This window comes from Thamnophis elegans, chromosome 1, assembly GCF_009769535.1.
Source record: "Thamnophis elegans isolate rThaEle1 chromosome 1, rThaEle1.pri, whole genome shotgun sequence".
Classification (NCBI taxonomy): domain Eukaryota; kingdom Metazoa; phylum Chordata; class Lepidosauria; order Squamata; family Colubridae; genus Thamnophis; species Thamnophis elegans.
Window position 1 is genome coordinate 162,605,545 of NC_045541.1, and position 72,089 is coordinate 162,677,633.

A 72,089-nucleotide genomic window follows, 5' to 3' on the forward strand; every position below is an offset into this window, starting at 1 on the left:
ATATATTTTATCCCAAATCTTATAATATTCGGATTCATCTTTATTCTTCAATTCCCACGTCAATTTATCCATTTCAGCGCAGATCAAGATTTTCCTAATTATTTCCTCTTCTTGTGGAGTTTCCCTGTTTTTCCAATTTTGGGCTGTAGGAAGTTATCACCCAGCCCTCTCCCAGAAAAATGAAATATCGTAGGAAATATTGAAAAGGCAGAATATTACTCTGGATGTGAAAAGAAAGAAACATATTTTAAAAGACAGAATAGCTGCCTGCAACTGCCTGCCTATCTCCCTTTGTCAATGAGCCATTAAAACCTGAGCTAGTCCACTTTACATAATAAAGAGTTTTCCCCTTCAGCCCCAGAGTGATGGGATTAAGGCATGATAATATTGGCCCTTTTACCAAACTCACCACATGGCATCCGAGAATTCAACCAAACCTGGATTCAAAATGCAGCCTAGAGAGTTGCCCCTGCATGGGCCCATGGGAGTCTGACAACCAATCAGAATACAAGCTCAAGATCAAAGGCCAGAGAGGGCATAAAACCAGGGACTCAGCTTCTCTTCCTTCCCTCTTCTCTTCCCTTCTCTTCTCCACCAACATTGAAGCATGTGATCTCACCTTTTCTGTTCAGGACTCAAACCATGTGGTCTTGTCCACCACCACTAAAGCCATCTTTCCAAGCAGCCTCCATGTCTCCAGTGTCTTTTCCCCCACTTGGAGCTGAACCCAGAATAACATTTCTTCCAACAGGGCAAAGACCATACTTGCTAAATTCACAAGGCTTTCTTGTAGTCAGGGTAGAATAGATAGTCTCCGAGTTATCAATATCACCAGCTTCCATCTATTTAACTAGGGAAAAGTTTGGGAGAAATCTGGTCTTTCCTTAGTCCAGTAAGTCTGCAGTAACTAGGTTTTGATTGGATGACATCAATAAGATAGAGAAACTTTTGTTCCCACTGTGCTAGGCTAAATTAATTTTAAATTCCATTTAGGTAAATCCGTATATAAATGTTCCACTTTATTGCAAAGCTGTAATACTTCTGGCTATTACTATTTTGAGCTGTAATTAATCTTTCATGTTATTAGGCTCAGAATTGCAAGCTGAACCAGTTAAGTAGATAGTAAAAAGAAGCCTGCGTCGTATTAATGCCGGTAGAAAGGTTTATTTCATTTTCTTTATTGTGGGTGGGTGTGCAGGAAATGGAGCAGCACCTGCTGAAAATATAATTATTATAACTTTATTTAAATAATTGCTTTACTTTAAACAGGAAGTAGAAGATTGCTTTTTTGGCAGTCTTTGACCATCCACCGCTGCTGTGTAGTAGAGAATTATTCAAATTATTGAAATGCTGATATTCATAAGTTAGATTCCTGAAAATAATTTTCCATTGAAATGTACATAGAATTTATTTGCACAACCTTGTTTCAGGCATATGGCATTGCAAAGTACCAATTTTTAACAAAAGGGTCATATCCTGTAGGCTTATGTGTTGAATGACCCCATTGTAACAAAGTGAACAATGCAAGGGAGATATTAGTGCTTGCTTAGATGGCTTTATTCAGGTTTTTTTTTTTTTTTTGGTAATTTGAAGCTGCAGTCTTTAACTATAAACTCTGAAAAGGAATTTCAAGGGAAAATTGGTGAGTGATATAACATTAGCTGAAAGTTCACATCCAGAGATTACTTACACGTGGAAAATAGTTTGAATGGAAGAGCATAGGGCTTTGGCTTGTTTAGCACTTTTATTAATTGTTAGGTAAACTCCCCGTTGGGAGAGCGGGTACATTCAGAGAAGCGTTGTGAGAGTTGTGTTGGAGAACACACAAACCAGCATACAGAGACACTGCAGTTTAAATAGGCTTTTACTTTTGTGGAAATAAAGATATCAGAGTCCATCAAACAGTCCAAGTCATACACGGATAAGACAGTCAGTCATCAATGTCTTTCAGGTAAGGGTTAATCCAAATAACATAGTCCAGTATCATACAAACAGTCTGGTACTCAAAGTTTGCTAGCAGTTGCAAAACTTACAATAGCTCACAGCACTTTCTAACAGGCAGCTTCCAAAACACTCAGATCAGATCAGCCCAGCATCTAACAAACAGAGAGAGAGAGAGCTAACAGTTGTTCTGGCTCCCTCTTATGGCTGATTGAGGAAAACAACAACCAATCACATTTTACAGTATGATTTAAAGAAAAGGTATAGCATTGTTACATGGTTTGTATATGGCCAATCCAACCATTAGATTATATTCCTAAAGGTGTTAAAAGGATGATTTGCTGATCTGCAGGTGACAGAGCTAGGAAGAGTGGCGAAAGGAAGATTTATAAAGATCTAGCTAAACTTGAGCAGTGGTCTAAAATGAACAAATTTAAGGAAGAAACTAAAAAAAAAATATTTTGAAGGGAGAGAAAAATGAAAGCCAGGGCAACCGAATGGAGTAGAGCTTAGTATTTACTGGCTGGATGCCCTTTCTGTCACCAATGCACAGTTCGCAGCCCAAAGAGAGAAATTTCTGCTGCTACCTACGATCAAACTCACAACCTCCTGATTGTGAGGTGAGAACTCAAACTTCTAGGCCTCTGCACCACTCCAAAAGCCTCAATTATAGGATGGTGGAAAATCTGGCTTAGCATTAGAGCCAAGGTGGCGCAGTGGTTAAATGCAGCACTGCAGGCTACTTCAGCTGACTGCAGTTCTGCAGTTCGGCTGTTCAAATCTCACCGGCTCAGAGTTGACTCAGCCTTCCATCCTTCCGAGGTGGGTAAAATGAGGACCCGGATTGTTGTTGGGGGCAATATGCTGACTCTGTAAACCGCTTAGAGAGGGCTGAAAGCCCTATGAAGCGGTATATAAGTCTAACTGCTATTGCTATTAGTACTTGTGAAATAAACCTGAGTATTTTAATGGACAACAGACTCAGCTGAGTTCTAGTCCCACCTTTGACACGAAACCATCTGGATGATTTTTTTGGGCCAGTGACTTTGTTTCAGACATAGGAAGAAAGAAGGCAGTGAAAGAAACCACTTCTCAAAATTTTCCAAAATATTTACTGGAAGTTACCAGGAGCCATCATGGAATTGAAGGCAACACAACACAACACAACAAAACAAGCCACAGAGGTTGTAGCTGAAAATGAAAAAAGAAAGAAAGAAAGAAAGAACAGGTGCAGCTTAAATGAGCTGAGATTGTAGTAAAGCATAAAACATTCTGGAGAAGAACAGCTTGTACTAGCTCTGAAAGAGGGGAAAAAGGTATTAGAGAGTATTTTGCATACAGGTAGTCCTCAGTTTATGACCACTATTGAGCCCAAAATTTCCATTGCTAAGACTAAGCACAACAGTTGTTAAGTGAGTTTTGCCCCATTTTAAGCCCTTTCTTGCCACAGTTATTAAATGAATTACTGCAGTTGTTAAGTTAGTAATATGGTTGTTAAACAAATCTGGCTTCCCCATTGACGTTGCTTGTCAGAAAGTCACAAAAGATGATCAAATGACCCCAGAACTCTGCAATCATCCTAAATACACGCCAGTTGCCAAGCATCCAAATTTTGATCATTTGCAAATGATGCTGTAACAGTGGTAAGGATGAAAAATAGTTACAAGTCACTTTTTATCAGTGCTGTTGTAAATTTAAATGGTTATTAAGCAAATAGTCAAGAACTTCCTGTGTTTTTGCTGCATTGCGATTCTGTGATCTTTTAAAATATTTTTTAATCGTTCTTTGAAGTTGTTATATAATGTCATATTTTACTATTGGCTGCTACAATTGCCCTAATGTTAACCCCCACTAGGGTTAACCTCAGTGGTGGGATTCAAAAGTTTTTAATACCAGTTATGTAGGCATGGCTTTTTGGATGGGTTGTGGCTATGTGGGCATGGTTTGTGGATGGGTTGTGGCTATGTGGGCATGGCTTTGTGGATGGGTCGTGGCTATGTGTGTGTGGCTTTGTGGATGGGTTGTGGCTTTGTGGATGGATGAGCCAAGGTGGCGCAGTGGTTAAATGCAGCACTGCAGGCTACTGCTAGATCAGCAGGTCAGCGGTTCAAATCTCACCGGCTCAGGGTTGACTCAGCCTTCCATCCTTCCGAGGTGGGTAAAATGAGGACCCAGATTGTTGGGGGCAATATGCTGACTCTCTGTAAACCGCTTAGAGAGGCCTGAAAGGCCTATGAAGCGGTATATAAGTCTACTGCTATTGCTATTGCTATAGCTATTGCTATTCCCCTGCCATGCCCACATAGCCCATATTGCTATGTGGGCATGGCAGGGGAAGGATACTGCAAAATCCCCATTCCTTCCCCAACCCACTAACCTGCTTTCCAGCTCCATTCTCCTGACCAGGGCAACAAAAGAAGACCAGCTGGGAGGCTGGGAGGCAATGGGACAGGTCCAGTCTATTTGCCGGTTCTCTGAACTACTCTTCTAATCTTCCCAATGACTCACAGAATACAGAATAATAGAATTGGAAGGGACTTTGGAGGTCTTCTGCTCAAGGAGGAGGCCCTATACCTCTTATGGCAAACATGGCACGTGTGCCAGAGGTGGCATGCAGAGCCCCCTCTGTAGGCATGCACACCTTCGCCAGCTGCTTCTCTGGGTTCTGGCATGCACATGCCCACTGGCCAGTGTGCAAGCGCACGCCAGAACCCAGAAGACAGCAGCTGGCTGGCGTGCATGCACACTGCACCAGCTATCCAATGTTCATTAATGTGCCAGAACCTAGAAGAGCATCTGGCCACCACATGCATGCACACCGGCCAGCTGTTCTCTTCCGGGTTCTGATGCTCTGGCACACACACACTCCAGTTTCAGTGCTGAAAAAGTTAGCCATCATTGCCCTATACTGTTTGAGATAAGTGATTTGTCTAGTCTATTCTTAAAACTTCCAATGATGAAGCACCCACAACTTCTGAAGGCAAGCTGTTCCATTGGTTAATTATTATGTGCTGCTAGTTAATTGTTCTGACATCCATGTCTACTTTTCACTACAAGAGCACAGGCTATGGAGATCTGTAAAAATGGTTTGGCACAATAACTGGCTAACTGCGTAAAGACTGTTGAGTCAGGGAAGGAGCCTTAAGGATTTGTGTTCTGCTGTTTTGAAAAAGAAGCTTGTTAATTTAGCTAGGAAGCACTGACAATGGTTGGTTGTGGCAGAAACACCATCTTCCTCTAATTCTAAGAGACAACGTGACAGCCTCTTCTCTTCATTGGTAACCTGAGGATTTAGGAAATAGCCAGTTTCTGTAGAATAAGCTTTCGTTTTAAATTACTCACACTATCATGAGATGGTGTGGTTCCCCCCCCTTCCCTAGAATGCGTTCAAGAAGTGGGAGGAAGTGCTGCAGTCTAGGCAATGGTCAGATAAGAGGTAGCTGAGACGGCAGAAGGGGAGGGAGCGAAGCAAATATCTCAGAAAGGACCCTCCTTGGATTGTAAAGGCCAGAAAGGGGAAACGTATTTTCAGATTTGCAAGATTATATTATAATAGCATTTATCAATAGCACTTAGACTTATATACAGCTTCACAGCCCTCTCTAAGCAGTTTACAAAGTCAGCATATTACCCCCAAAGAGAGGTGGTATTCAGCAGTACTGATTAGTTCTAGAGAACTGGTAGTGGAAATCTTGAGTAGTTCGGAGAACTGGTAAATATCACCTCTAACTGGCCCTGCCCCCATCTATCCTCTGCCTCCCGAGTCCCAACTGATTGAGAGAGAAAGGGGATTTTGCAATATCCTTCGCCTGTCATACCCACCAAGCCATCCACGCCCACAGAACCAGTAGTAAAAAAAAATTGAACGCCACCGCTGCCCCCAATAATCTAGCTCAGGGTGTCAAACTCGATTTCATTGAGGGCCGCATCAGGGTTGTGTTTGATCTTAGCATTTAGCAATAGCACTTAGACTTATACACAGCTTCACAGCCCTCTCTAAGCAGTTTACAGATCTTGGTGGGATGGATGGTGGAGGCATGGCCAGGGTAGGCATGGCCAGCTCAACGTCACTTGTTGAAGCTCTGTTTTCAGCCATGAAGGCCTTCTGCAGCCCTCTGCCAGCGGAAACAGAGATCGGGGAGGCCTCTCATGATCTTCCTGGGCTCTGTTTTTAGCCCTCTACAGCCCTCTGTCAGTGAAAATGGAGCCTGGGGGGGGGGCACATGTGGCCCTTCCAAACTCCATTTTCTCTGGCCGAGGCACTGAGGGTCAGTCCTTCGCTGTTTGCAGGGAGGCCCTGTGAACCCAGATCTAAGCACCCCAAGGGCAAATGCAACCCACGGGCCTAGAGTCTGACACCCCTGATCTAGCTCATTTTACCAATCCTGGAAGGATGGAAGGCTGAGACAATCTTGAGCTGGTGAAAGCCAGTAGTACTGGATCATACATTTGAGTAACAACAAACTTTTATTCTTTTACTCTCTCTTTTTAAAGGGGGTGGGGCAGGGGTGAAATCAACATATTTTCACTACCAATTTGCAAATGTGAGCATGAGGGTGTGCCCGCCGACTTCACTCACACACCCCACCTCTGCGCATGCACAGGACCTTCTGTGCATGCGCAGAGCATCAAAAATGGATGTGATGAAGTCCTGGTGGATGGGTGGAGCCTCCCATCGCCACAGCTACCAGTTCGCCTGAACCGGATAGAACCAGCTGAATTGCACTGCTGGGGTGGCAGATGGTGACTTTTGCTAAAGAACAGGGCTTTTTTCCAACTTGCAATACAGTTTTCCCAGTTTCCCTACCACTAAATGCAGAATTGGGAAACCATCATCAATTTTCAGCAACTGTCTGATGATCATTCTGGGTTGCAGAAAGGAAGTTCAGGTTTTGTACTTCTGCCATCTATCTCCCCTTTTGCCATTTTATTTTTTCAAAAGGAATTGGAAGTTGAGCAGGAATTCAGCTAGAAGTGATCCGGTAAGGTTGCATCTTACCAGAAAAAAAAAGGAAGAAAGAAAAAAACACCAACACCAAACAAACCCTGAGTTAAAACTTGCTTTACAGAACCTTAGTAATTTTCTTCCCTGCTTCAGGTTGTTTTACCTTATTTTCAGGGATATGTTTCCAATTTTCTTGCAGAGACGTTTGTTGGACTTGTGGGATTTCTACTGAGTCCAGATTAATGCCCAGCTTAGAAAGACGATCAAGTTAAAGATAAGTGGATCAATAGCAATCTGGCCTATATGAGTGCCGCAGGTTTTCGTATGGTATTTTCTGTATAATGTTTGGCAAATGGTTAAAAGCCAAAACCCTGAAAATCCACATTTACTGTTGCATGAGCTTGCAGACTGGCATAGTTTTCGTCCTTTCCATCTCAGTTGTGTTCTCACTGAGAACACATTTTCCTGAAATTGTTATTATTTCTTATGAAATGAATACATAGGGATTTCCAACCCACCCTCCAAAACAATTTAATAGAGATGTAACTTCCAGCTCTGAAAGTATTTTGTGTAGTTCCCAGAGTCCCACTCAAATTAATGATGAAGTTTCCTGACATCCTGAGATGAGAAAGAGAAGACAGAGGGAGATTCTAAAATTCTAAAATAAACTTCTATTTTTAAAAAAATATATATTCGTTCTGAAAACAAGAAAAAAATAATCCCACACCTGCCTGTCATAGCCACATCCAAATTGCTAAATTATTCACTCCAATATAGCTCTTGGCTTCTAAAACATACCAAGTACATCTCCTGGCCATTGAAAAGTTGCCTACACCTGTTCTAGGCAAAGGTAAAGGTTCCCTAAAGATAAAGGTCCATATGTGCTAGTCGTTCCCAAATCTAGGGGGTGGTGCTCATCTCCATTTCAAAACTGAAAAGCCAGCACTGTCCGAAGACGTCTCCATGGTTATGTGGCTGGCATGACTAAATGCTGAAGGTGCATGGAACGCTGTTACCTTCCCACCAAAGGTGGTTCCTATTTCTCTACTTGCATTTTTACATGCTTTCAAACTGCTGGGTTGGCAGAAGCTGGGACAAGTTAACAGGAGCACTCTTGTTACGCAGTGCTAGGGATTCGAACCGCTGAACTGCCAACCTTTCTGATCGACAAGCTCAGTGTCTTAGCCACCGAGTCACCACATCCCTCACACCTACTGTACTCCATCTAAGTACAAATTGGTCTGAACACTTTCAGACCAGCTGCTTTCATGCAATATTTTTCCACAGATGTGCCACTTTTTACAAAAATATGAGTGCAAAAATCAACAAACGAGAGTGGATTATTTTATATTTTATTAAATTTTATTTTATTTATTTTATTTTTGATGCCCATCTCATATTTAACAACTCTGGGTTGTTTACAGCATAAAAAAACCTTAAAAGGTTTTAAAAAACATTAAAATCATCAGTCATAGAAACACAACCAATAGACTCATTCAGAAATAAAATCAATAACACCAGATAGGAAAGGAGGGAGATGGGTTTAAATTTTAAGAGGGGAGGAGGTGGGATTAAATTCAAATTAGTCAACTGCTTCTGTTATAAAGCTCTCCCATTGCTTCCCCAAGCCATCTGACAAGTCAGGTCTTAAGGCTCTTACAAAATGTCAGGAAGATGGGAGCTCATCTCACTTCAAGGGGTAAAATGTTCCAGAGGGCAAGAGCCATGACAGAGAAGGCTCTTCTTGTGGATCTTGCCAGTCTAAATTCATTGTCTGAGGGGTTCCACAGTATGCCCCCTCTGCCAGACCCTGGACCAATAAAGAGCTTTAAAGGGGATAACAAACATATTGAAATGTACCCAAAAGAAAACCAGCAACCAGTGCAGCTCACAGGGTTGGCCTCCTCCGGGTGCCATCTACCAGCCAATGCCACCTGGCTATTACCCGGGGGAGGGCCTTCTCTGTGGCAGCTCCGGCCCTCTGGAATGAACTCCCTGCAGGGATTCGGACCCTCACCTCTCTCCAGGCCTTCCGGAAAGCCGTCAAAACCTGGGTTTGCCGGCAGGCCTGGGGGTGATGAGTTCCCTCCCCTCTCGACATGTATGGTTGTGTGACTGTTGTTTACTTTTATTATTTGTATTTTGTTTTTATGTTCCCCTTTTTCCTCTTGAATTGTTCGTTGCCCTGAGTCCTCCCGGAGAAGGGCGGCATACAAATAATAAAATTCTATTCTATTCTATTCTATTCTATTCTATTCTATTCTATTCTCGCAAAACTATAGTGTAACATGGTGAACTTCAGGAATCCTAAGAACTGTGTCAGAGCACGCACAGTGTGACTATTTTTGAGACAACCCAGGAGCAAAATACAGTAAACAGAGGTTTGTCTTTCAAATAGTGGTTTATCTACAAGGAATATATACATACACATACTAGCCGAAGTCAGCCAATCAATTATCAACTATAGCATGGAAGCACACATGGAGAATGAGGATGGTCTCACAAGGCCTCTCTTATATATACAGCCTCTTAAAGTGATAACAGTTAAATAGCCTTGCTGACTCATTCTCATTGCATCATCATTTCAGTATTACAGCATTACAACATTACAGCAGCTGGCCAGCTATTAAATCATCATTACCCTGACAAACTGTCTGTGCAGCCACACTCTTTCATGCATTGTTGCAGCCTGAACTTCAGCAGGATCTGTTTTGCTTATCACATTTTGCTCATCGCAGTATTTCTGGACTTAGAAAGAAATGTATAGATATCAATGAGGGGTTTGTTTCCATTTTTTTGCACCTAGTATAGAAATGTGCCTTTCTCAGCTTTAAAAGTAACATTGCACTACTTCCTAGAGTACAGATTCAATCCTTCAAATTCTTCCCACCATAGAATATTTCACTGCATAGCTGTTTTCTCACAGTTTGGAAAATTCAGCAATGTTGGTCATGTTGAAAGGTAGCTCCTCCCAAGCTGGCACTCATCAAATCACATAGACAGAAGAGATTATTAAGGACATTGAGTCCTGTGCTTAGTGCAGAAATTTAAACGTTTGACATATGGCTAATTAGCCTTTGCTTGGAAATTGTCCCATAAATGAGAACCCATAATATCCTTCAGCACTTGGTTCTACTATCAAGTAGCTCTAATCATTCAATTAGAATCTGCTTTCTAGTCATTAAGACCATTATCACTAACCAAGTAGCTCTCTGATAACTGGAAGTGAGGAATCAGTGAGCTCCTTTATGTATGTATGTATGTATGTATGTATGTATGTATGTATGTATGTATGTATGTATCTATCTCTCTCTCTGTGTGTGTGTATGTTCCAGCATAACTCTGGAATGCCTCGAGCAATTTCAACCAAACTTGGTACACAGATTACTTACCCTCTGGAAATAAATACTGTGGGAGTAAGACACCCCTAACACCTCTTGGGTGTGCATTCTGTTAAGAGCATGTTGTGCCATGCAAACGGATTCTACCGTACTGCCTTAAAATGACTTCTACTGTACAGTGCTGAGGAGTTGTCATGGTAATGGCTTTCGAGTACTCCACAAGGGGGCTCCCTCTGATAAGGGAGAAAATCCAACATTAGAAATTGCGGCAACGTTTATGGAAGGAGGGTTGGGATAAATAGCGCTGGGTTATCAGCTAGTACAGTGATGGCAAACCTTTTATCCACCGAGTGCCCAAACTGCACATGCATGCATGCCCAAACTGAAAGGCCCGTATGCATGCGAATGCGGGGACATGAGACTTGAAGACCAGCTGGCTGGTGAGAGGCAGGGTACCCGAACACCAGCAGTGCAACAAGAGGTAAGATCTTTTTCTTTTGTGAGCTTCTTTTCATCATTTGCAGGGAAACAGAAGCTTATGAAAGAAATGCCATGGAGATCTGACCCGGGATGCCAGCAGAATGTGCCATAGGTTTGCCATCCCGGAGCTAGTAGCTTTATAAAAATGAGATGAGAGAGCCACTTGGTGTTATGGTTAAGGCACCAGGCTAGAATTCACGCTATTATGACTTCTAGTCCTGTCTTAGACTTGAAGACAACTGGGTGACCTTGGGCCTGTCACTCTCTCAGCCCTGGCAAGCAGGCAATTGCAAAACACTTCCAAAATCACACTGAGAAAACTATAGAGATTTGTCCAGGAGATCACCAGAAATTAAGACTGACTTAAATATACTAACTTTTTTTTTTAAAAAAATCCTTATTTGAAGCATTAGCTTCAGAGCATTCTTTATTCCTCTGTTTCTTTTGGTTTGGTTTGGTTTGGTTTATTAGCATTTGTAGGCCGCCCTTTTCCCTGAGGGGACTCAGGGCGGCTCACAGAAAACCAGGGAGGGGGGAATACAACATTAAGATAACAACATATAATAAAATAGTAAACAACATACATTCATCATTCGGGCGGGGTAGCGATTCTTATCCCCAGGCCTGACGGGCGAGCCAGTTCTTCAAGGCTATGCGGAAGGCTCGGACGGTGGAGAGGGTACGAATCTCCACGGGGAGCTCGTTCCAAAGGGTCGGGGCTACTGCTGAGAAGGCCCTCCTCCTTGTAGTTGCCAGCCGACACTGGCTGGCCGATGGAATACGGAGGAGGCCTAGTCTATGGGATCTTATAGGTCGTAGGGAGGTAATTGGCAGAAGGCGGTCTCTCAAGTATCCAGATCCACTGCCATGTAGGGCTTTATGGGTGATTAATAGCACCTTGAAGCGCATCCGGAGATCGACAGGTAGCCAGCGCAGCTCGCGGAGGATGGGTGTTATGCGGGTGAATCGGGGTGCACCCGCGATCACTCGCGCGGCCGCGTTCTGCACTAGCTGAAGTCGCCGGATGCTCCTCAAGGGCAGCCCCATGTAGAGCACATTGCAGTATTCCAGCCTAGAGGCCACAAGGGCCCGAGTGACTGTTGTGAGGGCCTCCCGGTTCAGGTAGGGTCGCAACTGGCGCACCAGGCGTACCTGGGCGAATGCCCCCCTGGTCACAGCCGTTAAATGGTGGTCGAATGACAGCTGTGGATCCAGGAGGACTCCCAAGTTGCGGACCCTCTCTGAGGGGTGTAAAATTTGACCCCCCAGCCTGAGAGTTGGAATATTGGCCAAATCTTTGGGAGGAAAACACAACAGCCACTCGGTCTTTTCTGGGTTGAGCACAAGCTTGTTAACCCTCATCCAGTCCATAACGGCTTCAAGACCCCGGCCCATCATGTCAACCGCTTCATTGATTTGGCACGGGGCGGACAGATACAGTTGAGTATCGTCCGCGTATTGATGGTATCTAATCCCGTGCCTGCGGATGATCTCTCCCAGCGGTTTCATGTAGATGTTGAATAGTAGGGGGGATAAGACCGAACCCTGCGGCACCCCATAATTTAGGGGCCTTGGGGACGATCTCTCCCCTCCCACTAACACCGACTGCGACCTGTCCGAGAGGTAGGAGGAGAACCACCGTAGCACGGTGCCTCCCACTCCCACCTCCCGCAGTCGTCGCAGAAGGATACCGTGGTCGATGGTATCGAAAGCCGCTGAGAGGTCAAGGAGGACCAGGATGGAGGGATGTCCTTCATCTCTGGCTCTCCAAAGATCATCCATCAATGCGACCAAAGCGGTCGCCTCTGAAACAGAGAAAAAGTGCTAAGATTAGGTAAGTGAGGATTAAAATAATTCTTCATTAAAAGGTTTAAAAGCACGAAGAGCTTATAGATGCCTTAATTGACCGCCTTAATTAGATTAGATTTGTAGGTGATTTTTAACAGTTGTTATTATTTGCATTGTAAACTGCCTTGGGTCCTTTGGAAGTTGGCATCCTATAAATTATTGTATAAATAAAATAAACAAAGATTGTCTTCTCATTTTCTTAATCCTCAGGCACAATGCATTTTTAGGACGTCAAGACAAAAAACCTGAAGGAAATCAACCGTGAGACAGATGTTTCATGTAAATAAATGCTGTATCAGTTTAATTTGTGACATGAAAAACAGTGTCCTGGATTCATTTTTTTTCTCTTTGAACTTTGGAGTGGCACAAGGTATGTTTCATTGAGGAAATCAGAGAGAGGCCTCCAGGAAAATTCACAGTTATATTCAGGTCCATTGACCTGAGGGGGGAAAAAACCCTCCAATGACCTATATGCAAAGATAAAGTGTAAGATGGATTGCTTGATTAGAAGATTGGAATAGTAGAAGCTGAAGGCATGGAAAACTAAGAACCAGGGAAAGAATGGAAGCATTGATCCCAAGGCAGAGTGGAAGATGGTATCAGGTGCTGCTGACACTCATGGTTTCTGTTAAAGTAGGTAATTAAACTTTTGAGAAAGACAAAATCATAAAGAGATCAGGGCTAAAGGAAGATATAGGTATCCATGCATGGATGTACTACAAGAAGGATTGACCACAAGGTGGCTGAGTTTCATGAATTTGGGAGAAATCCTTATCTATCTCTATGTATATATAAACATGAAAACACTCACTCAGGAATCACAAAATCTCCAGAACTATAAAACCTAAAATTTTGCACATATGTTCCTCTTGGCTCCTAGGTGCTTGGTAACAAAGGATTTTTCGAAATGACCATCAGAGCATTAGTATTTCATATATTATTATTAACACACTCTGCTGCTAAGGAGTTAGATGTTCTATTGCCCCTCCCAACCTGAAAACCTGGACATGGGTATGGCCAATGCGTGACTCATCCAGTCTGCTGGCTGGGAGTTTGGAGAGGCGTCTGAGGGAGAGAAGGTGATAAGATAGGTGGGGCTTCTGTGGGGCCAGGCTGAGGGAGACAAGGTGATAGGATAGGGGAGACTTCTGTGGAGCAAACCTGAGGGAGAGAAGGGGATAGGAGAGGTTAATGATAACTACTCATTAATTTTCAAGCTGTAAGTGTCAATTTATCAAGCCCCATCACATAGTTCTGTAGCAAAGCATGGGTACAGCTAGTTGTTGATAAAACTGTATGCATGTTGATCTCTATCTTAGCTGGAGATAATATCTGGGAGGCTTTGTTCCATTCTGGAAGCCAAGTAGATTTCATTGTGTTAATATTTTCATGGTGACAAGTTGAGTGTTTTTTTTTAAAGAGTCATACCTCCTGCTTTGTTCAACCTGTGTAGGGACTATTCCACTGCACTTTCATGCAATTGCTTTTGAAACAGCAGGTGGTTTAAAATGTGGAATCCTAGACATTCATAGACACTTCATGGTCATCAGGGCTGGGTTCCTGCCAGTTCTAACCTCTTCTATAGAAGAGGTTCCACAAATCTACAGTGCCGTTTAGAACCGGTTCCAGCTCCCTCCCCCAGCCTATCTGCACAACATCAAGATGAAGAGCGAGAGGAGGAATTCTGGGAGTTGAAGTCCGCAAGTCTTAAAGCTGTTAAATTTGAACACCCCTGGGTTTTTTTTTCTAAAGGGTTAGGGGTGCAAGAGTCTTGCAACTTGACAGTTTTAAGACTTGCATGCTTTGAATGCCAGAGTTTCTGAGCCAACATTTTGGTTGCTAAGCAAGAGCGTTGTTAAGTGAGTTTCACCACATTTTATGAGTTGGCCACGCCCACCCAGTCACATGGCTGGCAAGCCACTCCCACCGAGTCAAATGGCCAGCAAGCCACTCCCACAAAGCAGGCCACACCTAGAGAAGAGGTTCTAAAAATTTTTGAAACCCACCACTGATAGTCATGGAACGCTTCTGTTCTTGAGTTCCTGCCAGCTCTTCAAGAAAGGGCAGGTTAATAAACAATGCAGGGATTTTAAGAATGCTACTTTATTTTTCTCAAGTATAATAACAGAATCTTGAAAAGCCTTCCAGAGTTTCTCTTTACCCTCTTTTATATCAAACATTCATGAATGGGGGCCCTATTGGTAGTTGCTTTGCTAGTGTTCTTGAGATTTGCTTAGTGCATTCCTAAGCTTCTAGAGTCAATATTATTTTTTCTAGAACTGAAGACTCAGATGAGCTCAAAGGATAACTATCTGTTCTTTGTTTGATGCTACATCCAGCTGATTAAGTGGAGCCTGCTGTTTGAGGGGTGGAATTCTACTGGTTCAGACAAGTTCGGGTGAACTGTAGATCCGAAGATCAGCTGGGAGTGAACTGGTTCACTCCCATGAGCAAGTGGGCCCGCCTGCCCACCCACCCCTGCACGTTACCTACATTTATCTTCTCAGCTAAGTTGCACGGCCAGGTGGATTACCACGTCTCAGCTGTTTTCCTCCACAAGAAGCAATCCCAAAGGTAAGTATTCTGTAAACTGTGCAAAGCATGTGCTCAGTGAACCAGTTGTTAAACCTGTAGAAACCCACTCCTGTGCTGGTTCTCTCCAAATTGTGAAACCTACCTCAAGTGAGCTGTTTCAGGGATCCCGGAAGTCCATGTTTTCAGAGTCAGAGAAACCAGTTCAGCTTCTCAGTTCAGCTCCTGTAAGATCCAGCAACCACCTTGGGAGTGTGCTGTAAATTCATCCAAAATGGTGGCAAACCTCACAAGCTTCGATAAAATTGAAGGTCACACTGGTTGCAAGTCATGTCTGGAATGGAGGTGATGGTGGTCTTTAGCTTCAAAGGGATTTTTATTTTAGAAAACAAGAAGATGACAAGTGAGGGTGAAAGCTCAGTACTGCCCCCCCCCTTTCTATTTCCTCTAAATAACTTCAGCCATGGAGATAAAAAGACAAAATGAGGCAAGGTTATCTGAAAAGTGGCGTTCCCTTTCGCTTTCTGCCCTGAAGCAAAAAGGTACTATATTTCCAATTGCAAAAAGTGGTAACAAAAGAGATGGCCATGACTAACCAATGAATCAGAAAGAAACAAAAAGAAGGGGGAAAGGTTGAACTAGATGACTAAGTTGTACTAATAGTTTCTCCTGGGCCTGAACAAAAGATTGATAGTCCTGAAAATATTTCCACTGTCTTTTTGATTGCCAAACAAGGACCCAAGTAAGAGCTGATGAATGAACAACATGTTCCCTATTGCTTTGTGTAAGGAAAAGGATGCCCCAGGAAAGATTCATGATATGACCTTATAAGAACTGCTATTGTTTTACTAAGAGCCACAATCATCAAGGAAATGGAAAAAGTTGAGAAAGAATATTGTAGAGGACAGGCATAACCTTGAAGAAGGTTATGCAAGTATCAGTTTTCCCTTGAAAGAGAGGTGGGATAGAGAAAGAAACTTTGACCCATCTTTGTTCTATTTGGCATAAGAGTAGCAAGAGAGAACCCAATCAGGCTTTCAAGATTCTCTTAGAATATATAGAATCAGAGGGCTGGAGGAAACCTTGGAGGTTTTCTAGTTCAATCCTCTGCTCAAGGCAAGGGATCTTATTCCATCGTGGTCAAATGGTTGTCCAGTCTCTTCTTGAAAACCTCCAGTAATCTAGTACCTATAACGTCTAAAGACAAGCTGTTCCATTGATTAGTTGTTCTCATTATCAGAAAATGTATCCATAGTTCCAGGTTGGGTCTCCCTCTGTGAAGCTTCTACCCATTGCTTCTTGTCTTGCCTCAGGTGTTATTGAGAAAAAATAGACCCTGCTCTTCTCTGTGTCAGCCCTTCAAATATTGGCTGTTAGGACTCCCCTAGGCATTCTTTTCATTAGGCTAGTCATACAGTACAGTGGTGGGTTTCTGCTGGTTCGCACCGGATCAGGAGAACCGGATGGTGAAATGGACCCAGAAGTAACTTCTGCCTGCCCCAGCTGCTGGAGAAGTCCAGTGGCACAATCCACCAGACGGCAGAGGCAAGCTCAGGAGTTTTCTCCTGGGTGCCCCTTTAGTCATTATTATTTTTTTTAGTCATTTTATTGACATTTATAGGCCGCCCTTTTCCCTAAGGGGACTCAGGGCGGCTTACATTTCATAGGAGGGGAGTGTAAGACAGGACACAAAAGAAATGTGAATAAAGGAAAATAACCAATAAAACACAACATTCATTCGACATTTGGGCGGGGCGAGAGTAAGTCTTATCCCCAGGCCTGACGGGATAGCCAGATCTTGAGGGCTGTGCGGAAGGTCTGGACGGTGGTGAGGGTGCGAATCTCCACGGGGAGATCGTTCCAAAGCGTCGGAGCTGCAACCGAGAAGGCTCTCCTCCGCGTAGTCGCCAGTCGGCACTGACCGGCGGATGGAATTCGAAGGAGGCCTACTCTATGCGATCTGATGGGACGAAGGGAGGTAATTGTCTGTCTTGCCTCCTCCAATCTCCCAAAGTTCTTTCCCCAACATGTGATAGCTTTCTACTGGATTCCCCTCTGTCTTGCCTCCACCAATCTCCCAAAGTTCTTTCCCCTATGTGTGATAGCTTTCTACTGGATTCCTCTCTATCCTGCCTTCTCCGATCTCCCTAATTTTGGCCCATAATCCTCCAGTTGTCTAGTTTTGGGAGGTTTTCCCCTCTCTTCTCCCCCCATTTCATAGGAGTTCCAAAATTTTTTGCCACATGGCTTGGGGGTGGTGGTCATGTGACTGAGTGTGCATGAGTGATGTCAAGTTGGCCATACCTGCCCGGTCACATGACTGCCAAGCCACGCCCACAAAATAGGCCACACCCACAGAATAGGTTCTAAAAAAAATTGAAACCCACCACTGATACAGTACCTACTTCCTTAACTGTTCATGTGTTTGGTTTGGCCGCCAAACCCTTAATCATCTTTGTTGTTCTTCTATGCACTTTTTCCAGGATCTTGTCATCTCTCTCTCTCTCTCTCTCCCTCCCTCCCTCCCCCTCCCTCCCTCCCCTCTCTCTATCTTTCTCTATTCATATCTATCTATCTATCTATCTATCTATCTATCTATCTATCTATCTATCTATCTATCTATCTATCTATCTATCATCTATCATCTATCATCTATCTATCTATCTATCTATCTATCTATCTATTTATCATCTATCTATCTATCTATCTATCTATCTATCTATCTATCTATCTATCTATCTATCTATCTATCTATCTATCTATCTATCTATCTATCTATCTACACACACACACACACACCTCGTGATGACCAGAACAGTATTGGAAGAAATATCCATCTGGTTCAGTTCCAAGCAGGGAGAAAGACACTGGAAACATGGAGGCTGATTGGAAAGATGGTTTAATGGAGCAGAACCATCAAGTATATGGTACTGGTTCATCTGACCACATGGAGTTGAGAGAGAGAGGCTTTCTCTTGGGCTTTGCACTTGAACTTCCTGTTCCTGTGCTAGCATAAGTAGACTGGCAACTACGCGGAGGAGAGCCTTCTCGGTTGCAGCTCCGACCCTATGGAACAATCTCCCTGTGGGGATTCGTACCCTCACCACCCTCCAGACTTTCCGCACAGCCCTTAAAATCTGGCTATCCCGTCAGGCCTGGGGCTAAAGACTGTAACCCACCCGAATGGTATGAATGTTGTGCTTTTAATTATGTATTGTTTTACGTGTTAAATGTTTGTTTCCCCCCCCTTTCGAGTTGTAAGCCGCCCTGAGTCCCCCCAGGGAAAAGGGCGGCATATAAATAAACTTTCATAACTCATTCATAACTCTATTGGTTGTTGTAGGGGTCATAGCTAACTTCGTGGGTTGTCTGAGTCAAGCTTGGTTGAAGTTTTCTGGGTGATGCAATGAAGGAGCTTGTTGGGCAATTCCTATTGCTCTGCCTTTGTTGAGAGCCAGACCTGGCTGCAGGCAGTAATGGATTACCAAATCTGCATTTCTAAATCTGCCCCAGTTCAGTATCTGCTTGAGGGTGGGCAGGGAGCTGAGGCTCTGAGTTTCTGCCTTTAAAACATGTTTTTCTTTTTGTCATCCAGGGAAATATAATATTCTTTCTTTTTAATATTAATCCTTCTGGAGGTTGTTTCTAAGCTTGGCCTACTTTGAAGTCCTGACATCTATCATCAGCTAGGGATTCAAACTGCCGCACTGCTGACCTTTCTGATCCACAAGCTCAGCGTCTTAGCCACTGAGCCACTGCACCCCTTACCCGATTGTACCCAATGGTAATACAACTGTAACCTATAGTCAAGATTTCTGACTCTTGGCTTGGTAGTAGTATTAAGGTGGCAGAAACACTGAGCCAAATTAGAGACACAGTTTGAGTGTAGGGGGGTGGGGGAAACCAGGTAATGTCCTGTTTAGGACATGAATGAGAATCCTGACTATAGGTTAGACTGGTTGGTTAGCAACTCAAAAGCGATGGGCCAGCAGTCAGTTCTTATGACTTATGCCAATTTTTATGCCAGGCATGATCATCTTTCAGTGGCTTGTCTTTTTTTCACCCCTACTTTTTACCACTATGCTGTTGCATTACATTTATGAATATGACCTTCTACTCTGCACTGCTGGCATAGTTGGATACATTAGACATTTTTACCACCATTTCATACACTAGAAACAGCTTTCCGTCTTTAAAGATTAATCAGAAAGCCTCTGGCAAAGCCTCACCTGCCCATGGTTTAAAATATCCTTTTCCTTTTGATTCTTCATATGGTGGGCAAGCCTCCCTGGGAACTGTAGGAAGTTAGCACCCACTCCTCTCCTAGGAAAATGAGATATTTTAGGAAATATTAAAAGGGCAGACTATTTCCCCAAAAAGGGAAGCAGAAACTCAGCCCCCCCCTCCACCTTTGTCAATGGGCCAGTCTATTCTACATAACAAAGATCTACTTCCTTCAGGCAGAGCCATAGTAGGAATTGCCCAAAGCCCTTTCATTACATCATCACCCAGCAAGGCTCAACCAAGGTTGGGACTCCGGACAGCCTACAGTTGCCCTTGCATGGCCCCATGGGAGCCTGACTACCAATCAGAATACAAGCTCAAATTCAAAGCCCAAGGGTATAAAAATCTCTCTCTCTTTTCTCTCTCTCTTTCTTCTCTCTCTCTCTCACACACTTTCTATTTTCTCTTTCTCTCTCTCTCTCTTTTCTCTCTCTTTTTCTCTCTCTTTTCTCTTTTTTCTCTCTTTCTCTCTCTCTTTTCTCTCTCCCTCTTTTCCCTCTTTTCTCTCTTCTCTCTCTCTTCTCTCTCTTTTTCTCTCTCTTTTCTCTTTTCTCTCTCTCTCTTCTCTCCCTTTCTCTCTCTTTCTCTCTCTCTGTCTTCTCTCTATTTCTCTCTCTTTTTCTGTCTGTCTCCCTTCTCTCTCTTCTCTCTCTTTTTTCCTCTTTTTCCTCTTTTTCCTCTTTTTCTCTCTCTCCTCTCTCTCTCCTCTTTCTCTCTCTCTCTCTTTTCCTCTCTCTCCTCTCTCTCTTCCATGTGCCTTTTAGCCCAGGATCACCATGTGGTCCTGTCCACCATTAAAACCATCTTTCCAAGCAGTCTCCATGTTTCCAGTGTCTTTCTCTCCACTCTACATTTTAACGATGTATTGTCTTCATGTTTGTAACTTGTTTGTCCTTCCCTCCCCCTGAATTGTGAGCCGCCCTGAGTCCCCTCAGGGAAAAGGGCGGCATACAAATAAAGTAAAATAAAAAAATATATCAAATCACTTGGAACTGAACCCAGATGGACATTTCTTCCAACAGACCAATAAGGCAAGAAAGCTGGAGAGACATGAACTCCTCAAGCAGAAGAGGAAGAGATTAGACTCCATACCCCCTTGCATATTCTTCTCATGGAGCAGAGGCAGAAGGATAAGAGAGGAAATGTTGTTGAAGCATAAACAAAAAACAAAAAAACAAAAAAACCCCACAAACCCTCCCCACTTGCTTGGCTTGAGTAGCAAGTATTTCAGAGAGGTAGATGACAGATATAATTTGTGATCGTTTCCTAAAACGTATATGAGAAAAATATTGCTCTCTCCAATTTCCCTGCTCCCCATCCCATAACTCTTAGATTTATATCTATTCTGGTTTTTTTTTTCACTTGTCAACAACTTCTTTTTTCTAACATTAAATGGAAGCTTGCATTTTCAGGTGTGAGATGTGGGTTGGAAGGAGGGTAAAATCAAAGATTCAGGGCAGTACATGGTTGCATCAGGGCCAAAAATGTTTGTTATCAGTTAGATTCCATTTTAGCTTGTCTTTCCTCTTCAGCATCAAAACCTTTCCCAGAGTCCCATTATTAGATTTTCCTTCTTGATTTCTTCTTTCACATTAATATTCATCTTCTGGCCCATTAAATGGGAATGCTGGCCTACTGGACACCATACTTGAATACTGATCAGTTGAACACTCTGTGAGGGTTCCAAATATCATCCAAAATTAAATCAGAGTCCAAGGCAAAGTATTGTTCAAAGTTCCAAAGTCGGCACATCTGTGAAAACCCAAATCTGAAAGCTTCCCGGTTTTCCCCACCCAGTTGTAAGTTCAAGATCTTGCCCCCACACCCACAAGTCCAACACATGGTCCAATCTTCCACTGCCATGCTGGTAGTTCCACCCATCCAGTTCTGGTCAGGTGCAGAGGTGTAAAGACAAAGGATGACCTTGGCTTTCTAGAAAGAATTTTGTTATGGCTACATAGCATCTAACTCCATACAATCCCCCCTCCCATTTTCCCACAATAGAAAAGGCATAGTAGAATAATAGAAAGTGTGGCAGGCCAAAGATCCAACAGAAAAGATGGCTGCCTGACATCGGATTCCCCTGCAATATTAATGCCCTGCTTTATTTCCCGCAAGCCTATTGGAAATGTTACAGAGTTTTACTAAAATAATAAAATGCTATTAAAAAAAATACCTAAAAATCAGCTGCTGAAGGATTGAAAATCCAAGAGAAGTTCTTAAAGAGAGTAAGCAATTATGTGGTAATTTTTAATAACAAGGACTCAATATTATAGCTATTTGTGAAAGGAGGGAGTCTTACAATACTCTCAACAGAGCAAACTTCTTGGTATGGCATTTAGAGAAGCTGGAAAACCTTAAAATAAGAGATAAAACAATTAAACATATTGAAAAGTTAGTCCTGTGTACTTACAACTGTGTACTTACTTACAACTAACTGTGTTAGTCCTTGACTTACAACCACAATTGAGCCCAACATTTCTTTTGTTAAGTGAGACATTTGTTAAATGAGTTTTGCCCCATCTTACTCAGTTTCTTGCTCAGTTCTTAAGTGAATTACTGCAGTTCATAAGTTAGTAACCTGGTTGTTAAGTGAATCTGGCTTCCCTATTGACTTTTGTTGTCAATCAGAAGGTCACAAAAGGTGATCACATGGCCTTAGAATACAGCAACGGTCATAAATATGAACCAGTTGCTAAGAATCTGAATTTTGATCACATGATTATGGGGCTGCTGCAAAGGTCGTAACTGTGAAAAACGGTCATAAGTTACTTTTTTCAATGCTGTTGCAACTTTTTTTGCGTAAAGTTTTTCATTTTTAATTTTCATAACATATAATCACATGTATACTATTACATAGCCAACATTGTATTGTATTATTAAATGTTTACATCAATTCATCATACCATCAACTCCCCAAAAGAAAAAGAAAAAAATACGAGTTATTGGTTCTTCTGCTTTCCATACACTATATTTGTGAGTTCACTTTCTTCTCCCTCTCTCATCCCCCTCCCTACCTCCTTTCTTCTCTCTGTCCTCCTTCCCTTCTCTACTTCCCCTTCCTCTCTCCTGCTCCTCTCTCCCCTTTCCACTCCTCATTTCTCTCCTCCTCTTCCCCCCTCCTATCTTCTCTCCTATCCCTCTCCTTCCCTTACCTCTCTCCTTCCTACTCTTCATCCCATTTGCTTGGTGTATTTCAGGTTCTGAGCAAGGTCCATTTTATGTTGCTGGTATTTATAGTTCCTTTTCAATATACATATTTAATTTTAAACATATATTCTCCTCCTTTAAAAAAAAAGAAAAACAGAACAAAAAAGTATACATATATAGTCATTGTGCTTTTAACCACCACTACCACACCACCTAATTTTGGTTGAGATGTAGACCTGGTTACAATTCCCAGCTATTTTCATCATTATATTTATATAATTATACATCCTTACGCACCCCCAATTTGTGATTCTGCCTTTAAGTCTCAATAGTTTCCCATTCTAAGTGTATTTCATGTTCCCTCTCCAATTTTTCGATGTCTTGGATTAGATTACCTTTAGTTGTCTATGAATGGCAAACCTCGCTGTTCAATATTCATTTCAGTTCCCTTAATCGTATTGTATAGAATAACAAACGGTAAACATCTCGCTTTATTTCATCATCTTAGAAGTTCTATGTATATCCATGTTTCATATATTTTAACCCATGCTTAGTTGTCCTTCTGTTGTCGTTTCCAGTTAATTTGCCACTCAGTTTAATTATCATGTACAAAAGTGAATGGCAAACCTCTGCTTTACAACCTCCCCATGTCAGTTTCATATTTATCCACATTCCATAGATTTCAACCTTTGCTTAATTATATTTCCATTATTACATTCAATCAATTAGCAACTCCATTTTGTTGTCATATTTAGAAATAAAACCCTTATCTTAGTTTTATATTCTCCCACATAAAAATTTCTGGTTGTCTGATTTTTTTCCTAGTACGTCTTTTGTCCCACTTCTATAAGGTGACCAGATTTTCAGATTAGTAAAGAGGGACACCATTGACCGGAGGGGGGGGGGGGCGCTTGATTAAAAATTTTATATTTTGTCAAAAGGTCACAAAAGGTGAGATTACATGACCCCAGGACACTGAAACCATCATAAATACGAATTTGTTGCCAAACATCAAAATTTTGATCACGTGACCATGAGGATGCTGCAACGGTCGCTAAGTGTGAAAAATGGTCGCAACGGTTGCTAAGTGTGAAAAATGTTCATCAGTCACTTTCTTCAATGCCATTGTAACTTTGGTCACTAAATGTTTTCCACCTCCTCGAGACACCTCTCTCGAAGGAACGAGGCGACAGGATTGAACCTTCTGGCCAGCAAGAAAGAACTTTTTGGCTTACCTGCAGAGATGCAACGCGGGCAGGTAGAGGAAGTGCACCGCATCCCGGGAGGGCAATAGTTGTTCTGGGGTCTGGGATGAGGGGGATGTCGTTCAGCGCCTATCCACTCTTCCTCACCCAGCGGAGGTGCTGCAGGAGAGTTGCCAGCTGTGCTGACACGTGCGTTACAAGGGAAATGAATATAACAAAAAAGCCAAAGAGTTTGCTTGCATTTGCAGCAAAAGCGAAAGTTGTTCATAGTGGGAGGAGCTCGCAGCCCGGGGGCTGCTGATATCTTGTGCAGAAGGGTTGGGGGAGATGTGGGAACCCGATTCGAGCTGTCAGCCTGACAAAATACAACCCCTTCTTTTTCCTTCCTCCTTCCATCCTACCTTTTTCCTTTCTTCATTCCTCTTGCTTATCTACCTACCTTCACCTTATCTGTCTTCTGCTCTTTCCCTCTCTTACTTCCTTTCTCCTTCCATCCTCTCTTCTTTCCTCACTCACTCCCTTCCTCCTTTTCTCTTCCTTCCTCCTTCCATTCTTTCAGCTTCCTTTCTTTTGCCTATCTACCTTCTCTGTCTTTCTGCTCTTTCCATTCTCTCTTCCCCTTCGCTTCTGTTCCTTCCATCCTTTCACCTTCCCTCCTTCCTATTTCTTCCTTCTTCCTTCCTTCTGCCTATCTACCTTCACCTTCTCTGTCTTTCTGTTCTTTCCCTCTCTTCCCCTTCTCTTCCTACCTCCTTCCCTCTTTTCTCCCTCCCTTCTTCTTTTTCTTCCTTTCTTCTTCCATCTTCCTCCTTCTCCTTCCTCCTTCTTCCTTCTATTCTTTCTCCTTCCTTCCATCTTTTCTCCTTCCATCTTCTCCCCCCTCCCAGCCGGCCGGGATGGGTATACAGGGCTGGGGGCGGGGCAGGCTTACTCTGGGTCCGGTCACAAAAATCAGGACTTTTTAAGAACGCCCCAGGACACGGAACAAATTGTGAGAAATCGTGACTGTCCCACAAAAATCGGGACGTCTGGTCACCTTACACTTCTATGCTCTGCCCTCTCCCTTCTCTTTGCTTCGGCACATCCACTCTCCCCAACTTTCCCCAGGTCACCACCAAAAGGATGTTTTTTATTTTTCTTTGTTGGGGCAAAACCTCCTCCTTCAACTTCCCTTATGCCACTAACAGCCTCAACCTCCTTTGTCTGCCTTTTGTTTCCCTCCATTTCTACTCCTTCATTACCTCCCCCACGTGCCCCCCTTCTTCTTTGAATTCCTCTTTAGATATCTGCTTCACTGGGTTCAGAATTCTATTTAGGCTTGATTTTAATGATTTATGCATATTTTTTATAATTTCACATTGTTCTTCAAATTCCCAGCTTTCCATGATGTCCAGTTCCAAAGTTAGAATTAGCTATATATAGTTCAAAGTTCTAGTCCACCTTAAGTTTGTCCACTTCCACTGCTGTAGGGGAGAACGATGGGAGCCATCTTGGTCTTTTGTTCTTCCTTAATATCCAGTTCCAAGATTGCAGTTAGTTATACAAAGTCTTATTTTGATGCTCTGGTCCATCTTAAATTTTAGCTACTGTGGGACTGGAAGTGAAGCCATCTTAATCTTTTGCAGTAAAATAAAAAGACAAAGGAGGAAAGAAAAAAAAAGAAAAAAGCCCTAGCATTTTCCAGTTTTTATCTCTGTAATAATTCTTCCCCCTGTCACCTTCTTCTCCAATCAGCCACAGCTGCTTAAAACATATCAGTTAGAACAAACGTATAAAGAGCTAGATTTGTGTACCTGTCTCTTTTGCCTCCTACTCTTGCAACTTCTAATTTATGGTAGTTGGTTAGTTAAAACTTCCTACACAGTCCAGGTTAGGTTATCCGTTATCAGAGAAAAAGAAATCAAAATATTTGGTTTCTATTTGACATCCGAGACCAAATTAGAGTTTATATTGAATGGGTTCAGAAGAAGACGTGTTTTTTTTCTTGATTATTTTAGCTGGAAGGAATTCAAACAAAGTAAAAATATTGTTTTCTGTTTAAGATCCAAAACCAAATTTAACGATTATAATTATATGGGATTGTAGCTCTTCTGCTTTCTGTTCTTCTGTTTGAAAGCACAGACAAAGAACTTTCGGAGGGTGAGAGGGACTGGTGTTACAACCCTCCGGCTTCTTTTAGGAAAAAAAAAGTTTCGATCTGACCATCAGTATTATTATTATCAGTATTATTCTCAAATTTTTTTTTTGCCTTTTCCAGGTTTAATTTATAGTTGTGGGTTAGATAAATTCTCTTACCAGATCTTTTATCTCTCCTGGTCTCCGCCTGTTCCAAACTTATTTTGACAAAAAGGCCAGCATCTTGTCAGCCATAAAGGCTGCTGCCCTGACTCCAATTCATAGGCAAATCTCTAACCTATGAGAGATCTGTTGCTTCTCTCAGGATCTGGTGAGACATTGCCCTTCTTCACTCCCACATCCAGTGGGGGCTCTGATTCAAAAGAATCTTTGGAGATGGTTTGTCAGACAGGGTTCATGTGAGACTCTTAGGAGCCATATCTTTCATGTCTGTCCAGCTGGAGAACTTCCTGTCGAATCCCAATGCTGTTGTAATTTTAAACAGTTAGTAAATGAACTGTTGTAAATTGAGGACTACCCAAATACATACCTGTGTGTGTTTTAGACAATCCTTGTTGCATATACTATTAAGAGCAAGTGTTATCAAAAGTGTCTGTCAAGATAGAATATAGAGCCTACCTAGGTGGTGCAGTGGTTGGAGTGCAGGCTACTTCAGCTGACTACTTCAGGCTACTTCAGCTGACTGCTAGTTGTAGTTCGGCAGTTCGGCTCAAGGTTGACTCAGCCTTCCATCCTTCCAAGGTGGGTAAAATGAGGATCCAGATGGTTGCGGGCAATGTGTTGACTCTGTAAACCACTTAGAGAGGTGCTGTAAAAGCACTATGAAGTGGTATATAAAGTGCCATTGCTATTGTGTTAGATACTACAAGACACAACATGGACATAGAGAACTTTCCAATCTAGCCTAGAACTCTAGGATTTCTAATTAGGCCTGAACCTATTAAACTTCTGAATGCAGAAAAGACCAGCCCTGTGTTGTTATCCACTAGGTACAATTTTATACAGCTCATCAACTGAAGGTGCAAAGACCAAGGAGGGATGTGCTGTTTCCTATCTCCCTGTATCCCGAGGCAAACTTCCGAACTTAACTCTTAAAAAAAAAATCTAGCAGCTGTCTTATTCTACCTGCAGATACCAGCACAGCTGGGGCAGAGTCAATGGGCAATGACGATACCTATAACATACAGTTAAGCCCTATTCAAAGAGAATCCCCTAATAGGCAGCCATTATCTACATACTACCGGCTATGAAAGAAGTCAGTATATTATTTTTCTTTGCTTTGGCTTCTTTTTGTTTTTCTTCTTCTTCTGAAGGTGAAGAAAGAGAGGAAAGGGAATATCATTTGGCTCTGAATTGAAAACCATTTTAGAACAGCTGAAAGGAGGCACACAATCTAATATCTAGTAAAAAGCTCTGAATCCTAGTTGCCAAGGAAGCAGGAGAGTGTATGTTATCAGTGACAAACAGCAATATACATCAGTTGAGTCAGTTCTATATAGAAATGACCAGATGCCATCATTTGCAGTGCAGGCCAGCTGCTGAGAGAAAACCTGGCCTCGTGGCATGAGAGGTGAGGATAACAGCAATATTGTCCATTACTAAAGCTTGCATGGGAAGGAGTTCATGAAGATGTGGTTTTTTTCCAGAGGAAAAGTAGAGCTCAACAGTACCAGCAAAAATCATAGACTTGGTCCATCATGCAAGAGAAGGACCAGGGGAGACATGATAGCAGTGTTCCAATATTTGAGGGACTGCCACAGAGAGGAGGGGGTCAAGCTATTTTCCAAAGCACCCAAAGGCCAGACAAGGAATAATGGATGGAAACTGATCAAGGATAGATTTAAACTAGAAATAAGGAGAAATTTTCTGACAGAGAGAGCAATCAACCAATGGAACAGCTTTCCTTCGGAAGTTGTGGGAGCTTCATCACTGGAGGCCTTCAAGAAGAGACTGGACTGCCATTTGTCAGAAATGGTGCAGAGTCTCCTGCTTGGGCAGGAGATTGGACTAGATGATTTACAAGGTGCCTTCCAACTCTGTTAATCTGTAATGCCAGGATATAAAGATGAAAAGAAAAGAGCTCATCATAATCCAGGGAACCCAAGGCAGTAGATAACAAGTAGAAATAGAGTTGTCTTTTGTGAAACTGGGTTGAAGCTGCCACAACTAAAGATGGAGTAGGCATGTAAGCAGAGAGGATGAAAAAAATCAGGAGTCTAAAAGTCTTATGGAAGTAGATAAGAAGGAAACAAGCTGTTAAGAAAACAAAGAAAAATATCATCCAAACCAGACAAAGGAAGTGGGGCCTGAACCAGTGGTGGGTTGCAGGTGGTACGCCCCAGTACGGGCCTACCGGAGCCTGCCTGGAGCACCGGGTACCATTCCAGTATGGTGCTCTGGAGGGCCCACTCACCTGACCTCGTTCCTTACCTGTCCTTTAAAGCCTTCGGCGCTTCTGCACATGCGCATGGCACATATAGCACCTATGCGACGCTCCGCCAATCAGCTGGAGTGTTGCGGAGGCTTGCTGAGGTGTCGCTGGAAAGTAAGATGCATATGCGCGCTGCGTGTGTGTGTGCGCACGCCACGCATGTTCAAGTGAATATCCTGATCTCAGCAATCAAGAAAGTTTGGGAATAAAAAGAGATCCTAGGCCCACCCATTTGACTTTGGACCCACACTTGGCAGCTCCCATCACTCTAGGAAGCCTTTTTGAGAAAGATGTGGATAAGTGTGTGTGTGAGAGAGAGGGGGGAGGGAGGGAGAGTGTGTGTGTGTGTGTGTGTGTGTGTGAGAGAGAGAGAGAGAGAGGGAGGGAGGGTAGGAGGGAGGGGGAGAAAGAGACACAGAGGAAGCGGGAGACAGGGAGAGAGAGAGATTCAATTTTTCTGTCCAGAATGACATTTGTACAGATAAAGCTATTCTATTCAAGAAAATATTGCTAATGTTAATCCAGTTGATAAATGAAGACCAGCTCTGAATAAATTTATCTTACACTATAGGTTATTTTCTTTCAAAATGCTTCTTTTTCAAAGAAAGTAATTTCCAAGTCTTTTAAATATATTAATCTAATCAATTATGGTTCTTACATTTCCTTTAAAAAAAAAGTAAGACGCTTTATAACTAACAACAATAACTGAATCAATTTCTTATACTGCATTGAATTTATGCCTTAGAAAATGTGGACAATTAACCGATAGTGAGATTCATTATGAAAAAGTATTGGGTGATTTTTCCCAATTCTTTCAACCAAAAGGGCTGTCTAATTAGTCACCGCCACATAAGATGGCAACAAATGCCAAGTTACTTACAACCCCATCAAATGTAATGCGAAAGGATTACAATTTATATAGTGCAATTTTTGTCCAATGTTTCTCAACAAATATATGAACTCAAATGTAATTAACTTTTGACATTTTCAGTTCTTGGAATTATATCAATGTTTTTAGAAATAATATAATAAGGAACAATCTGTACAAACCTTCACACAGTTCGTAAATTAAATATAGAATGTATCATACTAGAGATATTTTTTTTTTGCAAAAACATGGGCTACAACAGTAATGACCACTGGTTTCAAAATGACCAGTGCAACTAAGTAATTGAAGCTCTCTCTGTTTTTGTGTATGTGCAATACAACACATACTGAAAAGTGATGGAACTTTAAATTTTTGGTCATGTCTGCCATTTTGAACCATGGATGCTCTATGTTAGGCACAATTTCAAAGCAAAACATTTGTATTTGGGAAAAAATATGCATCCACATATCAGAGTGGTATTTATTTTATTTATTTATATGTAAAATTTATTAGTCACTTATCTTGCCACCAGTGGTGGGATTCAAATAATTTAACAACCAGTTCTCTGCCCTAATAACCATCTGGGTAGGCGTGGCTCGGTGGTCATGTGACTAGGTGGGCGTGGTCAACTCAACATCACTCATGTTGATGGGTACTTTGCCTTACCTGTTACAATGTAATAAGGGTTAACCTGAGAGGCAGTTTCTGTAAGCAGGGCAATAAAGATTAGGCTAGAAACAACACCAGAATGTTTCCTTCCTGCCTTCCTTACAGGATTAGCCCTGTAAAGTGGAAAGAAACAAAATGAGATTTCTTCTAACAACCCGTTCTCCAAACTGCTTAGAAAGTTACCAACCGGTTCTCCCGAATAGGTGCAAACTGGCTGAATCCCGCCACTGCTTGCCACCCAGGATCTCTGGGCAGCTTACAACATTAAAAGATAAAAGTATATAATTTATGGTAATACAAATACAAAACTATAAAATCAACCTAGTTAAAAAGATGGAGGAAGGGAATATGAGGAGAAGGGAGAGGGTGGGATCTGTTGTTAATCTATCAAGCACCCCTAATATGAAGCCTGGTGGTGGGATCAGCCAGTTTGCCCTGGTTAGGGAAAACTGGTTGTCAAATTACCCACCCACCCCACTATTAAAGTGGATCCTGGGTGCTGTGCTGCGTTGCAATGGAGAAACAGACAACAAAGTGGCCGGTGTGAGGAAAGGGGTTCACCGACAAAAGGGCGCCTGACAAAAGGGCGCCCGATGAAACCGCTGTGACAAAACTGCGAGTTCTAATCCGCACCGACGAATGAGTGCTGAAGCACGCCGACAACAGCGCGCTGACAGAAGCGCGCTCTAAAACCTAACCCTAACCCTAACCCTGACCCTGACCCTGACCTTTACCTTAACTTAAATCGTGCTTCGCGCTGTTGTCGGCATGTTGATGATGTTGCGATTTTCGCGCAGCGGTTTTGTCAGTGCACTTTTGTCATGCGCGCATTTGTCAGGTCACAAGGAAAGGAGAAGGCCACTTTCCCTTTTTTTTCTCCCTGCTCCTCCCCCCGCTTGTGCTGGCCGCTCTGTTCAGGGCTGCCAAGAGGATTATTAAGTGCTGGAACAAGACTAATGTGGGCCCCCTGTACATTTATTAATTACATTCAAACATACTTGCAAATATATTAAAAAGAGGATGGGTACTTCTGTAAAATATAATAAAAACAATAATACACATTATATAAACAGCAATGAAACAATATACGTAAGCAACGAGATATAAATATATATATTTATAAATGAAATGAAACCAAACTTGCAAACTTAAATAAATAAGTAACAAAATTAAGATTCAATAAATGACATCAATAGCTGTTCACTGAGTTTCAAAAGGTTATGTCAAACAAGGCTGCAAGGCTGTTTTGCTATATGCACGAAGTATACAGTATGAGGTATATATCCAATATTGTTTTTCTTTTTAAAAATTGGGTTTTGTAAAAAATTTTTAAAAAAATCCTTTTCATGGGGCCCCTTTGAGCTCCATGGGCCCCGGAACAATGTACTGGCTGCACTCCACTCTCCTCAGACCTAGCTCCGTTGCCCATTTCTCTGTTGCAGCACCCAGGAACCACTTTGATGGGGGGGGGGTTTCACTCAGGATCAGATTGGGCCACATCTCCCATGACAGCCAACCTGACCCTGGGCAAACCGGTTGTTAAATTATTTGAATCCCACCACTGATGAAGCCCCTCTGTTGAAGCCCTAAGACACCTGGTAGAACCCGGTTTTTAAGCTCTTATGGAAGGTCAGGAGGGTTGTATATCAACATAGTGTCAGTTTCTTTAAAAAATATTAAATATTTGCAAAAAGTAGAAATTAAGGGAGTTCAAAATTATTAGATTTTCCCATGCCTGCTTCTTCCCACATGGATCAGGGCAGAAAGGTGAAGGAATGGATTTAGTTCTTATTTCCAGGGGTGCTTGGTGCTCTCTGAGCTTGCTTGATTTCTTGCAGACCTTTCATTATCAAAGGAAGGTAACATCATCAGTGCTAGCGATGTTACCTAGTTTGGATAATGAAACGTCTGCAAGAAAACAAGCAAACTCAGAGAGCACTGAGGACCTCTCATGTGTTGTGGCCTGCTGGTGGCCAGCAGAGCTGGCAGCAGAGTCGGACAGTGAAGAGGTTGGGGAGGAACATGGGACAGTCCTGGGGGCTGAAGAAAGCTCTGAGACGGAGGCAGAGAGGGAGTTAAACAGCAGTGAGGCAGAGGAACAGCTGGAGCATGTGCAGAGCTGCCAGAAGACAAGAACAACTAAGAAAGCAGAGTCGACTTAGGAGTAAAGCCACACCTTGGAGGTGATTGCGCCCTCCCATAGGAAACAAAAGAGGAGCAAGCGGGGAGTGGGCTTTTGCAGGAAACCATTCATTTGGTCATTTCAAGAGTTGAAAGTTCTGTTTGTGACTATAAGAGACTGTGCAAAGTTTTGCTTTGCCGTGCATTTGGAAACTAGTTATTTGGCAGGTCTCCAAATGAGATAAGGTTTGTGTTGATAAACATTCCTCTGAAAGACTGTTTGTTAAACCTTGCTGAATGAAAGGAATTCACAGTTGTGTAAATAAAAGGTTTTTTTTGCCAGCAACAAGACTCTGCTTCTTGCTTTTTAAGAAAGCCTGGGCCAGAACATCATGTCAACCCTGAGCTACAAATATTCTCTTTGTATTAATTCTTATTTTTAAATGAACTTATTGATTTTCCACTTCCTGAAATTCCCCGTTACATCTAAATGGTTTCACTTTTCCAAATACTGATGCTGCAATTCATAGCACAATCCCCTCCCCAGATCTGTAACATAGAAAAATGTGTATAAAAAGTCCATGCATATACAATGAAATGTGCATTAAAATGTATGGGAAAAACTGAAATATTTCAGGGAGATTTAATCAGCCTGGAATCAATAAAACAATTAATATGTGCGTATAAAAGCAATGGATGAAATCAGCAAACTTTTCTCGGTGTTTCTGCGAGATTCTTGTCTTTCAGAATACAACTTCAATGTCAGAACAGCACTTTTTGGGTGGAGTGGAGGGATAATCTCCCTGTTTTCCAGAGATCAACATATTGAAAGAGCAGTTCAGAGCCAAGAGGTGCTCATGGAGCTTTTGAGTACACCGGAGTACCCAAGAACACCAATGTTAATCACATTTTTAATTGCAATCACTTCTGGAAAGGATTTGCAAGTCAGAGCAGAGGCAATTCCAAGTGGGGGAGGGGGAGGGGAGGGGGAGGGGAGGGAGATCTGAAAAAACACACACTGTGTGCAGCCACTGCTGAATATAAAATGCTCTTGAGCAGCGCATTGAGCTGAGGGTGGGAGGGAGGAAGATAATGACAGAATGGGAAGGAAGGAAGGAAGGAAGGAAGGAGGGACGGAGGGAGGGAGGGAGCGAGGCATAGGGTGGATGGGTGGGAGGAAGGGAGGAAGAAAGGAAGGAAGGAAGTGGCAAAAAGGCAGAATGCAATGGTGGGTTCTTACTGGTTCAGACTGGCCGAACTGGTAGTGGTTTGGCTGCCTGGGTCACTGGAACTGGCAGCAATCCAAGCCTGCCACACTCCGAACTGGTTCCCTTGGTGGCGCCAGAGATGCCAACATCTTGTTTTTCAGTTCTGTGCATGCGCAGAACCATTTTAATTGCACTGTGCATGTGCGCACAATGCACATCAAGTGCGCGTACAGTGCACACACAACCAAACCAGCAGTAGTGCCTGCCGGAACTCACCCCTAACAGAATGGGAAGGAAAGGGAAAGGGAAGGGAAGAAAATAGGAAAATTAAGCATGAGTTAAAACTGAGGGAAATTTGGAGCAAAGGCTTTCTCTAGGACATTCCAGATGAAAGCTTCCTCTGGACAAAAGTAGATAGATGCAGTTCACCGACAAAACCGTTGGCAAAAAACCACGAGTTCGAAATCGCGCGGACGAATGAGCGCAGAACCGCGCGGACAACAGCACGCCGACAAAAGCACACTCTAACCCTAACCCTAACCCTAACCCTAACCCTAACCCTAACCCTAACCCTAACCCTAACCCTAACCCTAACAGTAACCCTAACCCTAACCCTAACCCTAACCCTAACCCTAACCCTAACCCTAACCCTAACCCTAACCCTAACCCTAACCCTAACCCTTACCCTTAGCCTTACCCTTACCCTTACCCTTACCTTAACCGTAATCACGCTTCTGTCAGTGCTCTTTTGTCGACGCGCCTTTGTGGGCACGCGGTCGACATCGTGTTTTTATTGCCGAGGTTTTGTCGGGCGCACTGTTGTCGGATGCGCATTTGGCGGGTCACGGATAGGGTTCACCGACCATGGATAGATGCTGGTCATTTTTTCACATATTGATTATACAACAATCAATATATGAAATTATTTCACATATTGATTATATATTAATGTGTAAAAGCAAAAAGTTGAAGCTGGGGTGTTTTTCTCTTGTACTGTGTTAAATAGAGTCAGAAGTCAACACCATTTTCCACTCGTTTTTCCCATTGTGCCTCACCCTTTCCACCCCCTCTCTCATTTTCCTTCCCTGAATTTCCTATTTCTATTTTTCTTTGTATTTTATATATTAAATAAATAAATAAATAAATAAATGAAATACTTCCCCTCCACATGTTGACTACAGATGCTTCAACTGCAGCTGGTGAACCTTTCCAGAAATATACGGCCTTTCCATATTGAAACTGAAGGGTGGAAAACATGTTTGGGAATTGAACACGCACACGAGTCTACATGAGAGAGGGAAGGAGGAGGCTCGTTGGCTGCGTCTTTGTGGAAAAAAAACCATCAATAGGTCAACCAGTGTTTGTCTGAGTGTGGAAGGAAGTGGGAGGAAGAGAAATGGATAGATCCGCTTGTGTCTGAGAGTGTGAAAAGGGGAGGGGGATGCATGTGTCAATATTAGCAGGAGTCGGCTGCTACAGGTTCGCCTGAGTTCGGGAGAACCCATAACTAACGTTATGGGCAATTCGAAAACCTCCAAATCCCACCCCTGGCTGGACCCGCACCTCCCACCCTGCTCCTCCCAGGAATCTCCTCACAGTCATTTTGGATGTGAGGTAAATACAGGGCCCGCGTGGAGGCTCATGGAGGGGGAAAATCTGGAAGTTCTGGAAGGCTGGAAGGCCAGAAACAGGCCTCCAGAGCCCGGGGAAGGCGAAAACACCCTCCCCCCCCACTGTAGGATGCTCACCCAGCAACCGGGCAGAGAAGCCGTTGCTGAAATTTTTGATGCCCACCCCTGAATATTAGTATGAACTGGGAAGGGTCTTTTGGCTATGACTGGCCACACAATATGCTAGATAAAGGCGTTTTATAAAATAACTTTCAAATTAACTTCTCCCCTCATGACCTTTAGAGTTGCATTTATACCAAAGTGAAGGGCAATGTTTTGCCTCCCAAATTTGGTGCGACCTAAGCTTGGCTCTAGAGACTCGATTGGTTCTCTTCCATTTCTCTTCTGAACCATGGGGAAGCTGAGGTCTAATCCGGGTGGCTTCTGAGGCTTTAAGCTGAGCTGCCAAGCTGAACTGCAGGTTGGGTTTTAAGTAGAGTTGTGGCTGTTTACTATGACTTTTGCTGCTGGCAGCTGGAGGTCAGAATGTTGTGTATGCCTGTTGCTGCTAAAGCTACTCAGATATCAATTTCCCATCAACTGTATTTTCTCCGATAGAAGAGAATATCTGTAGCTCAGGGCTGAATTGTGGAGCCTTTGGAGTTCTCTGTGTTTGGTTGTTTGCTTGCAGATGTTTCATTACCCCTGTAGGAAACATCATTAGTGTGAATGAGAGATATGCTCACTCTTGATATACCAGTATTGGTGGGGGTGTAGTTTTCTCCTTGGGAGTTCCTTGATTAAGGGATTGTTTATTTGTTGTTTATCCTGCTCATCTGGGTGTTGAGGATACTTTCTAGTTTTTTTTAAAATTTTATACAGAGCTTTTTTATTGTCTCTTTTGAATAGTGCATAAATGTAGTTTATTTCCATGTGTCTATTGATGGAGGTCAAGTCCAGGAATTTTCTAGCATTTTTAAATTTTATTAATCTCTTTATCTGCCCTTTTCACTTTTTGAAGGACTCTTGTCTTCTGGTTGCTAGCTAGTATTCATGGAGGCATTCTGCTAGTTTTCTGCCTGTCCTACATATTGGCTATTACAATCCTTACAATGTACTGTATTTTCCGAACTGTAAGACATTCTGGACTATAAGATGCACCTAGCTTTTGGTGAAGAAAACAAGAAAAAAAATTGTCTCCTTGCAGCAAACCGCCTGGTCAGCTTCAGCACAGGCTGATTTAGCATGAGCAGCTGATGGGTGGTATTCCAGGAGGATCTGCCTCCTGGAATACCGCCTATCAGCTGTTTCAGGCTGTGAGAATTGCCACCGCCCATTGCTGCCGTCACCACCCATCACTACCCACCATCAACACCACCTGTTGCTACCTCCACCTCGGTCCCATTTTTGGCCTCCACATGTCCTGTTTTTAGCATGTTCCAGACAGCGGGGATCCTCGCTGCTGCCTATCCCTGCCATCTGGAATGGGCCAAAAATGGGGTGTGCGGATGCTGAAAGTGGGATGCGTGGAGGCCGAAAATGCTGCACAGTGTTTTCTTGTCACATGCGCGGCCGTGCAGCCACGCACCTTAGAGGAAACATTGGCAGTGATGAGTGGTGGTGATCCCCACAGCCTGGAACAACTAATTGGCAGTATTCCGGGAGACCGATCCAATCGCCAACCAGCAGCTTGTGCTAAATCAGGTTGTGCTGAAGCTGATCAAGCTGTTTGCTGTTTGCTGCAAGGAGGCAAATTGCTGGGAGGCAAAGGCTGAAGGATGGGGAGCGGCGGGTATATGGGGCTTCAGCAACATTTGCTTTATAAGATGCACAGATATTTCCACCCACTTTTTTTTGGCGGGGGGAAGTGTGTCTTATACACTGAAAAATACGGTATATATTAAATTAGGGCTACTCGATCTTTTGATTTATTTAAGATGTTCTGGGGGGCTTTGGTTATTTTTTGTGCTAGGGCTACATGTGGTTGTAATATTCTGTTGGTTATTTCTGAGATGTTTTTGATGTGTAGTATGTGTAGAAAGGTAGTATCATCCTTTGTATAGTTTATGCTGTCTGTCTGTAGTGGGCTGGGTGGTCAGGCCCTTTTTGACAAACTTGTATGGGTATCCATTTTGTTGGAAGATGTTATATAGGCAATGTATTTTTCTTTTTCTCCTAGTTGCCCACACATCCCTCTTGCCTTGGTTTTATCTTTTTATGCTGAAATCTTGGTTAGAGCATAATGGGCTAACCTAACCAGCTGTGGCCATAATCCTTTCCTTGGAGAGGCCAGTTGTGAGGCTTAACTAGGCAACTTTGGATGCTGTTAAATTGTTTGAAAGACTGAGTGTGGTTAGTTCAGAATATTGAATGCTGACAGGTGAGGTGTACCAATCCACCTGCTCTGAGGAAGAATTGAACTGTTCAATAATCAGGTTTCTAGGCTGGCCAGAAAATTAAAATGGTTACATCTTCTTAGACATGAGGCCCATAAGGTAGACTTACTGCTTTTTCCAGCATGACTTTGGGACGGGTGGAAAGACTGCTTGGGCCTTTTAAATGAAGAGACTTTCACCCATGCTCTTTTCCCTCACATTGTTGTGGACTCGAATGAGGGAGATTGTGTATGTGTGAATACAAAAAAAAAAAGGAAAAAAAGAGGGGCAAAGAACATCTTCAGTGCAAATTCTACCCATTTGTACTTATATCTTCATCCACGTTCATCAGCTGAACCACTGCTTCTTTCTCATATGACTGTCAGGGATGAAGAATTTGACCTTTCCCAGTTTTGAGAAATTTCCCCAAATTCTAAAAATTTCCAAGCTGATTTCACAGTGTCTAAGGTCTGGACAGTACTCAAAAATATCTAGCCATTTTCATAACATGATTTTTCCCCCTCAGAAACAGAACAACACAGGGCTGTAATTGTTACTGCCTGTGCATTGCTTTGTTAAGTGCATTATTCTACTGAAGTATATTCTCTTTTTTTTTTAAAAAAAAACCCATCAAATCACATTTAAGGTTTTTTAAAGAGGCTGCCTGCTGTGCTTGCAAAATAATGGCAGCTTTGCCTGCAAACACACTTGTGTTCAAGAGCTTGCTTAATCAAGTTGTAGCTAAAGTATGGGATATGCTGCCATTGGATATGAAGTCATGCCATTTAGAAGAATCCAAAAGTGGGTTGGCAAAATTTTTAGAGGATTGGGTTATCTATGATTACTACCGTGTTTCCCCGAAAATACAACAGGGTCTTATTTTCTTTTTACCTACAAAATATGGCTTGGGCTTTATTATTGGGGGAGGCTTTGTTGTTTTGGGGTTGCCTGACGGCTGCTCTCTTGCGAGCAGGCTCCCAAAGAGCCGGGCACAGCCTCATGGGCGAATGGCTGTGTTGCACTGTCGCAGCAGTGCAACACAACAGCCATGAAGCAATCACGCTCATGAGCAGCCACCCAGCAAACCCCCTTTGCAGCTGGGCACAGCGCCACTCACTGACCTAGGAGTATTGCCAAGCCACGTGAGCGCCTGTTCCCACGTCTCCTGCGGCTCCCGCGGCTTGGCGCCTTCCAAATGCCAGTGAATAGTGCTCTGCATGGCTGGAGAGAGAGTTGCACAAGCGGCTATTCCGCTCTTGCTCACCTGCCTCCCAGCCTCACGATGCATGGCCCAGCTCTCATTACGGAGCCAGAGCACCTCTGCCACCATGCCAGCCTTGCTTTTTCTGTGGCTTCCAACCCGAGTATTTCAGCAGTGGCTGCTCTGGGCACACACTCTATGGTTGTGGGCGAGCTGCCTGCAAAGAGTATAACCATAAAGCATGCGCCCAGAGCGTCCACTGCTGAAAGACTCGGGTTGGAAGCCATGGAAAAAGCCAGGCTGGCATCGTGGCGGCGGTGACGGCGGCAGAGATGCCCTTGCTCCATAATGAGAGCTCCCCCTAGGTTCCCGCGGCTTGGCACCTTTGGAATACTGCTAGATTGGTGAGTGGCACTCTTCCTGGCCGGAGGTGGGGGGAGGTTGTCCATGGGGCTTATATGTGGGGGGGGCTTATATTTTTGCCCACCAGAAAAATGTGGCATGGCTGTATTATGAGGACATGTCGTATGCAAGATCCTGAATTTGAGACATGATACCTTAAGTACCAAGCTATGAGGGATCAATAATGTTTGGCCTTGTGCCCATGCTGTTGAGGTTCCTGAATAGGACAGGTGGGACTGTGAGACACAAAGTTGGATGTAATGGACTCTTGGCTTCATCTAAGCTGGCTGGGGGATTCTGGGAGTTGAAGTCCACAGGACTTAAAGTCATCAATGTCGAGACACACTGGTCTAGACATTCTGATACAAATGTTTACCTTCTGTCTTTGAACCTTCAGGCTAAGGTGATTGAAGGTCTCAGTGAAGTTTGCTTACTGTTTTAGGTTCTTAATCCTCCTGGTAATGATGTATTTGACTCTCAGGAGGCAGGAGAACTACTGCGGTAGGAAGCAAATCTCATACCATCTGCCAGATTTCTGCAATTAAACTAATTTGAAATTTGGCCACCTGTGTTTTTTTTAATATTTGGCCTGAGAGGTCAAAAGAAGAATTCTGAATCTGAGCAGCTACAAGGGAATTGCTTTTATGTCTTATTTGACTTATAGTTATAGGTATACCGCGCCCCCCCCCCCCACCAAAGAAGAAAATGTAGGGGGATAGTCTGTCTCTCTATCTATGACCCACTAAATGCAAGGGTTGGAATGAACTTTGGAGATAATCTAGTCCAATTTCCTGCTAACTAACCACTGTCTGAACACATCCAATGAAGGAGAGTCTGCTCCTTCTCGGGATCTAGAATAGGGCTGGGAAAGAACTTTACAATCTTCTAGTCCTACACGCTGTCAAGGTCAGGAATCTCATCTTATTCCAGAGAAATATTTTTTTGTTTGAAAAGTTCGACCGAAACACCTAGAACTTCAAGAGTCAAAGCATTCTACTGCTTAATTGTTCCCATAGTAACAGATTTCTTACCTTTCACATAGATCACCCTGTAAAGCTTCAGGCACAACTACATCCTCTTCTCTATGACAGTCTTTCAATTACTATATAGACTAATATCATGTCCCCCTTAGCCTTCCCTTCTTTGGGCTAAACATACAAAATTCCATTAACAAATCTTCATAGAATAAATTCTGCAAGTTCTTCACCATCTTTGTTACTGTGCCTTATTTCCAGTAGTTTGGATTCCTGTTTGTACTGTGGTGATCAAAACAGGACATAGAATTCCAGACAATAATCTGACTAGTGCAGTCAGATGAAGAATGATTCCACTGATCTCAAAAACCTATCTCTGTTGATGCAGCCCAAGACTGCCTTGGCTTTTTTGGCAGCTGTACTACATTGCTGGCTCTGTAGTTTACCAGGATTCTTAATTCTGTTGTTGGTTTGAGATCCGAGCTTGGTGATTTGGTTGCAAACATTTCGTCCCCATTTGAGGAGACATCTTCAGTGTGCTTTGGATTGTGCTTGTCTGGGGAAGCATTAACCTTTAAATGCCTTTCTGAGTCCTGGTCAGATTTTGACCTAATCTACCATTCACTTAGAATGAAAGAACCACATCAACCATGATCTCAAAGGCAGCATTTAAAGACCAATTAACAGCTGTGCTGTAAACGAAGTGATAAGTCGACAGATCATAAGAAATCAGACCACATCACACGCAGCCAATCAAATCAACCTGAAACCAGATCATGACATCATCAGATGACATCTAAACAACACCAGCACTAATTTACATCATCCTCTGAAATCTGCTACCGGTTCGGTGAGTTTGCTACTGAGCACACACTTTGCACTAAAAAAGGAACATTTTGAAGCCTTCCGAATCTGCAAAGGTAAGCAGAACAGTGGGGGAGGGGGGGAGGGAGGGAGGGGAATCTACTGTGCCAGGTGATTTAGATTAGCTAGAAAGCAGGAAATCTGACTATTCCACCAAATATAAATTGTAAATCACAGCTGATCGTTGCCCAGCTGATCATTGGAAATACTGATTTGCCCAAACCAGTAGCAGTTTTTACTACTGGTTCAAGCGAACCCGGTCTCAACTGGTAGCATTTCACCCCTGATTTACATCTCACAGATGGTACTTAAAACTAAGGACTATGACTCAGCAACTACAGCCGGCCAATCACACAACCCAAAATCAAATCAGGACCAAGAAAGGTATTTAGAAGCCAGTGCTCCTCCAGACAAGCACTATCCGAAGCACACTGAAGTTGTCTCCTTGAATGGGGATGAAATGTTTGCAACCAAATCACCACGTTCAGAGCTCAAACCAAAAACATAACCACCAACCTGAGCTATTAATATTCAAAGACATTTCAGTATCCAAATTCTTCTCACTAGTACAACTGTCAAGGTAGGGAGTGTTGGATAGGTGCATCTGCTTTAACCTACCTAAGTTCAGAACCTTGATTCTCCCATCACAGAACAGTATTTTAGAATAGAATAGAATAGAATAGTTGGAAGGAACCTTGGAGATCTTCTAGTCCAACCCCCTGCCTAGGCAGGAAACCTTACACCACTTCAGACAAATGGTTATCCAACATCTTCTTAAAACTTCCAGTTTTGAAGCACTCACAACTTCTGGAGGCAAGTTGTTCCACTGATTGTTCTAATTGTCCTATTTTGTTCTAACTGCCCTATTTTGTTGACTAGGATTCAGTGTTCATGAAGGACTATTCAATGAAGGACTTTTTCAATCTTGAGCCTGTTTTCTGGGATGGTAACAATTCCCCACTGTTTTGTGTCTTCTGCAGATCTCATGAGCATTCCTTCTATTCTCTTGCTGGAGTTATTTATAAAAAGATGAAGAGTACTGGGGCTAGAACAGAACCCTGAGGAACTGTACTGTATATCTCTTTCCACAAAGCCATAAATCCATTATGGGTCATATATTGATCCATATGAGCCGTGGTAGCATGGTGGTTAGAATGTAGTATTGCAGGCTGAATCTGCATTCACTGAGTTCGATCCTGATCAGGTCAAGGTTGACTCAGCCTTCCATCCCTCCGAGGTGGGTAAAATGAGGACTCAGATGATTGGGGGCAATAGGCTGACTCAGTAAACTGCTTAGGGAGGGCTGTAAAGCAATGGGAAGTGCTATATAAGTCTGAGTGCTATTGCTATATTATGTACTACTACAGGTAGTTCTTGATTTATGACCACAATTGGACAGGAATTTCCATTGCTAAGTGAAGTGGCTAAGTGAGTTGTGCCTGACTGTACAACCTTTTTTGTCATGGTTATTAAGTGAATGCCCCTGGTAATTAAGTGGACCACATAAGCAAATCTGGTTTTCCCTATTGACTTTGCTTGTCAAAAGCCAGATGGGAAGGTTACCCATGGATATTATATGACCTCTGGACACTGCAACTCTTATAAATACCTGCCAGTTCCCAAGTGCTCATATTTTTAAAAATAATTTTATTGAATGTTTTAATCTTTAAAAACAGAAAGAAAAACACCACAAGAAAAAACAAAACACAAAACATGAATAACAATATAAATAATTATACGGCCTTCTGTATCGGCTTTCCCGTTTAGCCTTTATAATTCTCATTCTGCATTGCCTTCCTATTGCTTTTACCATGTCCTATAATATAACAACAGTAGTGCTAACACTTATAATAATATTGGTTATTTATATCACCATATATTTATATTCTCTATTTTCTGTTTTGGCTTCTGTTTTCTAGCCACTTATAAATTTTATTCCATATTTTATAGAAATTTGATTCTTTTCTTTCTTTTAGTTCTATTGTCATTTTGTCCATCTCTGCACATTCGAGTACTTTTCTAATTATTGTTTCATCTGCGGGTGTATTGATTTTTTCCCAGTTTTGTGCGAAAGCAATCCTGGCTGCAGTGAATATGCATATGATTATGTATTGAGATTGTTTATCCATTTTTTGGTCTAACAGCCCTAATAAGAATGCTTCTGGTTTCAGTTCTATTTTTCTCTCTGTAATTTCTTCCAACCATTTCTGAATTTTGCATCAGTATTTCCTTGTGATGGGGCACATCCACCGCATATGGTAGAATGTTCCAGACTTGTGGCTACATCTCCAACATTTGGGGGATAAATTTGAGTACATTTTGCAGATGTCTTGCAGATGTCAACTATAAAACATTTTATAGAGGTTTTCTTTGTAAGTTACTGCCGTTGTAAATTTATAATTTCTTTCCCATAATTTATCCCATTTTTCTAACTCTATATTATGGCCAAAATTTCTTCCCCAGCTAATCATTGTCTCCTTTACCGTCTCTTCCTCCATTTGCTCATATTTTGATCATGTGACCGTGGGAATGCTCTGATAACCATTAAGTATAAGAACAGATTGTAAGTCACTTTTTTCAGCACTGTTCTAACTTCAAACAGTCACTAACGAATGGTTGTGAGTCAAGGAACATCTCTGTTTTTACTTCTGCCACCATCCATGAGATAGAGCAGGAGTGTCAAACTAACAGTCTGCGGGCGGATGTGTCATGCGCAGGCCACGCCAATCCCGGCTTGACAAAGGCAAAAAATGGTGTGATACATTACATGACATCACGTGACATGGTCAAGTTTGACATCCTTGTGTAGTGTACTGTATCCCTATTAATATGTTTGAATGTTTGAATGTTTATTAACATTTGTAGGCCGCCCTTTTCCCTGAGGGGACTCAGGGCGGCTCACATAAAAATCAGGAAGGGGAATACAAACAATGACGTAGACACATATAGTAAAAAATAATAAGCAACATTCATTCATCATTTGGGAGGGGCGGCTATCTTTGTCCCCAGGCCTGACGGGCTAGCCAGTTCTTAAGGGCTGTGCGGAAGGCCTGGACGGTGGTGAGGGTACGAATCTCCACGGGGAGCTCGTTCCAAAGGGTCGGGGCTACTACTGAGAAGGCCCTCCTCCTTGTGGTTGCCAGCAGGCACTGGCTGGCCGATGGAATTCGGAGGAGGCCCAATCTATGAGATCTAATTGGTCGCAGGGAGGTGATTGGCAGAAGGCAGTCTCTCAAGTACGCAGATCCACTACCATGCAGGGCTTTATGGGTGACTAGTAGCACCTTGAAGCGCATCCGGAGATCGACAGGTAGCCAGCGCAGCTCGCGGAGGATAGGTGTTATGTGAGTGAACCGAGGTGCACCCACAATCACTCGTGCGGCCGCGTTCTGGACTAGCTGAAGTCGCCGGATGCTCTTCAAGGGCAGCCCCATGTAGAGCACATTGCAGTATTCCAGCCTAGAGGTCACAAGGGCCCGAGTGACTGTTGTGAGAGCCTCCCGATTCAGGTAGGGTCGCAACTGGCGCACCAGGCGAACCTGGGCGAATGCCCCCCTGGTCACAGCCGCCAGGTGGTGGTCAAAAGATAGCTGTGGATCCAGGAGGACTCCCAAGTTGCGAACCCTCTCTGAGGGGTGTAAAATTTGACCCCCCAGCCTGAGTGATGGAATATTGGTCGAATCTTTGGGAGGGAAGCACAACAGCCACTCGGTCTTTTCTGGGTTGAGTACAAGCTTGTTAGCCCTCATCCAGTCCATAACGGCCTCAAGGCCTCGGTTCATCACGTCTGCCGCTTCATTGAGTTGGCACGGGGCGGACAGATACAGCTGGGTATCGTCCGCATATTGATGGTATCTTATCCCGTGCCTTCGGATGATCTCTCCCAGCGGTTTCATGTAGATGTTGAATAGTAGGGGGGATAAGACCGAACCCTGAGGCACCCCATATGTTAGGGGCCTAGGGGACGATCTCTGCCCCCCCACTAACACCGACTGCGACCTGTCCGAGAGGTAGGAGGAGAACCACCGCAACACGGTGCCTCCCACTCCCACCTCCCGCAGTCGTCGCAGAAGGATACCATGGTCGATGGTATCGAACGCCGCTGAGAGGTCAAGGAGAACCAGGATGGAGGGATGTCCTCCATCTCTGGCTCTCCAAAGATCATCGGTCAATGCGACCAAAGCGGTTTTTGTGCTGTAACCGGGTCTGAAGCCTGACTGGAAGGGGTCGAGATAGTTTGCTTCCTCCAAGGACCGCTGGAGCTGGAAGGCCACCACCTTCTCAACAACCTTCCCAAGGAAGGGAAGGTTGGAGACTGGGCGATAGTTATTAAGAACAGCTGGATCCAGAGATGGCTTCTTTAGGAGGGGTCTCACCACCGCCGCTTTCAGTGCGGCGGGGAAGTTCCCCTCCCGAAGAGAGGCGGTAACAACCGCCTGGATCCAGCCTCGTGTCACCCCACTGCTGTTAGTAACCAGCCATGAGGGACACGGGTCCAGTACACAGGTGGAGGCACTTACAGCCCTCATGGCCTTGTCCACATCCCCGGGGGCAACATCCTGAAACTCAACCCAGAGATGGTCTACTTGATCCTCTTGTGCCTCGGCTGGAACTGCAGGGATGGAGTCCAAGTCCGACCGAAACCGAGCAATTTTGTCCACTAAGAATTGGGCATAATCCTCAGCTCTACCCTGCAAGGGTATAATATATACTTTTATTAAATCTACTGCAGGAAAGAATGTACAGCAAACACATAGCTATGATTTGGCTCCCCTAATCCTGAAAAAGTGTTTTTGGTAGGTCTGCAAAGACAAGGATACCAGTTAAAATAAAGGGACAGGTTTTGCAGATTGCTAAATTAGTTGGCACTGTAAAGTAGGTGATAATTTTAAAATAGATACTGACTGAAGAGAAAGAAGCAGCTGTAAGGCTTCCTTTTTTCCCCCACTGCAGAAAAAAAGTGGTGTTTTTTTTTACAAGTAAATCATCATATATTATTTATCCAACAGTATCATTTATTTGCAGACAAATAACATGCCTTATTTTAATGCTGTCTAAAGATATGTTTGAAAGCTGCATCAATTTTTAATGTCTGGCTGGAATTTGTCCTAATCTTTACCATGCTTTAAAGAACTTCACAGGGAGAATTAGGGAGAGAGAAAAAAGATTAATAACAACCTCACCGGAGACCCTAAAAAAGCAACAGCTCAGTGACATGAATCTTCAGGATATCATTTCTGGCAGGTTACCAGATCAGCTGTCATTCAAAATGAACAGACAATTCCCTTTTGCATTTCTATGGCTCTGGCGATAAATCTGTATTGATTTCCGCAGCATCCTTAGAGTACAAATTATACAGTGGTGCTCCTCGTGGATTGACAGCATGGGAAAAAACCCTCAGAAATAATCTCAATCAGTTCCTGGCATCTCCCCAGCACACCTTTTAAGATGGTTTAAAAATGGGTTTAAAAAACCCATTTAGTGGTGGTCCTCAACTTATGACCAGAGATGGGATCAGAACTTTTAATGTTGCACACTATGGTTGTTCAGTGAGTTGTGCTTGATTTATTTTGCTGCGGCCATTGAGTCATTGCGGTCATTAAGTTTATCTGGCTTTCCCAGAAGCTCTCTGGGAAAGTTGCAACTTGAAATCATGGCAACCTGGGACACTGCAAATCATCATCAATACATCAAATTTTGATCACCTGACCATCAGGATATTATGACAGTTGTCTGTGCAAGAACTGGCCACATATCTCTTTTTTTCAGTGCCATTTTAAATTCAAACTGTTCTTAAACATATGGCTGCACGTTTGTTGAGGACTATCTGTCTAGACACCTGTTTTATCATTAAACAAGTCCACTATGGGATACAATTCAAAGCATTTAACAGTCTTCAATAGAAAGGACATTTCACAGTAGGAGAGGCTACCGCAGCCTTTCTCCATTTTCTCCAGAACCAACTGTCCTCACATATAAATATAGGTGGGTAGATAGGTAGGTAGAAAGATAGGTAAAAATTAGATAGATGATAGGCAGGCAAGCAGGCAGACAGGCAGGCAGATTTATCTGTCTGTCTGTCTGTCTGTCTGTGTGTCTGCCTGCCTGCCTGCCTACCTATCTACCTACTTATCATCTATCTATCTATCTATCTATCTATCTATCTATCTATCTATCTATCTATCTATCTATCTATCTATCTTCTACCTTCTACCTTCTACCTTCCTACCTATCTACAATATCTATCATCTCCCCCCCTCTCTCTCTGTCTCTGTCTCTGTCTCTGTCTCTCTCTCTCTCCATCTAACTATATCCCACCTTTATTATTTTTATAAATAATGCAAGGCAGCAAACGTATCCAAAATATCTTCTTCCTTCTATTTTCTCTACAACAGCATCTGTGTGGTTGGGGTGGGGGGAGGGGAGAGGTCCCAAGTCACCCAGCTGGGTTTCATGGCTAAGATGGGCCTTGAACTCATAGTCTCCTATTTCACTGCTAGACAAATCTGCATTCCTTTGTATTAATAGATACTTCTATTGATAAATTGGAGAGTTCAGACCTCTTCCCCATCCCCTGTGCCTTAATATGTATAAAATCCTTTATGCTGAATCTGAGCATTGGGTCATCTGAGAGTGGGCAACTGTTTCTGCAGAGATGGCTTTTTCAGTACCCTTTGTTTATGAGCTTTGTGGAGCTAGAGCCAACAATGAGGAGGACCAACCATTTCTCCCTCTGACACCTCCATTTTCTTTTCTCTCACACACCCTCTTATTTCAGCACACTCTCTCTTTTTAACATAATAAGATCCCTGCCAGATCAGGTGAAGGTCCATCTTCTTGCTCAAAAGCAGGAGATGGGGGACTTTTCTCCAGGGGTGAAATTCAGCAGGTTCTGAAGAACCAGTAGCAGAAAATATAAGTAGTTCCCAGAACTGGCAAATACCACCTCTGGCTGGCCCCAGAATGGGGTGGGAATGGAGATTTTGCAGTATCCTTCCCCTGCCATGCCCACCAAGCCACACCCACAGAATATAGCAATAGCAATAGTAGTTAGACTTATATACTGCTTCATAGGGCTTTCAGTCCTCTCTAAGCTGTTTACAGAGTCAGCATATTGCCCCCACAGTCTGGGTCCTCTTTCACCCACCCCGGAAGGATGGAAGGCTGAGTCAACCTTTGAGCTGGTGAGATTTGAACCGCTGAACTGCAGCTTAGCAGTCAGCTGAAGTGGCTGCAGTACTGCACTCTAACCACTCTAACCACTGCACCACCTTGGCTCTTCAGAACCTGGTTACTACAGAACCTGGTAGTTAAAAAAAAAAAGAATTTCACCACTGCTTTTCTCCCATCATTTTTCCCATGCAGCTTGTGTTTGGAGGCAACCACAATCGAAGCCCAAATTTCCAGTTGTTAATTTAGTTTTGCCGTATTGCACAACCTTTCTTGCAACAGTTGTTAAGTGAATCTGGCTTCTCCATTCACTTTGCTTGACAGAAGTGTTGCAAAAACAACATGACCCCAGGACCTCTGTAGTAATAGCAATAGCACTTAGACTTATATACTGCTACATAGGGCTTTACAGTCCTCTCTAAGTGGTTTATGGAGTCAGCATATTGCCTCCAACAATCTGGGTCCTCACTGTGCCAGCCCGGCTCTTCAATAAATATGAGCCAGTTGCCAAGCATCTGAATTTTGATCACTTGACCATGGGGATGCTGCTATGGTCCTAAGCATGAAAAACAGTCATAAATTACTTTTTTCTGTGCTATTATAACTTCAAATGGTTATAATAAAATAAATAAAATATTGTAAGTCAAGAATTATCTTATTTCCCTTAGCCTAGGGGTAACAGGAAGTTTCCACAATTAATAGCCCATGGTGGGGCTATTCTCCATGAATTTATACATTTCCTTTTCAAGCCATCCATTTTAATAATCAATTTCATGTATTCTGGCAATGGATTCCAGAAGTTAGCTAAGAAATACTTTCTTGAAATCTTCCAGGCAGCTATGTTGAACTATTCCCTGGTCCTTGTATTTGGAGAGAAGGAGAAAAAAGTGCTTACTGATTTGCATTGCACCAGAGCAGGGGCAAGTAACCCAGATGTTGCAGATGTTTTGAATTCCGGCTCCCATCAGCTACAAACAGACTGGGGAAAAAGGAACTGTTTGTGTTGTGGGTCAAAGTTTTTGAAAGGCAGACAATTGGTGGGAAAATGCTTTGGAAGGACTTCCCTGAAGCTGTCTAGATTTTGCGAGAAGCATTTTACTAAAATTTGGCATTTTGTGTATCTGGAAATGGGGGAAGAGTTTTGATGGAGCTGCATCCTGTCATTGCTTTAATCAATCTGACACAGAAGAGATTTTCTCTTGCTTTTTAGCAGTCATCTGAATTATTCCCCAGGCCACATCTCAAAACTGTTCAGAATTCACAGCCTTCCATTATCTAGCTGGTTCTCTAGCATAATTATAGTTTGTGCTATACCCACATCCCTGGCTGAGTGGTATGATTAGAAACAAGATAACAGTCTACTTATCAGGTATGAAAATGTATGCAGAAGCAGATCAAAAGTTTGCTAACTGGATGAAGTGAAGACTCCTCTCTCACATCTTGCATCCTCCATTACAACATTATTTCAGAAGAGATGTTGGGGAAATTAGGACCAAACATTTTGAGTACGATGTAAAATTATCCTCAGAATTCTCCCTCCTGAATTTTAACAGCAAATGTTTTCAAAATTGGGGAGATAACGGTGGTTGTCCCATGTCACTGGAGAGGTGAAAAACCTCTTATTAACTTTCTTCTCAACACAGGAACAAGCAGAGAAAGAAAGATTGTTGCTTCTTCCTACTAATATATATGATATGTGGGCCTTATTGTTGTTGACAACAACCACAAGAGTTTTTCTTCCAGAAAATGTTAGCAGGTGACAGACCCTAGATAGCCTTCTTTGGGATCAAACATTAAATAGGATAAGGCTAAGTTTGTACTTAAATGGAAAGGAAGTAGGACTGTAGATTGGAATTTTGAAAAATGAACATTCCAAAAGAAGGCAATGGTACTTCTATACTCTTAAAATGGAAAGTACATGAATGAAATTACTAGAAGATGAGTTTGATTTGGAGAAAAATTGAGGCTAGCAAGCCCACCATTGAGACCTGAGTGCTGCTGTGGGACAGGGTTGAGTTCCCGCCCTTCACTTCAGCTCCTGCCAGGGATGTAAAAGGTGGCCATAACTGGCTTTCCACTGGAAAGTGCCTTGGTGCTTCCAACAGCAGTGTGATGTGATCTTTTTCAAGTGACACTGCAAACTAGTGACACTCACTCATTGTGGCCATCTACAGTCATCTTTACAATTGGAGATAGTCTTCCCTTAATAACCACAACTGGGACAGGCATCTCCATCACTAAGGGATGTGGTAATTAAGTGAGATATCACATGACCATGATGGATTTATAGCCTCACTTCTGCTGTGGTATTGAGTGAATCACTTACGTTGTTAAGTGAGACATTGTTTTGTGCAATTTTATTGCTGGGTTCTCCATTGACTCTGCTTGTTGCAAGCTGGTTGTGCAGTGTGCAAATGATCACATGACTGATGGATGTTGTGATAGTCATAAATGTCCATTTGTTGTAAAGTGCCTAAACCTCAAGGTGACCAAAGGGATGCTGCAACTTTAATAAGTGTGAGGTTTAACAAGTGTAAACATCACACGTGTAAACATCACACTTATTAAACAAGTATAAGTCATTTTTTGACTCCTGTTCAAAGAGTTGCTAAGCAGAGCAACTGCTTAGGACTATCTGTATGTAGCCCTTTATATCCGTCTGTAATGTCTCTCCGGCCCTTTGGAATGAACTCCCCGCGGAGATCCGGACCCTCACCTCTCTCCAGGCCTTCCGGAAAGCCGTCAAAACCTGGCTGTGCCGGCAAGCCTGGGGTTGATGAGTTCCCCTCCCCTCTCGACTGGTATGGCTGTGTGATTTTCGTGTATTTTAATTATGTGTACTGTTGTTTATGTTCCCTTTCTCCCCTGAGTTGTTCGCCGCCCTGAGTCCCTCCTGGAGAAGGGCGGCATACAAATAAACCAAATACAATACAATAAATACAATAGCAGCTGTAAGGATCAAAACTTTAAGAGCTATTGGAACCCCTAAGCCTTGCAATAATGAAAAGAATTCTTAAACATTTTGAGGAAAAATAGAATATTGATGAAAAATAGCATCTGGAGAATGTGTTGATGGATGTCTCACATGCCATACAAGTGTGCCAAATATTACTGCACTGGATAAAATGTGTAGACTGCTCCTTGCCTCCAGGCTGGGGTTTATTCTTGAGTTCAGTCCTGTTGGTAAAGAAACATCTTTCAAATGCCGACAGCCATTTTTCAAAATATTTGCTCTTCTTGATTGTCAGAAATAAATTCTGATTCAGTCTTTCATTCCTCTCTCACCCTCCTTTTCCTGCCAAAGGATGTCTAAACTCAGCTGCCATTCCTGCAATGATATATTCATTTAGCAGTTATTTATTAAGATGCTCCTTTGCTGGGGAGTCCTAATCCCAACAGGAGTTACTTTCTGTTTTGTTCTGTGATATAAGTTATTACTTGTGCAAACAACCCCTGTGATTTTTCATTTGGAGAATCGGGCACAAAATATGCTCATTAACTCAACTTACAAGTGAATGTAAAACCTGTGAACAGGAATCACAGGCAGGTAATCTTACATTTAAGTAAGGTTCTAAATTTTAGGCAAGAAAAACAAAATGCACAGGTACAGGATAGGTGGTACCTTGCTTAATAGTAGTAACTGTGAGAGGGATCTTGGAGTCCCAGTGGACAACCATTTAAATATGAGCCAGCAGTGTGCAGCAGCTGCCAAAAAAGCCAACACAGTTCTAGGCTGCATAAACAGAGGGATGGAATCAAGATCACGTGACCTGTTAATACCACTTTATAATGCCTTGGTAAGGCCACACTTGGAATACTGCATTCAGTTTTGGTCACCACAATGTAGAAAAGATGTGGAGACTCTAGAAAGAGTGCAGAGAAGAGCAACAAAGATGATTAGGGGACTGGAGACTAAAACATATGAGGAACGGTTGCAGGAACTGGGTATGTCTAGTTTAATAGAAAGAAGGATTAGGGGATGCATGATAGCAGTGTTTCAGTATCTCAGAGGCTTCCACAAAGAAGAGGGAGTCAAACTATTCTCCAAGGCACCTGAGGGCAGGAAAAGAAGCAATGGGTGGAAACTAATCAAGGAGAGAAACAACTTAGAACTGAGGAGAAATTTCCTGACAGAAGAATTAATCAGTGGAACAGCTTGCCTCCAGAAGTTGTGAATGCCCTAACACTGGAAGTCTTTAAGAAGATGTTGGATAGCTATTTGTCTGAAATGGTGTAGGGTTTCCTGCCTAGGCAGGGGGATGGACTAGAAGACCTCCAAGGTCCCTTCCAACTCTGCTAATGTATTATATTGTATAGGTCTGCGTTGAGCAAGATTATATATGTTAACTTTAAAAAAGGAACCCTTCTTTGTTGTTGTTAGTTGCGAAGGCATGTCCAACTCATCGCAACCCCATGGGCAACATTCCTCCAGGTCTTCCTGTCCTTTACCATCCTCTTTCTTTAGAAGGGTTCAAATTGGTCTTTGTTACAACTGACTGGAACAGAAAGAAGGAGATTATAATGAGAGGGAGGGAGGGTCCTTAGCCCAGAGGTGGTATTCAGCAGGTTCTGGCCAGTTCTAGAGAACCGGTAGCAGAAATTTTGAGTAGTTTGGAGAACCGGTAAATATCACCTCTGACTGGCCCCACCCCCATCTATTCTCTGCCTCCTGAGTCCCAGCTGATCGAGAGGAAATGGGGATTTTGCAGTAACTTTCCCCTGCCATGCCCACCAAGCCACACCCACCAAGCCAAACCACACCCACCAAACCACACCCACAGAACCAGTAGTAAAAAAATTAGAAACCTGCCACTGGACTAGAGCTAGCTATATAGATGAAGAGCATTCTTGCATTTTGAAACTATTCTGGTTCTTACTAAAACTGAGCACACTAGGTTGTTTTCCCCCCTTCCCAAGAAGACAAGGCTATTTTTTTGGCGGGGGGGGGATATAACCCCCCCCCCTTTATCTCAAATCAATATTATCTGTAGTCAGCCCTCCCCTTGTGCTTTATCTGTATGCGGGTATTTTTGGTTGGAAAGGCAGAAGGAGGAAAACTCACAGGGCAAGGATGAGAAGCAAGACTGCTCAGGAGTAACGGGTTTAAATCATTACCTCTGACTCATTAGCCCTTGATGAGCAGCATCTGGTGCTGGGAAGAGGCCTTGAAAGAAAGGCATAAAAATCTCCAGCTTGGGTGTAGAATTGGCTTCTGGAACAGTAGGTGAATTACCTTTAGTTATCCCAGTGGAGTATCCTGTTGGCTTAATACATGACCTTGAATGCAGACCTCAGAAATGGACTCCAGATCTGTTTTGCAAAAATTCACGTCTATTTATATGGCAGCAAAGTGCAATCTTAGAGAGGGGTGCAGTGGCCTAGTGGTGAAGCTCTCACTTCATAATCAGGAGGCTGTGAGTTCGATCCTAGGTAGAGGCAGATATTTCTCTCTCCAGGCATGTTGAGAATACATCTGCTGAAAAAAAAACCCTCTGCATTGGTGACAGGAAGGGCATGAGGCAGTAAACACTCAGCTCAATTCAATTGCCCAGACTCCACCCTGCAAGGGATTATGGGGTTGTTAAAAGGATGATGATGATGATGATGATGATGATGATGATGATGATGATGATGAAAGTGCAGTATTAGAGTTTTCTGTGCCATCTAATGGTCAGCTGGATTTCTGCAACCTGGATTCTACTACCTTTTTACATTTTGTGTGCCATATTGGAAAATTATTAAATGTGATAGCAGAGAGCACAATGCAAATAGCCTTTAAAAAATCTCTATTGAATTCACAGCAACAAAAATGAACGATTTCACCAGGAGAAGGAGAAATTTCCCAGCACTTTTTCAGCTGCAAGATTCCTCTTTAGCAATGACCATACTGTTGTCCCCAAAACTGGGCTCTTGTTTGGTGTCGAAACTGATAAGTCACCAGACACAGAATTATGATACAGAATTATACTTTTATTTTGGTATCAAGATATAAGGACCCCGGTTTGAAAAGCTAATCAAGGGCCAAGAGTAGAATCTTACAGCAGCTTTTATAGGAACAGTTGCATTCAACCTTTTGCCCTTCCCCTAATAACAGATCATTTTGATTGGTTATTTGGATTTCAGCCCTCCCTAAACCCTTACACTTGTTATGTTAAATAGCTAAATGTCATGTAACCTGTTTTTCACCCCAGGTCACAGGTATCTTCCAAAGTGTGCCAGTTATGTGGGTTTTGAGGTTTTTCTTATAAGCGAGCTATTCTTGTTCCTAATATCCTGGCTAGTGGTTTTAAGGTACTGACTTCTGTCTTGCTGTTAATGTGCAGCCCCCCCTTCCTATTGCAGAGCAGAATAAAAGAACAAACAGTGGTTTTATCTGGGGCAGCTCGCCTGTGACCCCCCCTCTCCTTCCTCAATGAGAAAGACAGGAAAGGAGCAAAGTTCTTAATTGTCAAGGCAAAGAAATGAAGAGAGTTCTAAGTTGCTTCTCCCCTTGATTAGTTTCCACCCATTGCTTCTTGTTCTACCCTCAGGTGCCTTGGACAATAGCTTGACTCCCTCTTCTTTGTGGCAACCGCTGAGATATCAGAACACTGCTATCATGTCTCCTCTAGTCCTTCTTTCTATTAAACTAGACATACCCAGTTCCTGCAACCGTTCTTCATATGTTTTAGTCTCCAGTCCCCTAATCATCTTTGTTGCTTTTCTCTACCCTCTTCCTAGAGTCTCCACATCTTTTCTACATTGTGGTGACCAAAACTGAATGCAGTATTCCAAGTGTGGCCTTACCAAGGCATTATAAAGTGGTATTAACATGTCATGTGATCTTGATTCTATCCCTCTGTTTATGCAGCCTAGAACTATGTTGGCTTTTTTGGCAGCTGCTGCACACTGCTGGCTCATATTTAAATGGTTGTCCACTAGGACTCCAAGATCCCTTTCACAGTTACTACTGTTGAGCAAGGTACCACCTATACTGTATCTGTACATTTCATTTTTGTTGCCTAAATGTAGAATCTTTTCACCATTGAATTTCATTTTATTAGATAGTGCCCAATGTTCAAGTTTGTCAAGATCCTTCTGTATCTTAAGCCTGTCTTCCGGAGTGTTGGCTATTCCTGCCAGCTTGGTGTCATCTGCAAATTTGATGGGCTCCCCATTTATTCCCTCATCCAAATCATTGATGAAGATGTTGAAGAGTACTGGGCCCAAAACAGCCTTGGGGTACTCCACTGCATACTTCCCTCCACGAAGATGCAGTTCCATTGAGGACTACACATTGAGTGTGGTTGGCCAGCCAGTTACGAATCCATCTGGTGGTGATGCTGTCTAACCCACATTCTTCTACTTTATCTAGTAGTAGGTTATGGTCTACCTTATCAAATGCCTTACTGAAGTCCAAGTAAACTATATCGATGGCATTCCTCTGGTTCACTAATTTTGTCACATTATCAAAGAATGTAATAAGGTTAGTCTGGCATGATCTGTTTTTGACCAACCCATGTTGGCTTTTGACTATTACTTTGTTTGCTTCTAGGTGTTCGCTAATTTGTTGCTTGATTATCTTTTCCAGAATCTTTCCTGGTATTGAGGTCAGCCTGATAGGTCTATAGTTCCTCAGTCTCATGTCCATTCCATCCACATCTAGGTCCTATCGCCACATATGACCCTACTTCTAATCCCCAGGGCCTCATCTGTGCATACATTACATCATCTGATCCTTCAATACCATTCCTATTGAACAAGAAGTTCTTAAAATATTTTCCTTGGGATTAACGGAAGCCTGAATACCCAGGACTAAACTGGAAACTTGAAAACTGGGCAATAGAGTGGATGGGAAGACCTTTAGAGTCCTTTCCAGGTCTAGTCTGTGACTCCCCAACTCAGAAACCCTATGCTGAAATCACTTCAGTTCCTGTAACCAGCTTTGTCTCTGATTTGGAATAATGAACAGAATAATACAGAGGTGTAAAAGTCTAAGACAGCTCCTTGATCGTAAAGGCTTATTTGAAAAGCAAGATCTTCTTTTGATTACCATACTCCATTAAGGGTTTATGAATACTGCATAAGTTTGAGTGGAGTCCCTGCTGCTTCTGTAGAAGAATTTTGGTAGAAGGGAGAAATTCTGTTAGATTATATCCTCAGTGTGCTATCATTGAGCTGCAAAGCTGCATATGACCACTTCATGGCAACAGAGATACAGAAAATGGACTCTCTTAAAATCTAACCAATTTCGTTGTATTCATTTTGTACAATGACAATAAAGACTATACTACTCTTTGCTACTATCTATGGGCATCTGGGTTTTTTGTAGCCTATCTATGTATGAATTCTATATTCTCTACATTTGTTTGTTTGGTTGATTTCTATAGCTGCCCATCTCAGCAAACAACTCTGAGTGCCTCATGTTCATTTCAAATTATAATATTTTCCCTGTGTTAAGTTTTTACAGTGTCCCCAATATTAGATATGATAAGCTTTTTCCATGCATCCTGTTGGGTAGGACAGAAAGACGCCTAATCAACGGGGGAAAAACGGTAATCTTCTTTCTCCTTCCAAATGTGTAGTATTGGGTTTAAACCAGTGGTGGGTTTCAAAAATTGTTCGAACCTACTCTATGGGTGTGGCCTCCTTTGTGGGAGTGACTTGCCACCCATGTGACCGGATATGAAGATACCGACGACACTTGTCAGAACCACCTTAAATTACCTCACACACAGCACTGGCATGCATAAGAATATGATGTAAACTTGTTTTTTAAAAGGCATCTTTGGTTTGCGTTAAAACAACTTCAACACACTCAATGTTCTGATTAACCCAACCTATGGGAAACCATAGCCAGTCACAAGCCCGGATAAATGGGGAGTGTTGGTTCCCGTGGCGACGGAACCGTGAAACAAGCTGAGAATCCAATGGCAGGATTACACACGGATAAACAACTCTGTAATCCGTGACGTTCTGCCTTTGGCCTTCACAATGCAACGGTCACTGCCTTGTGGACGTTGACATTTACGAAGATTAAGTCCAGTAAGTCCAAGTCCAATGTTCTGATTGCACCACAAACACAGTAGTCATCCTTACCTTTCACAGAGGCACTGAGTTTTATAAATATGAGCATGATAGTGTAGAATAATCATTGGTGGGTTTCAAAAATTTTTGGAACCTCTTCTGTAGGTGTGGCCTGCTTTCCAGGTCCACTGGTGGAACCTCTTCTAACCGGTTTGGTAGATTTGACGAACCGGTTCTACCGAATAGGTGTGAACTGGTAGGAACCCACCTCTGGTTTAAACTCATGGATAGGAGTTCCAAAGGTGCTTTTTCAAGAGGCAACTGGACTTTCTTCGTTTTTTTCTTGAAGATGTTTAAGTTCTCATTCAAGAACTGAAGAAGCTTCTTGGATAAGAAGTGAAACATGTTCAAGAAAAAACAAAGGAAGTCCAGTTGCCTCTTGAATAAGCAGCTTTGGGACAACCATGATCTGTATGACTGACTGAGTATGAGAGTGAGGTCCATTTTGTTTACTTTTCTGAGACATTTTTCCCTTTCAGAATGCTTATCCTCTTAGATATGAGGAAAATATCTGCGGCTTTGATCTAAGTTTATTATGTGGGTGGTATCTTTATATTCAGGGAGATCAGTAGTGACCTGCTTCTCATTTTGTGTGCAAGGAAACAATATCTGCAAATGCTTCACAGAAATTTATCTTGGAGGAAATTAGAATCCCATCTTCTATTCGAGCACGCAGGATAATAATAAAGAAAACAAAATCAGACAGTCTGGCCTAGCTGATCCTTCCTTTAGGAGCCCAAAATATCGATCTGCTTCCTTTGGAAATTGAGAACACGGTTTAATTCAAACTCACCCTTACCCCTTACTCTTCCTTACCCCTTTGCAATCGTCACTAAACTCTCCCCAAAGAAAAAGTGAAAAGTACATTAAACACGTACCACACCAGACCACTAAATTCCCATCTGCTTATGCTTGCCTTGTGTATGTGTGTTGTTTTTTTTACATAGATCAAGCCCTTTGGCAAATAAACTTGGAAAAAGAAATAGGCTGGAGGACAGACCACAGTTAGAGCCTACAATTTGCTGTTTTGATGTCAGCCTTCTCTGCAATGAAGCCAGCTGGGTGGCAAAACTACAAAATTGCCTGTAATTGGCAGAACAGAGAGAGAAGGATTGTGCCATACAATGGGCGGGGAGTTCAAATGACAGTAGTTGAGTAAGTAATAAAACACATTATTTCCTACATTTCCTTCTCTAGAGAAAAGGGTTTGGATAAATTCACAGAGGAAAGGTATTATAAGGGCTATTTGTCTTGGCATTTAGTGTTATGTATGTTTTAGGCGGCATACCTCCAAATACCAATGACAAAGGAAGATCAGCAGGAGAGAATTACAGAACATAAAATAGGGAATAGAGTTGGAATGGACCTTGGAAGTCTGCTTGTCCAGCCCAAGCAGGAGACCCTATATTTCCCATCGTGTGGCAAAAACGGGGGGGGGGAGCGCAAGGGGGTTGTGCCAGCATGCCCACACCCATAATGCATGTGACCCCTGTGAGCATGCGCGCACAACCGCTGCTTCCCTCCCCCAGTTTTGGTGTACAATGGACCCGTTTTTCACCCTCCCCAGGCTCCAGGCTTTCTAGGAGCCTGAAGAGGGCAGAAACAGCCTCCCATGCCCCACCAGAGGCCCTCCGGAGGCTTCCCTGAAGCCTTTGGAATGTGAAAAATGGCCCTACAGGGAAACCGTAAGTTCAGTAACGGACTTCTGATTTCGCAGTAGGGCTGTTTTTCACCCTCCGGAGCCTTAATGGAAGCCTCTGGAGGGCAAACAAACGGCCTTAAAAGAAGGCTGAAGTTAGCTGGCCACATGTGTGCTGGAGCTGACAGGGCAACGCCTCGCATGCCCTAACAAATGGTTTCGCGTGCCACATGTGGCACACGTGTCATAGGTTCACCATCACGGCCCTATAACATTTCCGACGAATGGTTATCCAGTCTCTTTTTGAAAGCCTTCAGTGATGGAGTCGCCCACAACTGCTGAAGGCGAGCTATTCCACTGGTTGATTGTTCTCACTGTTAGGAATTTCCTCCTTAGTTCTAGGTTGCTTCTTTCCTTGGTTAAGTTCCATCCATTGTTTCACGTCTTGCCTTTTGATGTTTCCATTTCCTCTTATGAACAGTCGAGGAACATTTAGACTGCTGTGCTGAGAAACAAAATCTTAGCCTTGGCAAGGTCTGGCATGCCATTCTTTATGAGAAGCAATGGATAGGTCAAGGGTCACATTGGCCCTCCAACACCCTAGAGCATATACAGCATGGGCAGTGATGTGCTGAGTTGAGAAACAGTGACCTAGACTTTCAAAAGTGCTCCATGGAATGGGCAAATCCATTTTTTTTAATTCTCCCTGTTTTGGGGAACGCTGGAAGAGGTTGAAATAGCAAGGTTTTTCAATTTTATACTGATTTTTCTCATGAGAGATTCACTTCTTAAAGTACCCATTTTGCCCACTAACCATTCCAGACCTAAAAAAATGAGTCCATCACACCAATGATGTCCCAGTGTGGGCAGGTGATAAACAATCCTTTTCATAGGACTTACGAATGAAAGCAAACAGGCCATGTGAGGTTCACTTAAGCTAATTTGATTTAAGGATGAAATAACAAAGCAAATCTGTGACCGTAAAGGACCCTGTCTGCCTGAAGAGAATAACCAGGAAAATATATTAATATTGCACCATTGCCGTCCCTATTCATCAGGAGGATTCTTATGAAACTATAAATTAGTCTCTGACTGATACTGAGATGTGGCCTTGACTTTATCTCCTGAAGGAGAAAGAGGTGAGAAAGAGACTGATTTATATTCACAAGACATCAGGGGAGGCAGTATCTTTGAGTATTTTAATGTACTTTAAATCATAGGCTTTATTCTTTGTATCATGCTGCAGATTGCATTCCCTGTAATTTTGATTGTAATTGCTATTGCATATGGCTTAGAGCTTTCTGCCTATGTATTTATTCATGTTGGAACACTGTGTATTTGGAGACTGAACACTTGCTAAAAAAAAATTAGCTTTTGGGCTGGAGACTTACTATTCTCCTGTGTCCAGCTCCTATGAAAAACTGAGGAGTAACATAACTACTCCATGAAGGCATTCTCGAAAAACAGTGGAATTTCAACCCTCACTTTACTGTTTTTGATAATTTAGATCCCTGGATACAAAAGGTTATATATTAGCCAGCACTACCAGAAAAAGAAAAGGATTAAATCCTTCAACAGTGCCATTGACCATATTTTCCATGGTTCCTGGGAGGCCAGAAGGAAAAAAGTTCCCAATTCTGCTTCAGGAGAACATAGGCATTTTTCAAGCAGCTTATTATTGAATATCTACTTAGCTTTTGTATTCATTCTAAAACTCAGAATGGCTGATAGCAAACTTGCTGCAAAATGGAACAAAACATAATGAAAATCAAAACCAAAATTAAATCATTTAAGTAATCAGCAATTAAATGCTTGGCATATTTACTATTTTTCTGAATGTTGGGAAAGTGGAACCTCCTTATCCCAAAGGTGCTTTTTCAAGAGGCAACTTGACTTTCTGGTTTTTCTTTGAAGACGTTTTGCTTCTCATCCAAAAAACTTCTTCAGCTCAGAGCTGAGAATGACTGAGAATCTCCATAGACATTTAGTAGAACCTCCTTAGCAACAGCACTTAGACTTATATACTGCTTTACAGTGCTTTACAACCCTCTCTAAGATGCTCATTTCATAGCCTTGGATTCATAGGAGGGAGCATTGTTTAAAAAACTTAAACTTTAAGGTTATGGCAATGGGGGAATCTTCAGATGGCCTATCCTGCTGATGTAAGTAATCACATAGCAGGGGAGATGGATCAGAGAAAATCAGGTCAGGAGCTATCCTGCACAGCTAATTGTCTTTAGCAGTGATTCTGCTGGGGAGGTTTGTGGTGAATCACCCAGGGTGAGTTAATGGGGGGCAAGTGGAGGGGGAGGAGTGAGGGAGGGGTGGCCATATTGTGGTGATTGGAGATGGGGGGACCAGGTTGAAGTGGTGGGGTGAGGAGACCAATTGTCCCATTCTGCCCTGAAAGCCTGCACATTGCCTTTTAGCTAGTATTACTTTTTTGCATCCTCTTAAAAGATTTTATTTTAATTTTTACATATTCTGTTTTATATTTTAATATTTAATTGTATAACATCAAGGGTATCTCTTTCGTGGTGATGGGCAGTACGGAAATGTGAAAAATAAATACTTCCAACACAGAGGGTGATTTTGAGAGGCAGATGCTATCATGAGAGATGTCGATCCTAATAGGTTTTGATGGTGTCCACATCAGTCAAAATGTTAACCTTTTCCTTACTAGTCATTGCCCCTAGTCTGAGTGGATTTTATCCTCAAACTTAGATAAACTCAGGCAAATAAAAGGAGATTTGAGATATCTATAAAATGTGGAATATGTAGATTAAAATTATTCTCATAAAAATTTGAATACAGAGATCATCTATAATACTCAGAGACTGAGTTTCTTCTGTACATAAAACATAATTATGGTAGATCAACATCATCACAACTTTCATTCTTAACCTCTCAAAATCCACCCCCTGACAGTCCGTTTCCTTCCTTCCTACCTATTTCCCTTCTCTCCTTCCTTCCTCCCGTCTTTCCTTCCTCCCTCTCTCTCTCCCCTTCTTCCTTCTTTCTTTCTTTCCTTCTTTCCTTCCTTCCTTCCTTCCTTCCTTCCTTCCTTCCCCCTTCCCTTCCTCCTTTCCTTCCTCCCTCCCCTCCCGCCCCCTCCCTCCCTCCATCTATATGCACCATCTCTTCCTATGCAAGTCTCGGTCCTTATAAAGAGGAAGTGCATATATATCTAGCCACATTTCCGTTTGGAAGTCCAGGGTTTAGAGGTGTAGTGGAGCCAGTTTCTGCAAATAGAGAAACCAATCACCTACAAACTCTGGATGTTGTTGTTTGGGAAAAGTGAGTTTTACTGCAGTTTCAACTGCAATGGCTTTGAGCGGGAAATAAATTGGTCCAGCTGTAGAACAACATCATGAGGTGTTGACCTTTTCTGTTTTTTGTTTTTGGGGTGAGAATTTAAGAGGCCAAGTGAGTTTATTAAGCCTTGTAGAGGCTTGTATCGCTTACTTTTAACCCTCTAGGGCTCTCAAATAATCCCATAAATTGTTCTTGGCTCACCCCCTTTTTGAAAGTTTACACCTTGATATGTTAAGCAAGGCTTGGCCTTGAACCCAAAGTGCTGGATGATTATTATTATTTTTCAGGGACCTGCTTTGTGAATTTGTACTTGGAAAAGATTGCTTTGTGTCCCAAATATATCTGGAGCAGATTCTTATTCTGCAGTTACACAATGAGCTACTTTTATAGGGAGCAATAATAGATTTCTTTATATAGCAAATAGAAAGCAGCAAGCTCCACTGGTTCTAATCAGAACTCCTCAGTAGACATTATTTGCTACCCTGCTATGTTATCATCTGGGGTGAAGCACTAATATGGAAGTGGCTTGGCCTGTTTTGAATGAAGAAATAAGGAACAGGGAAAAGTGAGAAATGGTGCAAAATATTGCCTTCCCCTGTTTGCTCTGAAAACTCTTCCCCCTTTTTCATGATTTTATTGAAAGCCCTTATTACAATAGTAGAAGCAAATACAAACTAAACTAAAAGAGAAATAGAAAGAACAAAAAAGTAAGAAAAATTAGAAAGATGAATTCTTTTCTATCAATTGCTTCTTGTCTTGTCTTCAGGTGCTTTGGAAAATAGGTTGACCCTCCTCTTCTTTGTGGCAGTGCCATAGAATAGAATAGAATAGAATAGAATAAATAGAATAGAATACAATAGAATAGAACAGAACAGAACAGCAGAGTTCCTGAAACTGTTCTTCATATGTTTTAGCCTCCAGTCCCCTAATCATATTTGTTGCTCTTCTCTGCACTCTTTCTAGAGTCTCCGCATCTTTTTTATATCATGACCAAAACTAAAACTTTTCATATTTTTAGACCAAAACTAAAATCAAGGTGAAGGTTTCCTTGCCAGTTGTGTTCATCTCTAGTACACAGTGTTCATCTCTGTTTCTTGGCCAAGGGAGCCAGCATTGTCCGTAGACATTTTCCATGGCCATTTGGCCAGTATAACTATATACCAAAGGCACATGGAATGCTGCTACCTTCTCACTGAAGTGGTACCTATTGATTTACTCATATTTGTGGGCAGGAGCTGGGGCAAGGAAATGGGAGCTCACCGAATTGCATCATTGTTGACATTGCTGACATAGGGGCTAGTAATTTCTGGCCCCATGTTTCAAAAATCTCCTGTAGTATTTTAAATATTATAGCATTTATAGCATATAACCAAAACTCAAGGACTAGTCTACCCTTTTTTTCTCATTTTCCCCCCTGGAATCTCTAGTGCAGTGATGGCTAACCTTTTCAGCAGCAAGTGCCGAAAAGGTGGCATGGAAATGTCACACATCAGCTCATTGGGGATGTGCTCCAGAAATGCTGAACTTCCAGCTTCTAGTGCGCATGTGTTCCTGATGATCAGCTGGCCGGTGGACATGCACACGCTGGTTTTTGGCACTGCCACGTGCACGAAGGGATCGGTCTCTGGAAAAGCTGAACTTTTGTTGTCTGGTGCACATGCGCACCTGACAATCAGCTGGCCAGCATACATGTGCACACATTTTTCAGCACTGCCATGCACACTAAGGAGAGCTGATCATCCTGCATGCATGTGCGCAAGTAAGACAAACAGACAAGGCTGTGCATGACAGGTGACATAGCTTCGTGTGCCACTTTGGACACAGGTGCCATAGGCTCTAGTGTCAACTTTCTGAAATCATAAAGCCTCAGATCTCTATTATGTCTTAAGACAGACAAAACAATTTGGTTCCTATGATAAGTGATTTTTACTATTTTCAAAACCTTAAAATAAAAGTGTCAATATTACAAATTTGTTTGGACCCTTAATTAATCTATAACTGAAATGAAAATCTTAGTTTTTTGCCATTTCATTCCAATTCTTAAGTTCTTATATTTAAGATTATTATTTTTTGCCCAGGTGGCTTTTCAAACATATCATGGTGAAATCTCTAATAATAGTGTCCAAACAATTATAAAAAAGATGTTGTGACTCTGGAAAGAGTGCAGAGAAGAGCAACAAAAATGATTAGGGGGCTGGAGGCTAAAACATATGAAGAATAGTTCAAGGAGTCAGATTTGTCTAGTCTTGTGAAAAGAAGGACAAGGGGTGATAGCAGTTTCCCAATATTTGAGGGGCTGAAGAAGAGGGGGAGAATCTATTTTCTAAAGCACCAGAAGGCAGGTAAAGAAACAACAGATGGAAACTAATCAAAGAGAGAAACTGGAATTAAGGAGAAACTTCCTAACAGTGAGGACAATTAACCAGCAGAATGGCTTGTCTTCAGAAGTTGTGGATGTTCCATCACTAGAGGCTTTTAAGAAGAGACTGGACAACCATTTGTCTGGAATTCTGCAGGGTTTCCTGCTTGAGCAAGAGGTTGGTCTAGAAAACCTCCAGTCTCCCTTCCACCTCTGTTATTCTGTTCTGTGAAAAAAGATTAGCATTCCCCGCAATATACAGTATGTATATTTACACAAAACTCAATTTAGTTATGCAAAATGATGCAATACAATAAATATAGTGATATGTACCTTGACATGTGAAGCCAGAGTTCACTGACACTTTTAATTTAGTTTAGGCTTCAAGAGAGTGCTACTCTCTTTCTTAATATTTCCACCTTCTAGATTTCATATAATAATAAAACAATTGCCATATTCATCTTCTGTCTCTGAATGTGACAATATAAGATAATAAAAACATGAGATCTGTATGGACATCGGCATGTTCTAGCTGCTTTTGTCACGATGATAAAAGAAGTGCTGTGTCATTGCATCCCAGACTGTGACTCTTTTGTATGTGCATATGATATCCTAGTGCAAGCTCACAAGATGTAGGGCTTGTATTACAAAGGGACAATGCTGTTTTCCCCCCTTTCTGCCCTCCTTCTCCACTCCACCCCCACTTTCCCCACTTCCATGGACACTGCTGAACAGATATCTCTGTTCAGATATCTCTCCTGAGCAGATATCTCTGTATCACTTTAAATACTTATATCAAAAGGGTCCTCCAGACACCTATTGTCTTGCTGTTTTCTTATAGACATAACCATTTATTATAGAAAGTCATTGAACAATGCATGAAGAAGGTAGCATCTTAAAAGAATGATAAAAGCATCTGAGAGATCTCAACACCACAATAAATTATTTATAACAATGGTGATAGTTTATCCCTCTTTTATGTCTTAAGCTTTGAAGGAAAGATGGGAGCATGAAGTTTCTTGAGTCAGGATGAAATTGATATCTCTTCTAGCATTCTCTTTCCCATAATAATTTCTTCACAGAAGCCTAGATGAGAGAAGATCCAGTTAAATCTGGATGGAGATTGGCTTTTGAAATTCTTCACCAAATTGAATGAAAAAAGTTATCTGACTTCCTGCAGGAGAATAAAATCTTCAGCTATTTCTCCTGAGGATCTCCCTTCCCTTTGAGTTTGGCTATAGCATTGCTACTGAAACAGCTCCATAGGAACTGTCTATGATGCTGTCCTTTGAGATTTAATGGACATATAGGAAATCAGAGAGACTGCAGACTGCGTGAGAAATAATGAAAGACAAATATTCATACACATCTCTTACCTACCTTGTGATTAAATATGTAGAACATGAGGATTGGTGAAATAAAATGCAGGTGAATTTCCATACTTGGCATAGAGGTGATTCTGTATGCAGAACATTTCAGGTTCTGTCTTGAGAGAGCAAGATTAGGAAAGGCCTTTTTCTGAATGATCTCTTGCAAGGGTGGTTTCCAGAAGTGGTTTGTGGAATGGATACAACACAAGTTACCAGTCTGGCAGCTGAAACAGAAAGGATGTGAAAGAATTCATTGCATGAATACCTCCTGTAACTATGTAGGATAGATTGGGAGGAAGCTAACCATCAGATTACAAGAACATGAGTGAGCAGTTAGATAAGGGGACCTGAACTCGTTGGTAGCCTCATATTACAATGAACAAGGATATGCATTAAATTTAACAGCTGTTAAGATTGTTGGATGAGCAGTGACAAAAATAGCCAGATAAATGATTGAAGCCTGGAAATGAGCCCATTGTCAGTCATTGGGAATGCTGATTTACCACCAGCTTATCACAAGGTAGAGTCGGGAATGACTAGCACATATGTGCGAGGGGAACATTTACCTTTTTACCAGGTACTTAGGAGCTGAGTGTGTGGCAGCACAAGGAAATAACAATAAATGATTTAATAGCCAGCCATCAACAGCCCAATTAAACAACTGAAAGTCACACATAGCCAAGCACCACATAAATACTACACAACCCATTACACAAGTTCTGGAGATTGAGAATTTCCCTGAGGATGGGCTAGTCTGAAAGCTTGGAAGACTACACCTCTGGTGCCGGTGACCAACTCAAATAAGATCAACATTGTTCAAACCAGTATCCAAATAATAGAGTCAAAGACCCAACTTGGTGATTCATTTTCAATTGTTGATCCAGTTTGGTAAGTCAAGTTAGAAAACTGACTGAAACTCTCTGAATCAAAGCTAGATAATGAAGCTTTTCATGATCTTAGCTATTGGCAGGATTTCACTGAGTACCGTTGCTTCATATCTTGATTATGGCAAATTTACTTTCTCATTTAAGAATAGAAGAAATGCATCTTAGTTTGACCATCAGAAATGCTCATAAATGGTTCTGACCAAATCTCTGCTGCTAGGACTGGAGTCAAAGAGGTGTAATTTTCATAAATCTCTTCCTTGCTCTGACTATGAATTATGGGAGTTGAAGTGCAAGCCTTATGGAAAACTGTGTTGCAAGCCACTAAGAATCACTTTGGATAGTGAGATGGGCAGCATATAAATTTAATGAAATAAATAAATGAGGTTCAGAGTAGCTTCATTAGACGTGATCAAATATTGGGATGATAGTGTAAGCATATAAGGCTTCTTTTTTCTGGGCTTGGCCTCAGATCTATTTTACAAGATTGTGAAATATATAACAAATAATGAAATAAATCAATAATACATGGGCAAACAATAGATACAAACTCAAGGTAAACTGCTCCAAACTCGATTGCAGAAAATAAGATTTCAGCAACAGAGTGGTCAATGCCTGGAATACTCTACCTGACTCCATTTTTACATCCTCAAACTGTCACAACTTCAACCTTAAACTGTCTACTGTGGACCTCACTCCATTCATAAGAGATCCATAAAGAGGGCGTGCATAAGCGCACCTGCGTGCCTACTGTCCCTCTCCTACTGTCACCATTTATTTATATTCATTTCCTTTGTTTATGTCCATGTTCATACTTATACCTGCTATCTTGTACTTGTTTGACAAACTAATAAATAAAAACAGCATATGATTACTCAGTGGTTAGAGTGCAGTACTCCAGGCTACTTCTGCTGATTGCTGGCTGCCTGCAATTTGGCAGATCAAATCCCACCAGGCTTAGGTTGACTCAGCCTCCCATCCTTCTGAGATGGGTAAAATGAGGACCCAAATTGTTGGAGGCAATGTGCTGACTCTAGAAAACCACTTAGAGAGGGCTGTAAAGCATTGTAAAGTGGTCAAAAAGTCTAAGTGCTATTGCTATTGCTATTACTGTACAGTGTTAAAATAATCACCCATCTCATTGCTAACCATTTTTACTAGGAAAGTCATGAATTTTTACAAATGATGAAACCAAACATCTTCTATGCAAGGAATCCCATTTCGAAGTGAACCTAAGCTATTGTAAAAGTTGATGGTGTAACAATGACTAGTTATATCACATTGTATTTTAAGCTGCATAAATTTTAACAATCTTCTCTCATCAAGTTAATTTAAGATCTATGTAAATGGCTTAAAGTTGAGGTAACTTTGCCTTCATAATCATTATCTGGAAACAGATGTGTTTTGGTGTTGGACAAGCTAAGGGGCTCTTTCATAACTCTAGATAGGATGCCTCCACATCCACCTCAGAAGTGGAATAGTATCCAACACTGAAAAGTTTAAACAGTGATACAATATAGGGAAAATGGGGGGGGGGTATCCTATTTGCATTTTCTTGCTAGCTTACCTAATTTCCTTCTCCATCCAAATCACTGAAAACCAATTTTCATTTGACACATTTCTGAACCTTGTGATTTAGTTTTTCAATTAAAAAAGCACATAAAAAGGCATTTTAGGGAAATGTGTGTCTGATGGCATGATAGGAAGATGTAAAAAAAAAGCACTTTCTTAGAAAAAAATTGCACATGGCCCATGGAATATTAACATATTTTTAGAGACATGACCAAGAACAAAACTTTTAATGGGAATTAGAAGATTCATTAGTCCTATGCAATTTCTGTTGTATGCTATCTTTCTGAAATAGGTGAGTGAGTGAGTGAGTGAGTGAGTGAGTGAGTGAGTGAGTGAGGAAGGAAGGAAGGAAGGAAGGAAGGAAAGAAGGAAGGAAACAGACTTTAGTTGTGAAGAAAAGGAAGTGGGAATTCTTTAAATTGTAATTAAACCAATGTGGAGGAAAGCTTGACTAAATTTTCACTGAAGACAAAAATGGAATAGAAGCATCTTTTTCATGCATACTTACTGTAGTTTTGGGTATGTATTGAATTATAATTTGAAATTCATCAATTTGAACGGAATTTCTATTTTAGGCATCCTTTATTAGGTGATTGAGGGAGATTCAAGCAGTGATGAAATGTAAATTTTTTTGCCACTGGTTCTCTGGGCATGGCTTGGTTGGCATGGCTTGGTGGGGTGGGGGTCATGTGACTGGGTGGTCATGGCCAACATTTTTTAATTTTTAAAGCATTTTTAAAGCTTTTTTTACTGCCACTTCGGGCAAATAGGTAGTAAAAAAATTCTTTAAAAAGTGAAAAAAGAGCTTCTTACGATGATGCAGCTCACAGCTGATCTGCGTGATCCTTGGAAGCTTTTTTTTTTTTTTACTACTGGTTCATGGAACCAGCGACAATTGTCCCTATCAGTTTGCGCAATCATCCCTACCCGGGGAAACCGGTAGAGTTTCACCTCGGTAACAATTCAAAACAGCCCGAATAGATAATTTTCTGACATTCTGGAAAGATTTCACATGGAGTTGTAAAAGAGTCCCTTAGTTATCCTTGCCAGTTTTTGAAGGAGAGCTGCTTAAAGTTTCATAAGAGAGAATTTAGTGTTGCCATTGATTTGAAGTAATTGTTTACTTATTAAAAAAAAAATCTTGAGCCCAAGGAAGCCACTTTTTTGTAAAATGATATATTTCCCAAATAATAGCAACTGGAATTAAAGGCTTGTAAAGCAATGTAAGTGTATAAGAACATAGTAGGCACATAGAATTTTAGCAGCTTTGACACAGAAAAAGAACAGCAACATTAAATAAGTGATTATGTAATGGAATGAGAAACATCATTTGATGATAAGATATCAACTAATATACATATTGAACACTGGCTACAAAATGGTAGATATTATATCCTGGCAGTTCGTTGACCCTGGAACAGTCTGCAAATTATGAGTTGAGAAGGTTGCATTTTCATTTTTGCTGCTTCCGGTATTTTTTGCATATTCACTAATCAATAGCAATAGCAATAGCAGTTAGACTTATATACTGCTTCATAGGGCTTTCAGCCTCTCTAAGCGGTTTACAGAGTCAGCATATTGCCCCCAACAACAATCCAGGTCCTCATTTTACCCACCTTGGAAGGATGGAAGGCTGAGTCAACCCTGAGCCGGTGAGATTTGAACCGCTGAACTGCTGATCTACCAGTCAGCTGAAGTAGCCTGCAGTGCTGCATTTAACCACCGTGCCACCTCGGCTCTTTCAATTTGATGAAAGTTTGCAATTCCTTCCTTGGTGGTACTTATTTTTTTTATTTACTTCTGTTTCATATTTCTTAACTGCCCACCTCCCCCAGAGAGCAACTCTGGGCGGTGTATAATATAATCAATACAATTATCATTAGAATCAGAATAATTTAAGATTAAAAAGATTAAAAATTATAAAAAGGAGAATAACATTTCAAAAGGTGAAAAATTCTGAGATGCAAGTTAAAGGTAAAGGCAAAGGTAAAGGCACATGTGTGCTAGTCATTCCCGACTCTAGAGGGTGGTGCTCATCTCCATTTCAAAGCTGAAGAGCCAGCGCTGTCCGAAGACGTCTCTGTGGTCATGTGGCCGGCATGACCAAACACCAAAAGCGCACAGAGCGCTGTTACCTTCCCAACGAAGTGGTCCCTATTTTTCTACTCTCATTTTTTACATGCTTTTGAACTGCTAGTCTGGCAGAAGCTGGGACAAGTAACAGGAGCTCACTCCGTTATGCAGCGCTAGAGGTTCGAACTGCTGAACTGCCAACCTTCTGATCGACAAATTCAGCATCTTAGCTACTGAGCCAGGTGTTAATACAAGTGTGTGTGTGTGTGTGTGTGTGTGTGTGTGTAGGAGGGGTTTCTCACAGGACCAGCCAACCCTATGGTTATGTGGGGTTGGCCGCCATAGAAAAAGGGGGAAGAAATAGGGAGAAGCTTACATTGCAGCTTTACAACTGCTGTTATCTCCAAAGGCAAGTCCGTTGGCTCTGGTATGCGGTTGCCTAGCTACAAGGGGGTTGGGCTGTATACTGTGTTTGAAAGTACTGTTTTTGCGCTTTTTGGCCTCATAGCTTGCTTGAAACTGCTTTTGGTTTGTCCTTAGTAAAAGTACTTTTCTCTAAATCTATGGAGCCAAGGATTTTTCTTTCCTAGGAAACAACAAAGGCAGCCCTGACAGTGGGCCTCTGTGTCCCCCATACAAGGCTGCACAGCTGGCTTTTGACCCCTTTGTGGAAGACCAAGAGATTGGGGGTTTTCTCCTCACCTCTGAGGGCAGAATGTTCCACAATGCAGGGACAGCGGCAGAGAAGGCCCTCTTCCCAGACCCCGCCAGTTGAAATTTTTAGACTGATGGATCTGTATCATAACTTCCCTGCCTGGATGAGCTGATCTGACGGAGCCAAGCTGGTTCTGTAATTACCAATATCTTGAATTGGACCCAGAAGCAAACTGATAACCAATGCAGATCACACAATAGTGGTGTTATGCGCTCAATTCTAGGAGGCCCCAGAACTTTATATCATGTTGTTCAGTTGCTAAGGCATGTCCAACTTTGCAACCCCATGGACCATAGCACACCAGGCTCCCCTGTCCTCCACTGTCTCCCAGAGTTTTCCCAAATTCAGATTTATTTTAGTGTCAATGACACTATCTTATCCTCTGTCATCCCCTTCTTCTTTTGCCTTCAATCTTTCCTAACATCAGGGTCTTTTCCAATGAATCCTCTCTTTTCATTTGGTGGCCAAAGTATTTGAGTTTCAACTGGATTTTTTGTTTTATTCCTTGAAGATGTTTCATTTCTCGTCCAAGAAGCTTCTTCAGCTCTGACTGGATGGTGGGGAATGGAAGGATTTGTACTCCATTCCCCACCATCCAGTCATAGCTGAAGAATCTTCTGAAGAAGAAATGAAACGTCTTCAAAGAAAAAACAGAAAGTCTGGTTGCCTCTTGAAAAAGCACCTTTGGGATAATCATGACTTGATAACTGAGAATCTCCATAGATATTTGAGCTTCAGTTTCAGTATTAGTCCTTCCAAAGAACAGCCAGGGTTCATTTCCTTTAGGATTGACTGATTTGATCTCCCTGAAGTCCAAGAGGCTCTTAAGAGTATTCTCCAACACCACACTTTGAAAGCACTAATTCTTCGGTGCTCAGTCCTCCATATGGTCCAATTCTCATAGCCATCCATTACTGCTGAGAAAACAACAGCTTTAACCGTACAGACCTTGGTTAGCAAGGTGATGTCTCTGCTTTTTGATATGCTGCCTGGGTTTGCCATAGCTTTTCTCCCAAGGAGCAAGTGCTTTTAATTTCATGGCTGTGGTCACCATCTGCAGTGATCTTGGATCCCAAAGAACTGTCCCTGCCACTGCATAAAGGAAATAATAGGAAAATAAAAGAAAGCTGAATAAAATTGTAAGCAGAGTTGCAGTCACATAAAGAATAGAATTCTTTATTGGTCAAGTGTGATTGAACACACAAGGAATTTGTCTTTGGTGCATATGCTCTCAGTGTACATATAATATATATATATATATATATATATATATATATATATATATATATATATATATATATATATATATATATATATATATTCATCAAAAATTCTAAGATG